The sequence below is a fragment of the Rutidosis leptorrhynchoides genome, chromosome 7 (genome assembly GCF_046630445.1).
Source record: "Rutidosis leptorrhynchoides isolate AG116_Rl617_1_P2 chromosome 7, CSIRO_AGI_Rlap_v1, whole genome shotgun sequence".
Lineage (NCBI taxonomy): Eukaryota > Viridiplantae > Streptophyta > Magnoliopsida > Asterales > Asteraceae > Rutidosis > Rutidosis leptorrhynchoides.
In genome coordinates this window covers 313,463,776-313,535,864 of record NC_092339.1, presented here as the reverse complement: position 1 = coordinate 313,535,864, position 72,089 = coordinate 313,463,776, and the positions used below count along the sequence as shown (strand labels likewise).

General features: G+C 35.9%; 4 protein-coding genes and 1 non-coding gene across 5 annotated transcripts; 3 read left to right on the top strand and 2 right to left on the bottom strand.

Annotated features, from left to right (window-relative positions):
• The first annotated feature begins 31,522 nt into the window (after positions 1 to 31,522).
• On the top strand, positions 31,523 to 35,666 carry LOC139860180 (glycosyl hydrolase 5 family protein-like). The gene is made up of 4 exons (XM_071848951.1): positions 31,523 to 31,933; positions 33,002 to 33,249; positions 33,755 to 34,275; positions 35,069 to 35,666. Exons 1-4 carry the CDS (start codon positions 31,523 to 31,525, stop codon positions 35,554 to 35,556), a joined length of 1,668 nt encoding a protein of 555 aa, XP_071705052.1. The 3' UTR covers positions 35,557 to 35,666.
• A 3,646-nt stretch (positions 35,667 to 39,312) lies between these two features.
• On the bottom strand, positions 39,313 to 40,206 carry LOC139860179 (uncharacterized). Its single transcript, XM_071848950.1, has one exon. It carries the CDS (start codon positions 40,204 to 40,206, stop codon positions 39,313 to 39,315), a length of 894 nt encoding a protein of 297 aa, XP_071705051.1.
• A 2,347-nt stretch (positions 40,207 to 42,553) lies between these two features.
• Positions 42,554 to 45,443, top strand: LOC139858159 (glycosyl hydrolase 5 family protein-like). The gene is made up of 4 exons (XM_071847009.1): positions 42,554 to 43,020; positions 43,567 to 43,814; positions 43,890 to 44,410; positions 44,820 to 45,443. Exons 1-4 carry the CDS (start codon positions 42,604 to 42,606, stop codon positions 45,308 to 45,310), a joined length of 1,677 nt encoding a protein of 558 aa, XP_071703110.1. The 5' UTR covers positions 42,554 to 42,603; the 3' UTR covers positions 45,311 to 45,443.
• Positions 45,444 to 46,586: 1,143 nt separating this feature from the next.
• Positions 46,587 to 48,793, bottom strand: LOC139860178 (cytochrome P450 86B1-like). Its single transcript, XM_071848949.1, has 2 exons — positions 48,788 to 48,793; positions 46,587 to 48,167 (listed from the first exon to the last, which is right to left on the bottom strand). The coding sequence occupies exons 1-2, from the start codon at positions 48,791 to 48,793 to the stop codon at positions 46,587 to 46,589; spliced, it is 1,587 nt and encodes a 528-aa protein (XP_071705050.1).
• A 5,638-nt stretch (positions 48,794 to 54,431) lies between these two features.
• Positions 54,432 to 54,503, top strand: TRNAT-UGU (transfer RNA threonine (anticodon UGU)). The gene has a single exon. It is a non-coding gene; the product is annotated as a tRNA-Thr (tRNA).
• Positions 54,504 to 72,089: the final 17,586 nt, after the last annotated feature.

Sequence of the window (72,089 nt, the reverse complement as noted above, 5' to 3'; positions counted from 1 at the left end):
ACTAAAGCATCCGGTACTTTGGATGGGGCTTGTTGGGCCCGATAGATCTATCTTTAGGATTCGCGTCAATTAGGGTGTCTGTTCCCTAATTCTTAGATTACCAGACTTAATAAAAAGGGGCATATTCGATTTCGATAATTCAACCATAGAATGTAGTTTCACGTACTTGTGTCTATTTTGTAAATCATTTATAAAACCTGCATGTATTCTCATCCCAAAAATATTAGATTTTAAAAGTGGGACTATAAATCACCTTCACAAATTTTTACTTCGTCGGGAAGTAAGACTTGGCCACTGATTGATTCACGAACCTATAACAATATATACATATATATCAAAGTATGTTCAAAATATATTTACAACACTTTTAATATATTTTGATGTTTTAAGTTTATTAAGTCAGCTGTCCTCGTTAGTAACCTACAACTAGTTGTCCACAGTTAGATGTACAGAAATAAATTGATAAATATTATCTTGAATCAATCCACGACCCAGTGTATACGTATCTCAGTATTGATCACAACTCAAACTATATATATTTTGGAATCAACATCAACCCTGTATAGCTAACTCCAACATTCACATATAGAGTGTCTATGGTTGTTCCGAAATATATATAGATGTGTCGACATGATAGGTCGAAACATTGTATACGTGTCTATGGTATCTCAAGATTACATAATATACAATACAAGTTGATTAAGTTATGGTTGGAATAGATTTGTTACCAATTTTCACGTAGCTAAAATGAGAAAAATTATCCAATCTTGTTTTACCCATAACTTCTTCATTTTAAATCCGTTTTGAGTGAATCAAATTGCTATGGTTTCATATTGAACTCTATTTTATGAATCTAAACAGAAAAGTATAGGTTTATAGTCAGAAAAATAAGTTACAAGTCGTTTTTGTAAAGGTAGTCATTTCAGTCGAAAGAACGACGTCTAGATGACCATTTTAGAAAACATACTTCCACTTTGAGTTTAACCATAATTTTTGGATATAGTTTCATGTTCATAATAAAAATCATTTTCTCAGAATAACAACTTTTAAATCAAAGTTTATCATAGTTTTTAATTAACTAACCCAAAACAGCCCGCGGTGTTACTACGACGGCGTAAATCCGGTTTTACGGTGTTTTTCGTGTTTCCAGGTTTTAAATCATTAAGTTAGCATATCATATAGATATAGAACATGTGTTTAGTTAATTTTAAAAGTCAATTTAGAAGGATTAACTTTTGTTTGCGAACAAGTTTAGAATTAACTAAACTATGTTCTAGTGATTACAAGTTTAAACCTTCGAATAAGATAGCTTTATATGTATGAATCGAATGATGTTATGAACATCATTACTACCTTAAGTTCCTTGGATAAACCTACTGTAAAAGAGAAAAATGGATCTAGCTTCAATGGATCCTTGGATGGCTCGAAGTTCTTGAAGCAAAATCATGACACGAAAACAAGTTCAAGTAAGATCATCACTTGAAATAAGATTGTTATAGTTATAGAAATTGAACCAAAGTTTGAATATGATTATTACCTTGTATTAGAATGATAACCTACTGTAAGAAACAAAGATTTCTTGAGGTTGGATGATCACCTTACAAGATTGGAAGTGAGCTAGCAAACTTGAAAGTATTCTTGATTTTATGAAACTAGAACTTTTGGAATTTATGAAGAACACTTAGAACTTGAAGATAGAACTTGAGAGAGATCAATTAGATGAAGAAAATTGAAGAATGAAAGTGTTTGTAGGTGTTTTTGGTCGTTGGTGTATGGATTAGATATAAAGGATATGTAATTTTGTTTTCATGTAAATAAGTCATGAATGATTACTCATATTTTTGTAATTTTATGAGATATTTCATGCTAGTTGCCAAATGATGGTTCCCACATGTGTTAGGTGACTCACATGGGCTGCTAAGAGCTGATCATTGGAGTGTATATACCAATAGTACATACATCTAAAAGCTGTGTATTGTACGAGTACGAATACGGGTGCATACGAGTAGAATTGTTGATGAAACTGAACGAGGATGTAATTGTAAGCATTTTTGTTAAGTAGAAGTATTTTGATAAGTGTCTTGAAGTCTTTCAAAAGTGTATGAATACATATTAAAACACTACATGTATATACATTTTAACCGAGTCGTTAAGTCATCGTTAGTCGTTACATGTAAATGTTGTTTTGAAACCTTTAGGTTAACGATCTTGTTAAATGTTGTTAACCCAATGTTTATAATATCAAAAGAGATTTTAAATTATTATATTGTCATGATATTATGATGTACGAATATCTCTTAATATGATATATATACATTAAATGTCGTTACAACGATAATCGTTACATATATGTCTCGTTTCAAAATCATTAAGTTAGTAGTCTTGTTTTTACATATGTAGTTCATTGTTAATATACTTAATGATATGTTTACTTATCATAATATCATGTTAACTATATATATAACCATATATATGTTATCATATAGTTTTTACAAGTTTTAACGTTCGTGAATCACCGGTCAACTCGGGTGGTCAATTGTCTATATGAAACCTATTTCAATTAATCAAGTCTTAACAAGTTTGATTGCTTAACATGTTGGAAAAATTTAATCATGTAAATATCAATCTCAATTAATATATATAAACATGGAAAAGTTCGGGTCACTACAGTACCTACCCGTTGAATAAATTTCGTCCCGAAATTTTAAGCTGTTGAAGGTGTTGACGAATCTTCTGGAAATAGATGCGGGTATTTCTTCTTCATCTGATCTTCACGCTCCCAGGTGAACTCGGGTCCTCTACGAGCATTCCATCGAACCTTAACAATTGGTATCTTGTTTTGCTTAAGTCTTTTAACCTCACGATCCATTATTTCGACGGGTTCTTCGATGAATTGAAGTTTTTCGTTGATTTGGATTTCATCTAATGGAATAGTGAGATCTTCTTTAGCAAAACATTTCTTCAAATTCGAGACGTGGAAAGTGTTATGTACAGCCGTGAGTTGTTGAGGTAACTCAAGTCGGTAAGCTACTGGTCCGACACGATCAATAATCTTGAATGGTCCAATATACCTTGGATTTAATTTCCCTCGTTTACCAAATCGAACAACGCCTTTCCAAGGTGCAACTTTAAGCATGACCATCTCTCCAATTTCAAATTCTATATCTTTTCTTTTAATGTCAGCGTAGCTCTTTTGTCGACTTTGGGCGGTTTTCAACCGTTGTTGAATTTGGATGATCTTCTCGGTAGTTTCTTGTATAATCTCCGGACCCGTAATCTGTCTATCCCCCACTTCACTCCAACAAATCGGAGACCTGCACTTTCTACCATAAAGTGCTTCAAACGGCGCCATCTCAATGCTTGAATGGTAGCTGTTGTTGTAGGAAAATTCTGCTAACGGTAGATTTCGATCCCAACTGTTTCCGAAATCAATAACACATGCTCGTAGCATGTCTTCAAGCGTTTGTATCGTCCTTTCGCTCTGCCCATCAGTTTGTGGATGATAGGCAGTACTCATGTCTAGACGAGTTCCTAATGCTTGCTGTAATGTCTGCCAGAATCTTGAAATGAATCTGCCATCCCTATCAGAGATAATAGAGATTGGTATTGCATGTCTGGAGATGACTTCCTTCAAATACAGTCGTGCTAACTTCTCCATATTGTCATCTTCTCTTATTGGCAAGAAGTGTGCTGATTTGGTGAGACGATCAACTATTACCCAAATAGTATCAAAACCACTTGCAGTCCTTGGCAATTTAGTGATGAAATCCATGGTAATGTTTTCCCATTTCCCTTCCGGGATTTTGGGTTGTTGAAGTAGACCTGATGGTTTCTGATGCTCAGCTTTGACCTTAGAACACGTCAAACATTCTCCTACGTATTTAGCAACATCGGCTTTCATACCCGGCCACCAAAAATGTTTCTTGAGATCCTTGTACATCTTCCCCGTTCCAGGATGTATTGAGTATCTGGTTTTATGAGCTTCTCTAAGTACCATTTCTCTCATATCTCCAAATTTTGGTACCCAAATCCTTTCAGCCCTATACCGGGTTCCGTCTTCTTGAATATTAAGATGCTTCTCCGATCCTTTGGGTATTTCATCCTTTAAATTTCCCTCTTTTAAAACTCCTTGTTGCGCCTCCTTTATTTGAGTAGTAAGGTTATTATGAATCATTATATTCATAGATTTTACTCGAATGGGTTCTCTGTCCTTCCTGCTCAAGGCATCGGCTACCACATTTACCTTCCCCGGGTGGTAACGAATCTCAAAGTTGTAATCATTCAACAATTCAATCCACCTACGCTGCCTCATATTCAGTTGTTTCTGATTAAATATGTGTTGAAGACTTTTGTGGTCGGTATATATAATACTTTTGACCCCATATAAGTAGTGCCTCCAAGTCTTTAATGCAAAAACAACCGCTCCTAATTCCAAATCATGCGTCGTATAATTTTGTTCGTGAATCTTCAATTTTCTAGACGCATAAGCAATCACCTTCGTTCGTTGCATTAATACACAACCGAGACCTTGCTTTGATGCGTCACAATAAATCACAAAATCATCATTCCCTTCAGGCAATGACAATATAGGTGCCGTAGTTAGCTTTTTCTTCAATAACTGAAACGCTTTCTCTTGTTCATCATTCCATTCAAATTTCTTCCCTTTATGCGTTAATGCAGTAAAGGGTTTTGCTATTCTGGAAAAATCTTGGATGAACCTTCTGTAGTAACCAGCTAGTCCTAAAAACTAGCGTATGTGTTTCGGAGTTTTCGGGGTTTCCCACTTTTCAACAGTTTCTATCTTTGCCGGATCCACCTTAATACCTTCTTTGTTCACTATGTGACCGAGGAATTGAACTTCTTCCAACCAAAATGCACACTTTGAAAACTTAGCGTACAATTCTTCCTTCCTCAATACTTCTAACACCTTTCTCAAATGTTCACCGTGTTCTTGGTCATTCTTTGAGTAAATAAGTATGTCATCAATGAAAACAATGACAAACTTGTCAAGGTATGGTCCACACACTCGGTTCATAAGGTCCATGAACAAAGCTGGTGCATTAGTTAAACCAAATGGCATGACCATAAACTCGTAATGATCGTAACGTGTTCTGAAAGCAGTCTTTGGAATATCATCTTCTTTCACCCGCATTTGATGATACCCGGAACGTAAGTCAATCTTTGAATAAACAGACGAGCCTTGTAGTTGATCAAATAAGTCGTCGATTCTCGGTAGTGGGTAGCGGTTCTTGATGGTAAGTTTGTTCAACTCTCGGTAGTCGATACACAACCTGAATGTACCATCTTTCTTCTTGACAAACAAAAAAGGAGCTCCCCACGGTGATGTGCTTGGTCGAATGAAACCACGCTCTAAAAGTTCTTGTAATTGGCTTTGCAGTTCTTTCATCTCGCTGGGTGCGAGTCTGTAAGGAGCACGAGCTATTGGTGCAGCTCCTGGTACAAGATCTATTTGAAATTCAACAGATCGATATGGGGGTAATCCCGGTAATTCTTTCGGAAATACATCGGGAAATTCTTTTGCAATGGGAACATCATTGATGCTCTTTTCTTCAGTTTGTACTTTCTCGACGTGTGCTAGTACAGCATAGCAACCTTTTCTTATTAGTTTTTGTGCCTTCAAATTACTAATAAGATGTAGCTTCGTGTTGCCCTTTTCTCCGTACACCATTAAGGGTTTTCCTTTTTCTCGTATAATGCGAATTGCATTTTTGTAACAGACAATCTGTGCTTTCACTTCTTTCAACCAGTCCATACCGATTATCACATCAAAACTCCCTAACTCTACTGGTATCAAATCAATCTTAAATGTTTCGCTAACCAGTTTAATTTCTCGATTCCGACATATATTATCTGCTGAAATTAATTTACCATTTGCTAATTCGAGTAAAAATTTACTATCCAAAGGCGTCAATGGACAACTTAATTTAGCACAAAAATCTCTACTCATATAGCTTCTATCCGCACCCGAATCAAATAAAACGTAAGCAGATTTATTGTCAATAAGAAACGTACCCGTAACAAGCTCCGGGTCTTCCTGTGCCTCTGCCGCATTAATATTGAAAACTCTTCCGCGGCCTTGTCCATTCGTGTTCTCCTGGTTCGGGCAATTTCTAATAATGTGGCCCGGTTTTCCACATTTATAACAAACTACATTGGCATAACTTGCTCCGACACTACTTGCTCCGCCATTACTCGTTCCGACACCATTTGTTCCTTTCGTTCTATTAACCCCTGGTCCGTAGACCTCACACTTCGCCGCGCTATGACCATTTCTTTTACACTTGTTTCAAAATTTGGTGCAGAACCCCGAGTGATACTTTTCACACCTTTGGCATAGCTGCTTCTGATTGTTGTTGTTGTTGCGGTTATTATTGTTGTTGGGATGATTGTTGTAGTTGCTGTTGTTGTAGTTGTTGTTGTTGTTGTTGTTGGGCCGTTTGTTGTAGTTGCGATTGATGTTGCGATTGTTGGGATAATTGTTGCGATTATTGTTGTAATTGCTGTTGTTGTTGTATTGGTGATTCTTATCACCGTTTTCCTCCCACTTTCTTTTGACTTGCTTCACATTGGCCTCTTCAGCAGTCTGTTCTTTAATTCTTTCTTCAATCTGGTTCACTAGTTTGTGAGCCATTCTACATGCCTGTTGTATAGAGGCGGGCTCGTGTGAACTTATATCTTCTTGGATTCTTTCCGGTAATCCTTTCACAAACGCGTCGATCTTCTCTTCCTCATCTTCGAATGCTCCCGGACACAATAGGCACAATTCTGTGAATCATCTTTCGTACGTGGTAATATCAAATCCTTGGGTTCGTAACCCTCTAAGTTCTGTCTTGAGCTTATTGACCTCAGTTCTGGGACGGTACTTCTCGTTCATCAAGTGCTTGAATGCTGACCACGGTAGTGCGTACGCATCGTCTTGTCCCACTTGCTCTAGATAGGTATTCCACCATGTTAACGCAGAACCTGTGAAGGTATGCGTAGCGTACTTCACTTTGTCCTCTTCAGTACACTTACTTATGGCAAACACCGATTCGACCTTCTCGGTCCACCGTTTCAATCCGATAGGTCCTTCGGTTCCATCAAATTCCAAAGGTTTGCAGGCAGTGAATTCTTTGTAGGTGCATCCTACACGATTTCCTGTACTGCTAGATCCAAGGTTATTGTTGGTATGTAGCGCAGCCTGTACTGCGGCTATGTTTGAAGCTAGAAAAGTACGGAATTCCTCTTCATTCATATTCACGGTGTGTCGAGTAGTCGGTGCCATTTCCTTCAAAATATTCAAATGGAACAAGTTAATCATACAGAATATTAAGAGTAGTTAATAGTATTTCGTAGCATAATATGAACTCATTTATAAAAGCTTTTTCTTCATAATAGCGTTTTATAAGTTTAAATTCGGGTAGTACCTACCCGTTAAGTTCATACTTAGTAGCTAATATACAATTCAACTACTACAATTCTATATGAAAAACTGATTATAATAATATTTCGCGTTCAAACTTTTATACAATATTTTACAACTTACAATACCGCTTATTTTACATAAAGCATGAAATATAGCACGCAATAACTTTGATACAAGATAGTTGTGAAGATAATTCTAGCTAGTACACAAGTCGTTCAGCAAAGGCAATAAAGACACGTAATTCATACATCCAGAAACAAGTCATGCATTCTGGTTTTACTAGGATTACTTCCCATCCTTGGTCTTGTGGAATATAACCGTTATGGCCATTGATAAGACAGCGTGTTGTAACGTCGTCAAAAGGACGAGGGTTACGTAATGTCCAACAGTCCCGTAACAATCTAAAAACCTCATTTCTTACCCCAATTACCGACTCCGTCACTTGTGGAAACGTTTTGTTTAATAGTTGTAGCCCGATGTTCTTGTTCTCACTTTGGTGAGAAGCGAACATTACTAATCCGTAAGCATAACATGCTTCTTTATGTTGCATGTTAGCCGCTTTTTCTAAATCACGAAGTCCAATATTCGGATATATTGAGTCAAAATAATTTCTTAACCCGTTGCGTAAAATAGCATTTGGGTTCCCCGCAATATATGCGTCAAAGTAAACACATCGTAACTTATGGGTTTCCCAATGTGATATCCCCCATCTTTCAAACGAAAGTCTCTTATAAACCAAGACATTCTTGGAACGTTCTTCGAATGTCTTACAAACTGATCTCGCCTTAAATAGTTGTGCCGAGGAATTCTGACCGACTCTAGACAAGATTTCATCAATCATGTCTCCGGGTAGGTCTCTTAAAATATTGGGTTGTCTATCCATTTTGTGTTTTTAAACTGTAAAATAGACAAGAGTTAGATTCATAAAAAAATACTTATTAATACAAGCAATTTTTACATATATCATAAAGCATAAGCATACTATATTACATATATTACACCACACGAATACAACTATCTTATTCCGACTCGCTCGTTTCTTCTTCTTCGGTTTTGGTTTGTTTTGCCAAGTTTCTAGGGATATATGATGTTCCCCTAATACTAACTGTCGTTGTCCACATTGGTTTAGAAAAACCTGGTGGTTTAGAGGTTCCCGGGTCATTGTTACAACTTAAGGACTTCGGGGGTTGACGATACATATAAAGTTCATCGGGGTTGGAATTAGATTTCTCTATTTTTATGCCCTTTCCCTTATTATTTTCTTTTGCCTTTTTAAATTCAGTTGGGGTAATTTCTATAACATCATCGGAATTCTCGTCGGAATCCGATTCATCGGAGAATTGGTAATCCTCCCAATATTTTGCTTCCTTGGCGGAAACACCATTGACCATAATTAACCTTGGTCGGTTGGTTGAGGATTTTCTTTTACTTAACCGTTTTATTATTTCTCCCACCGGTTCTATTTCTTCATCCGGTTCCGATTCTTCTTCCGGTTCCGATTCTTCTTCCGGTTCCGACTCTTCTTCCGGTTCCTCTTCGGGAACTTGTGAATCAGTCCACGAATCATTCCAATTTACATTTGACTCTTCATTATTATTAGGTGAGTCAATGGGACTTGTTCTAGAGGTAGACATCTATCACATAATGTCAAACACGTTAAGAGATTAATATATCACATAATATTCATATGTTAAAAGTATATAGTTTCCAACAAAAATGTTAAGAAATCATTTTTTAAAGAAAACACGGTCGAAGTCCAGACTCACTAATGCATCCTAACAAACTCGATAAGACACACTAATGCAAATTTTCTGGTTCTCTAAGACCAACGCTCGGATACCAACTGAAATGTCCCGTTCTTATTGATTAAAAATGTTCCATATTAATTGATTTCGTTGCGAGGTTTTGACCTTTATATGTGATGTTTTTCAAAGACTGCATTCATTTTAAAACAAACCATAACCTTTATTTCATCAATAAAGGTTTAAAAAGCTTTACGTAGATTATCAAATAATGATAATCTAAAATATCCTGTTTACACACGACCATTACATAATGGTTTACAATACAAATATGTTACAACCAAATAAGTTTCTTGAATGCAGTTTTTACATAATATCATACAAGCATGGACTCCAAATCTCGTCCTTATTTAAGTATGCGACAGCGGAAGCTCTTAATAATCACCTGAGAATAAACATGCTTAAAACGTCAACAAAAATATTGGTGAGTTATAGATTTAACCTATATATATCAAATCATAATAATAGACCACAAGATTTCATATTTCAATACACATCCCATACATAGAGATAAAAATTATTCATATGGTGAACACCTGGTAACTGACATTAACAAGATGCATATATAAGAATATCCCCATCATTCCGGGACACCCTTCGGATATGATATAAATTTCGAAGTACTAAAGTATCCGGTACTTTGGATGGGGCTTGTTGGCCCCGATAGATCTATCTTTAGGATTCGCGTCAATTAGGGTGTCTGTTCCCTAATTCTTAGATTACCAGACTTAATAAAAAGGGGCATATTCGATTTCGATAATTCAACCATAGAATGTAGTTTCACGTACTTGTGTCTATTTTGTAAATCATTTATAAAACCTGCATGTATTCTCATCCCAAAAATATTAGATTTTAAAAGTGGGACTATAACTCACCTTCACAGATTTTTACTTCGTCGGGAAGTAAGACTTGGCCACTGGTTGATTCACGAACCTATAACAATATATACATATATATCAAAGTATGTTCAAAATATATTTACAACACTTTTAATATATTTTGATGTTTTAAGTTTATTAAGTCAGCTGTCCTCGTTAGTAACCTACAACTAGTTGTCCACAGTTAGATGTACAGAAATAAATTGATAAATATTATCTTGAATCAATCCACGACCCAGTGTATACGTATCTCAGTATTGATCACAACTCAAACTATATATATTTTGGAATCAACCTCAACCCTGTATAGCTAACTCCAACATTCACATATAGAGTGTCTATGGTTGTTCCGAAATATATATAGATGTGTCGACATGATAGGTCGAAACATTGTATACGTGTCTATGGTATCTCAAGATTACATAATATACAATACAAGTTGATTAAGTTATGGTTGGAATAGATTTGTTACCAATTTTCACGTAGCTAAAATGAGAAAAATTATCCAATCTTGTTTTACCCATAACTTCTTCATTTTAAATCCGTTTTGAGTGAATCAAATTGCTATGGTTTCATATTGAACTCTATTTTATGAATCTAAACAGAAAAGTATAGGTTTATAGTCGGAAAAATAAGTTACAAGTCGTTTTTGTAAAGGTAGTCATTTCAGTCGAAAGAACGACGTCTAGATGACCATTTTAGAAAACATACTTCCACTTTGAGTTTAACCATAATTTTTGGATATAGTTTCATGTTCATAATAAAAATCATTTTCTCAGAATAACAACTTTTAAATCAAAGTTTATCATAGTTTTTAATTAACTAACCCAAAACAGCCCGCGGTGTTACTACGACGGCGTAAATCCGGTTTTACGGTGTTTTTCGTGTTTCCAGGTTTTAAATCATTAAGTTAGCATATCATATAGATATAGAACATGTGTTTAGTTAATTTTAAAAGTCAAGTTAGAAGGATTAACTTTTGTTTGCGAACAAGTTTAGAATTAACTAAACTATGTTCTAGTGATTACAAGTTTAAACCTTCGAATAAGATAGCTTTATATGTATGAATCGAATGATGTTATGAACATCATTACTACCTTAAGTTCCTTGGATAAACCTACTGGAAAAGAGAAAAATGGATCTAGCTTCAATGGATCCTTGGATGGCTCGAAGTTCTTGAAGCAAAATCATGACACGAAAACAAGTTCAAGTAAGATCATCACTTGAAATAAGATTGTTATAGTTATAGAAATTGAACCAAAGTTTGAATATGATTATTACCTTGTATTAGAATGATAACCTACTGTAAGAAACAAAGATTTCTTGAGGTTGGATGATCACCTTACAAGATTGGAAGTGAGCTAGCAAACTTGAAAGTATTCTTGATTTTATGAAACTAGAACTTTTGGAATTTATGAAGAACACTTAGAACTTGAAGATAGAACTTGAGAGAGATCAATTAGATGAAGAAAATTGAAGAATGAAAGTGTTTGTAGGTGTTTTTGGTCATTGGTGTATGGATTAGATATAAAGGATATGTAATTTTGTTTTCATGTAAATAAGTCATGAATGATTACTCATATTTTTGTAATTTTATGAGATATTTCATGCTAGTTTCCAAATGATGGTTCCCACATGTGTTAGGTGACTCACATGGGCTGCTAAGAGCTGATCATTGGAGTGTATATACCAATAGTACATACATCTAAAAGCTGTGTATTGTACGAGTACGAATACGGGTGCATACGAGTAGAATTGTTGATGAAACTGAACAAGGATGTAATTGTAAGCATTTTTGTTAAGTAGAAGTATTTTGATAAGTGTCTTGAAGTCTTTCAAAAGTGTATGAATACATATTAAAACACTACATGTATATACATTTTAACTGAGTCGTTAAGTCATCGTTAGTCGTTACATGTAAATGTTGTTTTGAAACCTTTAGGTTAACGATCTTGTTAAATGTTGTTAACCCAATGTTTATAATATCAAAAGAGATTTTAAATTATTATATTATCATGATATTATGATGTACGAATATCTCTTAATATGATATATATACATTAAATGTTGTTACAACGATAATCGTTACATATATGTCTCGTTTCAAAATCATTAAGTTAGTAGTCTTGTTTTTACATATGTAGTTCATTGTTAATATACTTAATGATATGTTTACTTATCATAATATCATGTTAACTATATATATAACCATATATATGTTATCATATAGTTTTTACAAGTTTTAACGTTTCGTGAATCACCGGTCAACTCGGGTGGTCAATTGTCTATATGAAACCTATTTCAATTAATCAAGTCTTAACAGGTTTGATTGCTTAACATGTTGGAAACATTTAATCATGTAAATATCAATCTCAATTAATATATATAAACATGGAAAAGTTCGGGTCACTACACAATGTGAAGCAAGTCAAAAGAAAGTGGGAGGAAAACGGTGATAAGAATCACCAATACAACAACAACAGCAATTACAACAATAATCGCAACAATTATCCCAACAATCGCAACATCAATCGCAACTACAACAAACGGCCCAACAACAACAACAACAACAACAACAACAATAACAACAACAACAACAACAGCAACTACAACAATCATCCCAACAACAATAATAACCGCAACAAAAACAACAATCAGAAGAAGCTATGCCAAAGGTGTGAAAAGTATCACTCGGGGTTCTGCACCAAATTTTGCAACAAGTGTAAAAGAAATGGTCATAGCATGGCGAAGTGTGAGGTCTACGGACCAGGGGTTAATAGAACGAAAGGAACAAATGGTGTCGGAATGAGTAATGGCGGAGCAAGTAGTGTCGGAGCAAGTTATGCCAATGTAGTTTTTTATAAATGTGGAAAACCGGGCCACATTATTAGAAATTGCCCGAACCAGGAGAACACGAATGGACAAGGTCGCGGAAGAGTTTTCAATATTAATGCGGCAGAGGCACAGGAAGACCCGGAGCTTGTTACGGGTACGTTTCTTATTGACAATAAATCTGCTTACGTTTTATTTGATTCGGGGGCGGATAGAAGCTATATGAGTAGAGATTTTTGTGCTAAATTAAGTTGTCCATTGACGCCTTTGGATAGTAAATTTTTACTCGAATTAGCAGATGGTAAATTAATTTCAGCAGATAATATATGTCAGAATCTAGAAATTAAACTGGTTAGCGAAACATTTAAGATTGACTTGATACCAGTAGAGTTAGGGAGTTTTGATGTGATAATCGGTATGGACTGGTTGAAAGAAGTGAAAACAGAGATCGTTTGTTACAAAAATGCAATTCGCATTATACGAGAAAAAGGAAAACCCTTAATGGTGTACGGAGAAAAGGCAACACGAAGCTACATCTTATTAGTAATTTGAAGGCACAAAAACTAATAAGAAAAGGTTGCTATACTGTTCTAGCACACGTCAAGAAAGTACAAACTGAAGAAAAGAGCATCAATGATGTTCCCGTCGCAAAAGAATTTCCCGATGTATTTCTGAAAGAATTACCGGGATTACCCCCACATCGATCCGTTGAATTTCAAATAGATCTTGTACCAGGAGCTGCACCAATAGCTCGTGCTCCTTACAGACTCGCACCCAGCGAGATGAAAGAACTGCAAAGCCAATTACAAGAACTTTTAGAGCATGGTTTCATTCGACCAAGCACATCACCGTGGGGAGCTCCTGTTTTGTTTGTCAAGAAGAAAGATGGTACATTCAGGTTGTGTATCGACTACCGAGAGTTGAACAAACTTACCATCAAGAACCGCTACCCACTACCGAGAATCGACGACTTATTTGATCAACTACAAGGCTCGTCTGTTTATTCAAAGATTGACTTACGTTCCGGGTATCATCAAATGCGGGTGAAAGAAGATGATATTCCAAAGACTGCTTTCAGAACACGTTACGGTCATTACGTGTCATAACCCGTCCTTAACCATAAGAACGTGTTAGATAACGTATGATTTCATTGCGAGGTATTGACCTCTATATGCGACATTTTTAAAAGAACAACTGCATATATTTTACATTACAAACCATAATTCTTATTTTAATACAAGCTTTAGACAAAATAAAGATGATTATCGTTTAGCGATAATCTTAGACTTACAAAATTTACATGTGATGATAACAATACGATTTCTAGCATATTTTACATTACAAATCCTCTGATATGCAGTTTTATTTTTGATACAAATATGCATACTCAAGATCTTGTTTAAATTCAACATGTTGCAGCGGAAGCTTCTAATTATCACCTGAGAATAGACATGCTTAAAACGTCAACATAAAGTTGGTGAGATATAGGTTTAATGCCGGCAGCAATATATATATATAGACCACAAGATTTCATATATAAACGTTTTAATAAAAATATTCTAAGTGGTTGAGCACTTGGTAACCATACTTAACATTTAATCACGTCGCATATTCCCTTTATTATGAAATCTTACTACACCGTACCAAGTGTAGTCACAAAACGAAGTACTGTGCAACCGTTGAATACTGGTCGTCCAGTCCGGTTGGGGTTGTCAGGCCCGATAGATCTATCAACAGGATTCGCGTTTACAATACCGCTGTAAATAACAGTTACCAAGCTACAGGGAAGTATGCCAGTGGTACAACTCAACGTAGAATATATTTTCCAGTTACTTGTGTCCATAACGTAAAACATAAAATACATGTATTCTCATCCCGAAATACTTAGAGTTTAAAAGTGGGACTATATACTCACTTTTGTCTTGAAGATATGTAATTTCGAATTGGTCTCCGATTGATATTACGAACCTATCCATATATAATTTATCAATATATTTTCATTTTAAACAAATGTCACATATATATACTTATAATACTTTTAATAATTCCTTAGTCCGTAGTTAGCAGTCCGATGTTAGTAATTCAATTTTAATGGTTCATTTTTAGGTGTTTAATAAACCCCCAATGAAATAAATAAAACCCCCATCGTATATGTATTGGTCGAGATTAATCTTGACCCACGGTACCGGTGTTGTCAAATGACGTGTTGCATACATAAAGTACCGGTGTTGTCAAATGACGTGTTGCGTACAATCATGGGATCTTATGATTAATCTTCTCGTATTGTTTACGGGTGATCCTGAACCATATAAAATTAAATTATGAGTACATATATATAAAATATCATGTTATTTTAAAAAGATGTGATTTATTTAATTTTCTCCAATTATTTTCGTAGCTAAACTAGTCTTAGATATCCGATCTCGTTTTGGTCATAGTTTCTTCGTTACAACTCCGTTTTCGTTGATTCAACTTGCCACTTCCTTGGATCGAGTCCCTCTTTAAGACTATGAACTGTAAATACCTTAGTTTGTATTCGAAATCACAGGTCATAGGTCAAACTTTAGTGAAACTTATGAAGTTAATCATTTTCCATCATGTAAACAACCTTAAATGATTATTTTTCTAAAAATACTTATACTTTGAGTTAAATCATGAAATTTTTATGTGTTATCATATTCATAGTAAAAATCATTTTTCCAGAAAATAAACCTCCAATTCAAAGTTTAAGATGGTTTTTAATTATCCAACCCAAAACAGCCCCCGGTTGCACTCCGACGTCGTAAAAACAGTTTTTAAGGTGTTCTTTGAAAAACCAAATTATACCTTGTTAAATTAGCATATATTTAAGTTATATTACAGGTCTTGAAGTATTTTAAAAGTTAAGTTAGAAGGATCTATTTAGTTTGCAAACAAGTTTGAAAACATTCAAACTATGTTCTTGTTGTTAAAATTTTATTTTATACCACAAAATAAGATAGCTATATATATATATGAATCGAATAAGGTTATGAACAAAGTTACTACCTCAAGTTACTTGGACAAGATTGCTGTAAAAGAGGAGTAAGAACCTAGAACCAAAAGGGTGATGGAATTGGATGAAAGATTGGAAGTAAGTTTGTGTTCTTGGAAGGATTCTTGAAGTGTTTTTGTAAGAGTTTTCTTATGGTGATTAAGTGATGTTTTTATGGCTAGATCTTCATGGATATTAGCTGAATGGTTATGGAGTTTAAGACTCTTAAAAGTGTGTGTGTTTTTAGCTAGAGGTTTGAGGTAAAAATGAATCAAAAATTGAAAATGGATGGAGTATAAATGGTGATGTAAAAGGTGTATAAGTTTGTAATTTTGTGAAAAAATCTTTTAATCATGTGAAATTGTCATACTAGATAACAAAAGTAGTTACCTTATACATAAGGCATTGAACAAGGGCTGGTTGGTGGTGATTTGATGTGTATATACCAATAGTAAATACGTATAGAAGCTAGGTATGATACGAGTACATGTACTCTAGATATACGTATAGAAATTTTGTGAAAAATGGAATGAGAATTCAAATATAGCTATCTTTTGTGAATACACTTATATTGTTTTATGTATTTAAGTCCTTAAAAAGTGATTAAATACATTACTTATACGATATATGTATAAACATTATAGGTCATAAGTATTTATGTCAAATAACGTTACGTATGGTTATCGTTTTGAAAACTTAAGTTAGTAGTTTCAAAATATACTTATAACTTATTGTTATTAATACAAAATGAGGTATTAAAACATCCTTAGATCATGTTAAATATGTATATATACATATATATACACAAACGTATAATTATCATATATTGTATAGTTCGTGATATCATCGGTCAAACTAGACGGTCAAACGTTGTGTAAAACTCATTTCAAAAACATAAGTCTCAACAATTTGGATTGCTTATCATGTTGGTAAGGTTTAATTTATGTAAATATTAATCTTATAAGTATAAATTGATCAAAAAAGTGCGGGTCATTACAGTACCTACCCGTTAAATAAATTTCGTCCCGAAATTTTAAAATTGTACCTATTTTGCGTCATCGAGAAACAAGTGTGGATACTTTTGTTTCATCTGATCCTCTCGTTCCCAAGTAAACTCAGGACCTCTTCGAGCATTCCAACGAACCTTAACGATCTGTATGTTGCTCTGCTTGAGCTGTTTAACTTCACGATCCATGATTTCGATTGGTTCTTCGATGAATTGTAGTTTCTCATCGACATGGATTTCTTCAAGAGGAATGGTGAGGTCTTCCTTTGCAAGACACTTCTTAAGGTTCGAGACGTGAAAGGTATTATGTACTCCGGCGAGTTGTTGCGGTAACTCGAGTCGATAAGCTACCGGTCCAATGCGTTCGATGATCTTGAACGGGCCTACATATCTTGGGTTCAGTTTACCCCTTTTTCCGAAATGTATTACACCTTTCTAAGGTGACACCTTTAGCATAACCATGTCACTGATATGAAACTCTAATGGTTTCCTTCGGACATCGGCGTAGCTCTTTTGGAGACTACGGGCTGTTTTCAATCTCTCCTTGATTTGTACTATCTTCTCAGTCGTTTCGTGTATGATCTCGGGACCAGTTAATTGTCGATCTCCTACTTCATTCCAACAGATAGGAGACCTACACTTCCTTCCATACAGTGCTTCGAATGGTGCAGCTTTAATGCTCGCATGATAACTATTATTATACGAGAATTCTGCTAACGGTAAATACTTATCCCATCCGTTTCCAAAATTGATCACACATGCCCTGAGCATGTCTTCAAGAGTCTGAATTGTTCTTTCACTCTGCCCGTCCGTTTGCGGATGATATGCGGTACTCATATCCAAACGAGTTCCTAGTGCCTCCTGTAGTGATTGCCAGAACTTTGAGGTAAATCTACTATCACGATCGGATATAATGGAAATAGGTATTCCATGCCTTGAAACAATTTCCTTTATATATAATCGTAATAGTTTCTCCATTCTATCCGTTTCCTTTATAGGCAAGAAATGTGCAGACTTGGTGAGACGATCAACAATCACCCAAATGGTGTCGTATCCCCAGGCAGTCTTTGGTAACATCGTGATGAAATCCATGGTAATATCATCCCATTTCCATTCTGGGATTTCTGGTTGTTGAAGTAACCCTGACGGCTTCTGGTGTTCTGCTTTGACCTTGGAACAAGTTAAACATTCCCCAACATATGTTGCAACGTCTGTCTTTAAATTAGGCCACCAATAATGCGTCTTAAGATCTTGATACATCTTTCCAACTCCAGGATGTATCGAGTATCTTGTCTTATGTGCCTCATTCAATATCAACTTCCTCAATCCACCCAACTTCGGTACCCAAATACGATTTGCAAAATATCGAGTTCCATCTTCCCGTATAACGAGTTGCTTCTCATACTTCTTCATTATTTCATTTCCTATATTTTCTTTAGTAAGTGCTTCTCGTTGAGCCTCTTTGATTTGTGAGTTGAGATTCATGCAAATTTTTATGTTCATCGCTCGTACTCGAATTGGTTCTCGTTCCTTTCTGCTTAGTGCGTCAGCCACCACATTCGCTTTCCCGGGATGATAACGAATTTCACAATCATAGTCATTTATTAACTCAACCCACCTACGTTGCCTCATGTTCAGCTGTTTTTGATCGAAAATATGTTGAAGGCTTTTATGATCAGTAAACACAGTGCATTTAACCCCATACAAGTAGTGTCTCCATATCTTCAATGCAAACACGACTGCTCCCAGTTCTAGATCATGCGTCGTATAATTCCGCTCGTGAATCTTTAATTGTCGGGATGCGTATGCAATAACTTTCTTTCGTTGCATAAGAACGCAACCAAAACCTTGTCGCGAAGCGTCACAATATATTTCAAAATCATCGTTCCCTTCTGGTAACGATAAAATAGGCGTCGTAGTCAACTTCTTTTTCAGTAATTGAAATGCACTCTCCTGCTCAGAAGTCCATTCATATTTCTTCCCTTTTTGCATTAACGCTGTCAACGGCTTAGCTATTCGGGAAAAATCTTGAATAAACCTTCTATAATAACCGGCTAAACCCAAAAATTGGCGTATCTGCATTGGTGTCTTAGGAGTCTCCCATTTTTCAATGGCTTCAATTTTTGCTGGATCAACCTGAATTCCTTTGCTACTAACAACGTGGCCAAGAAATTGCACTTCTTTCAACCAGAAAGCACATTTAGAAAATTTAGCATATAGCTGTTCTTTTCTTAACAACTCTAATATCAACTCACTCTTGGAATAGATAAGAATATCATCAATGAAAACGATAACAAACTTATCTAAATATGGACTACAAACTCGATTCATGAGGTCCATGAATACAGCTGGCGCATTCGTCAATCCAAACGGCATGACCAAAAATTCGTAATGACCGTAGCGTGTCCGAAAAGCAGTTTTCGGTATATCTTCTTCTTTGACACGTAATTGATGATAGCCCGATCTTAGGTCAATTTTCGAGTACACACATGATCCTTGGAGTTGATCAAATAAGTCGTCAATTCTCGGTAGTGGATACCGATTCTTGATAGTTAACTTATTTAATTCACGATAATCTATACACATTAGGAAAGATCCGTCTTTCTTCTTGACGAATAAAATTGGAGCTCCCCACGGTGAAGTACTTGGTCGTATGAATCCACGATCCAGTAATTCTTTTAACTGACTCTGAAGTTCTTTTAACTCGGACGGTGCAAGTCTATATGGAGCACGGGCAACCGGTGCAGCTCCTGGTACAAGATCTATTTGAAATTCTACAGATCTAAATGGAGGTAATCCCGGCAACTCTTCCGGAAATACTTCAGGAAAATCTCTTGCCACAGGTACGTCATTGATGCACTTCTCTTTTTCTTTCTTTTCGACTTTATTAACATGTGCTAGAATAGCATAACATCCCTTTTCTAAACACTTCTTGGCTTTCAAACAGCTAATGAGTTTTAGCTTTGAATTACCCTTCTCTCCATAAATCATCACCGGCATTTTATCCTTACCAGGAATGCGAATTTCCTTCTTGGCACACACAACTTCAGCTCCTACTTTGGACATCCAGTCCATGCCGACTATTACATCAAAACTTCCTAATTCTACGGGTATTAAGTCAATCTTAAATGTTTCTCCGGCTAAATTTATTTTACAATCACGGCAAATTTTATCGGCTTTAATTAGTTTACCATTAGCTAACTCAATCATGTACTTAGCATCTAGAGGTAATGATGAACAATTCAATTTAGCGTGAAAGTCTCTACACACGTAACTTCTATCGGCACCAGTATCAAATAAAATAGATGCTGATAAGTTATTAATGGTAAACGTACCCGTAACAAGCTCCGGGTCTTCGCGTGCCTCTCTAGCATTAATAACAAATGCTCTCCCACGTGCAGGTCCGACATTCTTCTCTGGATTCGGGCACTGGCTCTTATAGTGACCTTGTTTTCCACACCCAAAACAAGTAACGGTAGCCAAAGCAGTTCTATTTGCATTGGTGGCAGGAGTCTTGGTACCATTTGTATTTGTAACGAGAGCCCTACAATCTTCAGCAAGATGACCCTGTCGATTACATTTGTTGCATACCACACTACAGTAACCAAAGTGATGTTTGTGGCATCGGTTGCATAAAGGATTTTGTCCTTTGTAACCAAAGCCTGAACCACTACCCGCACCTTGCGTGGTTTCTTGTTTCTTAAAAGATTGTTGTTGATTACCTCGATCATAACTTCCATTCCACTTTCTTTTGTTACCTGATACCTTCACATCAGTATTGGATGCTTTCTTATCCAAGATGACCTGATCCATTAGCTCGTTTGCCATGGTTATAGCTTCATGAATTGTCTTAGGTTTCGATGCTGTAACATTTGCCTTGACCTTTTTGGGCAAACCATCTTTGTACATTTCAATTTTCCGTTCTTCGGTTGGAACCAATTCAGGACATAGCAAAACTAATTCCATGAATCGCTGATTGTAGTTGGTGATTTCAGTACCAATAACCTTCAGACTTCGTAATTCATCTTCCAACTTCCTAACCTCGTTCCTTGGACAATACTCGTTGATTAACATTGTTTTGAATTCTTCCCAAGGAGTATCATAAGCTACAACTCCTCCTACAGCCTTCACATAATTTTTCCACCACGTGAGTGCACTATCTTGTAAAGTGCACGATGCATACTTGGTCATGTCCTTTTCAACACAACCACTTATTTTAAACACAGTCTCCATCTTTTCTATCCACCGGGTTAAACCGATCGGTCCTTCTGTTCCACTGAATGATGAGGGCTTGCAAGCTTGAAAAGTTTTGTAAGTGCACCCCACACGAGGATTTGGGTTAACTGCAGCACCTCTTGCAGCCTCGACCCATAACATTCTGTCGTTCACTCGCTGATTGATGAGTTCCTGGATTTCTTGTTCCGTCATTCGGTTCAATCGCGCCATATTCTTCTATAAGAATGAAAAGAAAATAATTATTCACATGGAATATTATAGATGTAGTGTATATTTACAGTACATTATAGCTTATTAATAATATGAACCAGGTATTATTATAAAAGCCTTTTCTTCTTATTAGCGTTTTATAATTATATCTAGGGTAGTACCTACCCGTTAATGTCCATACTTAATAGCTTAGTACAGAATCAATTACTACCATCTAAATAATACTTAACCATGGAAAATTATTGCATTTCACACTTCACTATTTTACATATGCTTATCTTACATCGAACATTAAGCAAACCACACTAATAATATTATACAAAACATTATATGATCCCATGGTTTAATACGGCAGCGCATCGTTTGGTCTATTTTCTAGGACGTTTAGGTTCAAAGAATCGCTTAACGCTTATCATGGCTGTCTGCCTATATTTTGGCTGTGGGACTGAAGAACTGGATGCCGGGATAGAACGAATAGGAATAGCGGGAATAGGGGTGGTAGTGTCTAGTGGAGTTGGTGCCACATCATCCTTATTAAACTCAAGATTTGAATTTTCTAATTCATTAGCCTTTCGTTTCTTTCCTAGTTCGAACTTGTCTTTCGTAATTTCCTGTATTTCTTCCTCGGGTTCACTTTCCTCCTCGGGTTCACTTTCCTCCTCGGGTTCACTTTCCGGGTTCTTTATAGTTGGTTCATCCGGAATTTGTGAGTCTTCCCCAAAGATATTATTTTCGTCATCGGATAGGTTAATGACTGAAACACCATCTGAAGATTCTGATTCGGAGTCGCTGAATGTGATAATAAGTTTTGAGCCCGACATCTATCACACAACAACTAACCCATTAGTACTACATAATATTTACATATAAATTTTAACCAACAATGATAAGCAATGGTTTTTAAAATCAAACCCGGTCAAAGTCCAGACTTACTAATGTATCCTAACGACTTCTCGGTTAGACACACTAATGCAAACCTGGTTCGCTAAGACCACCGCTCTGATACCACATGTCATAACCCGTCCTTAACCATAAGAACGTGTTAGATAACGTATGATTTCATTGCGAGGTATTGACCTCTATATGCGACATTTTTAAAAGAACAACTGCATATATTTTACATTACAAACCATAATTCTTATTTTAATACAAGCTTTAGACAAAATAAAGATGATTATCGTTTAGCGATAATCTTAGACTTACAAACTTTACATGTGATGATAACAATACGATTTCTAGCATATTTTACATTACAAATCCTCCGATATGCAGTTTTATTTTTGATACAAATATGCATACTCAAGATCTTGTTTAAATTCAACATGTTGCAGCGGAAGCTTCTAATTATCACCTGAGAATAGACATGCTTAAAACGTCAACATAAAGTTGGTGAGATATAGGTTTAATGCCGGCAGCAATATATATATATATAGACCACAAGATTTCATATATAAACGTTTTAATAAAAATATTCTAAGTGGTTGAGCACTTGGTAACCATACTTAACATTTAATCACGTCGCATATTCCCTTTATTATGAAATCTTACTACACCGTACCAAGTGTAGTCACAAAACGAAGTACTGTGCAACCGTTGAATACTGGTCGTCCAGTCCGGTTGGGGTTGTCAGGCCCGATAGATCTATCAACAGGATTCGCGTTTACAATACCGCTGTAAATAACAGTTACCAAGCTACAGGGAAGTATGCCAGTGGTACAACTCAACGTAGAATATATTTTCCAGTTACTTGTGTCCATAACGTAAAACATAAAATACATGTATTCTCATCCCGAAATACTTAGAGTTTAAAAGTGGGACTATATACGCACTTTTGTCTTGAAGATATGTAATTTCGACTTGTTCTCCGATTGATATTACGAACCTATCCATATATAATTTATCAATATATTTTCATTTTAAACAAACGTCACATATATATACTTATAATACTTTTAATACTTTTAATAATTCCTTAGTCCGTAGTTAGCAGTCCGATGTTAGTAATTCAATTTTAATGGTTCATTTTTAGGTGTTTAATAAACCCCCAATGAAATAAATAAAACCCCCATCGTATATGTATTGGTCGAGATTAATCTTGACCCACGGTACCGGTGTTGTCAAATGACGTGTTGCGTACATAAAGTACCGGTGTTGTCAAATGACGTGTTGCGTACAATCATGGGATCTTATGATTAATCTTCTCGTATTGTTTACGGGTGATCCTGAACCATATAAAATTAAATTATGAGTACATATATATAAAATATCATGTTATTTTAAAAAGATGTGATTTATTTAATTTTCTCCAATTATTTTCGTAGCTAAACTAGTCTTAGATATCCGATCTCGTTTTGGTCATAGTTTCTTCGTTACAACTCCGTTTTCGTTGATTCAACTTGCCACTTCCTTGGATCGAGTCCCTCTTTAAGACTATGAACTGTAAATACCTTAGTTTGTATTCGAAATCACAGGTCATAGGTCAAACTTTAGTGAAACTTATGAAGTTAATCATTTTCCATCATGTAAACAACCTTAAATGATTATTTTTCTAAAAATACTTATACTTTGAGTTAAATCATGAAATTTTTATGTGTTATCATATTCATAGTAAAAATCATTTTTCCAGAAAATAAACCTCCAATTCAAAGTTTAAGATGGTTTTTAATTATCCAACCCAAAACAGCCCCCGGTTGCACTCCGACGTCGTAAAAACAGTTTTTAAGGTGTTCTTTGAAAAACCAAATTATACCTTGTTAAATTAGCATATATTTAAGTTATATTACAGGTCTTGAAGTATTTTAAAAGTTAAGTTAGAAGGATCTATTTAGTTTGCAAACAAGTTTGAAAACATTCAAACTATGTTCTTGTTGTTAAAATTTTATTTTATACCACAAAATAAGATAGCTATATATATATATGAATCGAATAAGGTTATGAACAAAGTTACTACCTCAAGTTACTTGGACAAGATTGTTGTAAAAGAGGAGTAAGAACCTAGAACCAAAAGGGTGATGGAATTGGATGAAAGATTGGAAGTAAGTTTGTGTTCTTGGAAGGATTCTTGAAGTGTTTTTGTAAGAGTTTTCTTATGGTGATTAAGTGATGTTTTTATGGCTAGATCTTCATGGATATTAGCTGAATGGTTATGGAGTTTAAGACTCTTAAAAGTGTGTGTGTTTTTAGCTAGAGGTTTGAGGTAAAAATGAATCAAAAATTGAAAATGGATGGAGTATAAATGGTGATGTAAAAGGTGTATAAGTTTGTAATTTTGTGAAAAAATCTTTTAATCATGTGAAATTGTCATACTAGATAACAAAAGTAGTTACCTTATACATAAGGCATTGAACAAGGGCTGGTTGGTGGTGATTTGATGTGTATATACCAATAGTAAATACGTATAGAAGCTAGGTATGATACGAGTACATGTACTCTAGATATACGTATAGAAATTTTGTGAAAAATGGAATGAGAATTCAAATATAGCTATCTTTTGTGAATACACTTATATTGTTTTATGTATTTAAGTCCTTAAAAAGTGATTAAATACATTACTTATACGATATATGTATAAACATTATAGGTCATAAGTATTTATGTCAAATAACGTTACGTATGGTTATCGTTTTGAAAACTTAAGTTAGTAGTTTCAAAATATACTTATAACTTATTGTTATTAATACAAAATGAGGTATTAAAACATCCTTAGATCATGTTAAATATGTATATATACATATATATACACAAACGTATAATTATCATATATTGTATAGTTCGTGATATCATCGGTCAAACTAGACGGTCAAACGTTGTGTAAAACTCATTTCAAAAACATAAGTCTCAACAATTTGGATTGCTTATCATGTTGGTAAGGTTTAATTTATGTAAATATTAATCTTATAAGTATAAATTGATCGAAAAAGTGCGGGTCATTACATTACGAGTTTATGGTCATGCCGTTTGGTTTAACTAATGCACCAGCTGTGTTCATGGACCTTATGAACCGAGTGTGTGGACCATACCTTGACAAGTTTGTCATTGTTTTCATTGATGACATACTTATTTACTCAAAGAATGACCAAGAACACGGTGAACATTTGAGAAAGGTGTTAGAAGTATTGAGGAAGGAAGAATTGTACGCTAAGTTTTCAAAGTGTGCATTTTGGTTGGAAGAAGTTCAATTCCTCGGTCACATAGTGAACAAAGAAGGTATTAAGGTGGATCCGGCAAAGATAGAAACTGTTGAAAAGTGGGAAACCCCAAAAACTCCGAAACACATACGCCAGTTTTTAGGACTAGCTGGTTACTACAGAAGGTTCATCCAAGACTTTTCCAGAATAGCAAAACCCTTGACTGCATTAACGCATAAAGGGAAGAAATTTGAATGGAATGATGAACAAGAGAAAGCGTTTCAGTTATTGAAGAAAAAGCTAACTACGGCACCTATATTGTCATTGCCTGAAGGGAATGATGATTTTGTGATTTATTGTGACGCATCAAAGCAAGGTCTCGGTTGTGTATTAATGCAACGAACGAAGGTGATTACTTATGCGTCTAGACAATTAAAGATTCACGAACAAAATTATACGACGCATGATTTGGAATTAGGCACGGTTGTTTTTGCATTAAAGACTTGGAGGCACTACTTATATGGGGTCAAAAGTATTATATATACCGACCACAAAAGTCTTCAACACATATTTAATCAGAAACAACTGAATATGAGGCAGCGTAGGTGGATTGAATTATTGAATGATTACGACTTTGAGATTCGTTACCACCCGGGGAAGGCAAATGTGGTAGCCGATGCCTTGAGCAGGAAGGACAGAGAACCCATTCGAGTAAAATCTATGAATATAATGATTCATAATAACCTTACTACTCAAATAAAGGAGGCGCAACAAGGAGTTTTAAAAGAAGGAAATTTAAAGGATGAAATACCCAAAGGATCGGAGCAGCATCTTAATATTCGGGAAGATGGAACCCGGTATAGGGCTGAAAGGATTTGGGTATCAAAATTTGGAGATATGAGAGAAATGGTACTTAGAGAAGCTCATAAAACCAGATACTCAATACATCCTGGAACGGGGAAGATGTACAAGGATCTCAAGAAACATTTTTGGTGGCCGGGTATGAAAGCCGATGTTGCTAAATACGTAGGAGAATGTTTGACGTGTTCTAAGGTCAAAGCTGAGCATCAGAAACCATCAGGTCTACTTCAACAACCCGAAATCCCAGAATGGAAATGGGAAAACATTACCATGGATTTCATCACTAAATTGCCAAGGACTGCAAGTGGTTTTGATACTATTTGGGTAATAGTTGATCGTCTCACCAAATCAGCACACTTCCTGCCAATAAGAGAAGATGACAAGATGGCGAAGTTAGCACGACTGTATTTGAAGGAAGTCGTCTCCAGACATGGATTACCAATCTCTATTATCTCTGATAGGGATGGCAGATTTATTTCAAGATTCTGGCAAACATTACAGTAAGCATTAGGAACTTGTCTAGACATGAGTACTGCCTATCATCCACAAACTGATGGGCAGGGCAAAAGGACGATACAAACGCTTGAAGACATGCTACGAGCATGTGTTATTGATTTCGGAAACAGTTGGGATCGACATCTACCGTTAGCAGAATTTTCCTACAACAACAGTTACCATTCAAGCATTGAGATGGCGCCGTTTGAAGCACTTTATGGTAGAAAGTGCAGGTCTCCGATTTGTTGGAGTGAAGTGGGGGATAGACAGATTACGGGTCCGGAGATTATACAAGAAACTACCGAGAAGATCATCCAAATTCAACAACGGTTGAAAAACGCCCAAAGTCGACAAAAGAGCTACGCTGACATTAAAAGAAAAGATATAGAATTTGAAATTGGAGAGATGGTCATGCTTAAAGTTGCACCTTGGAAAGGCGTTGTTCAATTTGGTAAACGAGGGAAATTAAATCCAAGGTATATTGGACCATTCAAGATTATTGATCGTGTCGGACCAGTAGCTTACCGACTTGAGTTACCTTAACAACTCGCGGCTGTACATAACACTTTCCACGTCTCGAATTTGAAGAAATGTTTTGCTAAAGAAGATCTCACTATTCCGTTAGATGAAATCCAAATCAACGAAAAACTTCAATTCATCGAAGAACCCGTCGAAATAATGGATCGTGAGGTTAAAAGACTTAAGCAAAACAAGATACCAATTGTTAAGGTTCGATGGAATGCTCGTAGAGGACCCGAGTTCACCTGGGAGCGTGAAGATCAGATGAAGAAGAAATACCCGCATCTATTTCCAGAAGATTTCGTCAACACCTTCAACAGCTTAAAATTTTGGGACGAAATTTATTTAACGGGTAGGTACTGTAGTGACCCGAACTTTTCCATGTTTATATATATTAATTGAGATTGATATTTACATGATTAAATGTTTCCAACATGTTAAGCAATCAAACTTGTTAAGACTTGATTAATTGAAATATGTTTCATATAGACAATTGACCACCCAAGTTGACCGGCGATTCACGAACGTTAAAACTTGTAAAAATGACATGACGATATATATATGGATATACATATGGTTAACATGAGATTATGATAAGTAAGTATCTCCATAAGTATATTAATAATGAGTTATATACATATAAACAAGACTACTAACTTAAGGATTTCGAAGCGAGACATATATGTAACGATTATCGTTGTAACGACATTTAAATGTATATATATCATATTAAGATATATTAATATATCATAATATCATGATAATATAATAATTTAACATATCATTAAATATAATAAACAATAGGTTAACAACATTAATTGAGATCGTTAACTTAAAGGTTTCAAAACAACACTTACATGTAACGACTAACGATGACTTAACGACTCAGTTAAAATGTATATACATGTAGTGTATTTAGATGTATTAAAATACTTTTGGAAGACTTCAAGACATATATCAAAACACTCATACTTAACGAAAATGGTTACAGTTACTTTCCCATTCTTTTCTTTCATCAAGAATTCTAGTCGTATTCTTACCCGTATTATACACAGCTTCAAAACGTACTTACTATAGGTATATACCAATAGGAACTAGCATGGGATTCCATTCTTGATTATGTCATGTATGACTAATCAATTTTAACTTCTACCATGAGCTAGTCAACTAACTAGAACTCCTTTTAACCCCACTCACCACTCACCAATTACCACTCATCATTCACTCCATTTCACTTCCAATTCTCTTTCTAATTCTCTCTCAACACACACACACTATTATGAACATATTTTTCCAGTAGTTAATCATCATCTTCATCAAAAATCACTTCAAGAATCAAGCTATAATCATCATAGGAAGAACACTTCAAGAACACTTCAAAAATCCCTTCAAGTTTACTAATTTACTTCCAAGCTTTCTAATCCATTCCAAGTAATCATCTAAGATCAAGAAACCTTTGTTATATACAGTAGGTTATCTTTCTTATTCAAGGTAATATTCATATTCAAACTTTGATTCAATTTCTATAACTATAAACTATCTTAATTCGAGTAAAAATCTTACTTGAACTTGTTTTTGTGTCATGATCCTACTTCAAGAACTTTCAAGCCATCCAAGATCCTTTGAAGCTAGATCATTTCTTGTCACTTCCAGTAGGTTTACCTACTAAACTTGAGGTAGTAATGATGTTCATAACATCATTCAATTCATATATATAAAACTATCTTATTCGAAGGTTTAAACTCATAATCACTAGAACATAGTTTAGTTAATTCTAAACTTGTTCGCAAACAAAAGTTAATCCTTCTAACTTGACTTTTAAAATTAACTAAACACATGTTCTATATCTATATGATATGCTAAATTAATGATTTAAAACCTGGAAACACGAAAAACACCGTAAAACCGGATTTACGCCGTCGTAGTAACACCGCGGGCTGTTTTGAGTTAGTTAATTAAAAACTATGATAAACTTTGATTTAAAAGTTGTTATTCTGAGAAAATGTTTTTTATTATGAACATGAAACTATATCCAAAAATTATGGTTAAACTCAAAGTGGAAGTATGTTTTCTAAAATGGTCATCTAGACGTCGTTCTTTCGACTGAAATGACTACCTTTACAAAAACGACTTGTAACTTATTTTTCTGACTATAAACCTATACTTTTTCTGTTTAGATTCATAAAATAGAGTTCAATATGAAACCGTAGCAATTTGATTCACTCAAAACGGATTTAAAATGAAGAAGTTATGGGTAAAACAAGATTGGATAATTTTTCTCATTTTAGCTACGTGAAAATTGGTAACAAATCTATTCCAACCATAACTTAATCAACTTGTATTGTATATTATGTAATCTTGAGATACCATAGACACGTATACAATGTTTCGACCTATCATGTCGACACATCTATATATATTTCGGAACAACCATAGACACTCTATATGTGAATGTTGGAGTTAGCTATACAGGGTTGATGTTGATTCCAAAATATGTATAGTTTGAGTTGTGATCAATACTGAGATACGTATACACTGGGTCGTGGATTGATTCAAGATAATATTTATCGATTTATTTTTGTATATCTAACTGTGGACAACTAGTTGTAGGTTACTAACGAGGACAGCTGACTTAATAAACTTAAAACATCAAAATATATTAAAAGTGTTGTAAATATATTTTGAACATACTTTGATATATATGTATATATTGTTATAGGTTCGTGAATCAACCAGTGGCCAAGTCTTACTTCCCGACGAAGTAAAAATCTGTGAAAGTGAGTTATAGTCCCACTTTTAAAATCTAATATTTTTGGGATGAGAATACATGCAGGTTTTATAAATGATTTACAAAATAGACACAAGTACGTGAAACTACATTCTATGGTTGAATTATCGAAATCGAATATGCCCCTTTTTATTAAGTGTGGTAATCTAAGAATTAGGGAACAGACACCCTAATTGACGCGAATCCTAAAGATAGATCTATCGGGCCCAACAAGCCCCATCCAAAGTACCGGATGCTTTAGTACTTCGAAATTTATATCATATCCGAAGGGTGTCCCGGAATGATGGGGATATTCTTATATATGCATCTTGTTAATGTCGGTTACCAGGTGTTCACCATATGAATGATTTTTATCTCTATGTATGGGATGTGTATTGAAATATAAAATCTTGTGGTCTATTATTATGATTTGATATATATAGGTTAAACCTATAACTCACCAACATTTTTGTTGACGTTTTAAGCATGTTTATTCTCAGGTGATTATTAAGAGCTTCCGCTGTCGCATACTTAAATAAGGACGAGATTTGGAGTCCATGCTTGTATGATATTGTGTAAAAACTGCATTTAAGAAACTTATTTTGTTGTAACATATTTGTATTGTAAACCATTATGTAATGGTCGTGTGTAAACATGATATTTTAGATTATCATTATTTGATAATCTACGTAAAGCTTTTTAAACCTTTATTGATGAAATAAAGGTTATGGTTTGTTTTAAAATGAATGCAGTCTTTGAAAAACGTCTCATATAGAGGTCAAAACCTCGCAACGAAATCAATTAATATGGAACGTTTTTAATCAATAAGAACGGGACATTTCATAAGCTGTGTCCATTCGTTCCAGTCGTTCCCTACACACCATACCCAACGAATAACACTGTTAGAAGTCGATCTAATCTAGTTCTACACTCTTGGTTTGATTCACTCGACCCCAATACGACCCGTTATTCGATTGATCCTCATTTTAGTGTTTTCCGCCATTAAATCGAGTCACAAACAATTCTAAGATCTTTAATAATTCGTCCGCACTCTCATAGATTGCTTTCTATATCCGCCAATCGCTCACCATGATTAACGCCCCCTTTCATACAAGATAGGAATGGCCTAAATATACAACTTTTACTTACACATGTTTTAAAAACTATTCATCCACGACATAGAAGCATTTTATATTGGGATTTTCGGTAAATTACAAGGACAAAATTGTCCTTTCACAATAGATTACCATACCTTAATGGAGTATCCATAAAGTCATTCATGATTATAATTCACAATCAAAAACATATATATACATCTCCAAATATGTGTAAAACAACATACAATCAAACATGAGTTGTAGTTTTTCACCATCTCTTATTTTCCTCTTGATTCTTTTTGCCACCATCAACCACCACCACACCGCCGCACTACCGCTCTCCACGAACTCACGATGGATTGTGGACGATGGAAAAGGCGGAGAAAGGGTGAAGTTATCGTGCGTAAATTGGGTGAGTCATCTAGACGTAGTGGTTGCAGAGGGTCTAAGCAAACAACCGGTGGACGTGATCTCTAAAAAAATCTTGAAAATGGGATTTAATTGTGTGAGGCTAACATACCCGATTTTCTTATTTACTAATAACACTTTAGGGTCGATTACAGTTCGACAATCGCTTAAAAAACTTGGGTTGATTGAGTCCATTGCTGGATTTCAAGCTAATAATCCTTCCATTCTTGACCTTCCACTTATCAAGGCTTTTCAGGTAATTAACTATTTAAATATTGCATCTTTTATTCAAAGAATGTAACTAACTTTATGATTTTATACAAATTGATTAACGACGCTAAATATATAAAACTTTATACAAACATCATTCGAGGATCTGGTTAATACTTAATAAGTTCATGGTATTTTTTTATATAACTTTAAAGTTTAATATATGTCAAAGACTCAAAGTCTTAAAGCAAACATACAATTGTTAAGTAAATTATATTATTGTTAAGTAAACTATGAATGAGCTACTTTCAGTTGATAATAGTATAGTACTATCAATTACGCCTATATATCTAGTAAGATAAGATCGAGTTGATTATGATTATTGGTATGATGACGATTATCTTATCTTTATATTTGTCAACTACATATAGTTGGTCGAATTAATTAATTCTTAATTAATAATTCATTGATGATCAAAGAAACCAAAAACAACTATCTAAATTTGTATTTAATATAACTTTTCTAATGTGTCTTTAAATCATCTCCAAGAAGGGTTTAGTGGCTAGCTGGTGAATAGCGATCATCGATAAGTTGTCGTTAAGGTTAACTCAGGTTCAAAATTTGATGGATAAATATCTTAGGATGGTCGAATAAAGTTCAAAACCATCACACAAACGGTTGCGTGATACCCTGTTAGGTCGTGTACATCTTAGTTAAAATGCTCACGCTCCCTAGTAGCATTAACAATGGAAAACATTATCTATCTACCCCTTATAGGCTATAGCTTATAAAAGTTTGTAAGCAAGTATAATCCTGATTATGATTGTTTAATTTTCTAAACTATAATTTCAAAATTATGTAAAATTTGGTATGTCTTCTAACCCAATATTTAAGAAATGGTAGAAATAATCACACGATTAAAGTATATAAGAATGGAACAAACTAAGGTATCAATCAAGTCATTAAAGAATGGATAATTTAAAACAAGACTTTTGATATATATGGTTAGAGTACACAAAAAGCACCAACAATTATCTAAGGAATATTGTTAATTAGTAATACTACTGCATATGCCTAAAGATAAACTTAAATATTTTATTATTTTATTTCACAGGAAGTGGTTGCAAGTCTTGATAGAAACAATGTGATGATAATATTAGACAATCATATAGGCAAGCCAGGATGGTGTTGTAGTGATTTTGATGGTAATGGCTTCTTTGGTGACCAATACTTTGACCCTGATCTATGGCTCAAAGGTCTAACCAAAGTTGCCACCCTGTTCAACAACTCAACAAACGTGGTTGGTATGAGCTTAAGGAATGAACTTCGCGGGCCTAAACAAAATGTTAGCGTTTGGTATAGGTAATATCATACTTAACATCCTCAAGCGTCAATTTTGGTAGTTTAGTACTCCATTCATCCGATTATAAGTGTCCACTATTGACTTATCAAAATCATTCCTTGTCAATATTGGACCGTAAATATTTTTATTTGCGTTATATAATACTCCGTATTTGATAAAAATTATTTTAATGAAAACACATTTAAAACTCATTTCATTCATATAGTTTTCATCAAATATTATACAACACACATAAAAATATTTACAGTCAACTAGGATAAATTTTAAAAAGTCAATAGTGGACACTTATCTCCAATTTCCTGCGATTAGTTGCCAAGCAACCCAGGTCCCGCGATTAGTTGCCAAGCAACCCGGGTAGGAGTTTCCTATAGCGTGTGTGGGTACAAATGATGAGGGTCGTTGAAATAAATGATTCGCTGATGCAAATTCGCCGTTCAAAAAAAATAAAAAAAAATAGTGGACACTTATCCTGAGACGTACTTGTTTTACGTCATAATGAACTAGGTACATGCAAAAAGGCGCGGAAGTAGTTCATGCAGCGAACCCAAATGCTCTAGTCATACTATCGGGCTTGAGCTACGACAAAGATCTTTCGTTTATTCAAGCCCAACCTGTGAACTTAACATTTAGTAACAAGTTAGTATTTGAAGTTCATTGGTACGGATTTTCTAACGGTGAAGATTGGAAAACGGGCAACCCTAATCAAGTATGTGGTCGGGTTGTTGATGATATAATGAAAAGATCAGGTTTTTTGTTGGATAAAGGTTACCCATTGTTTGTAAGTGAATGGGGTGTAGATCAAAGGGGTACAAATGAGAATGACAATAGGTACCTGAATTGTTTCATTGCGTGGGCCGCTGATCATGACCTTGATTGGGCATTGTGGACGCTCGTTGGGAGTTATTATTTTAGGGAAGGTGTAGTTGGAATGGAAGAGTTTTATGGTGTTTTGGATTATGATTGGTGTGAAGCAAGGAATTCAAGTTTCTTGCAGAAGATATCAGCCATCCAGTCTCCATTTCAGGGTAAGTTAGCATTTTACTTGCAATTTCAATTTGTTAACTAATTAATGGCTTGATTCTAAGTTATGTTTGCATTCTAACTGGTTAAAGGGTACATGTCAAAAGGCTAATAGTTACAGAAAGTGTATACTCAATACATAAAACATGATAAATCATTTTTTGTTTTTTTGAGATAGAACAATATCATTGCAACATAATATAAAATCCATAGTCTTATTTTCAAAAGATAATAATATATTTTTTTTAAAGTAGTTTGTTTCACTTTGTATAATGAATTTTCCATGTAAATATACAATTTTTATAATGACAGTTCTTAAGATGCATTAATGTAATTTGTTGTACAAAACGGTTGATTTTGAACGACATATGTTAGACATACAAAAGTTTTCAAAAAGAAAGTTACAAAATGATCTCGACTAACGATGGAGGGGTATGAAAGAGAAAAAAGAATGTGATTTGATTGGTCGAACACTTGTGCCATGTCACTTTGTGTATGTTTGTTTGTAAAAAATTTGTAATTCTAGTATTTCTCATGTTGATTTTTACATGACGTTTATTAACATGTACAAGTCTTTTTTGCACCATAACGATAATCCTGACAACCCTAAGGCGAGGAATGTTGCTAGAATTTTCCTCATATTAAATTATGACCCCTGACCCAACCGACCAGTCTTACAGTTTTTAGACCCATGTATTTTAGACCCATGTATTAGGCTAGAGAAGTTTCTGACCCATCTTGGGTTAAAGCAACTTCTGACCGAGTTTTACTCAATACAAGATTTTATATACTCTGCAGGACCCGGTCTTTCAAAATCCCGCCCACACAAACTCATCTTCCATCCAGCGACAGGGCTATGTGTGCAACGAACGTCTTTCTTCAAGCCACTAACATTGGGTCCATGTTCTGAGGCTGAACGTTGGGATTACACCCCCAAAAAGACACTAACTATAAAGGGTACATACTATTGCCTACAAGCAGATGGAGTTGGGAAAAAATCAAAATTAGGCATTATTTGCACAGACACTTCTTCACAATGGGAACCAATATCAGCTTCAAAACTACATCTTTCATCCAAGATCAATAATGGTACAAGTGTTTGTATGGATGTGGATTCGGAAAACACAATTGTTACAAATACTTGTAAATGTTTAGCCAATGACAACATGTGTGACCCTGCTAGTCAATGGTTTAAAATCATAAACAGCACAAGGTTGGGTGCAGCCGTATCGCATAGTCCGATTGATTATATCCTGGAAACCATTGGAGTCGGTATGTTAGGATAAAACTATGAAAGTATATATGAAGATTGTACATTTGAAGACACACTGAAAACAAAATTCAATATATACATTGATGCATTTATTTCTATATTTTTATTTTCCCTAAGGATTGTATCAGAAAGTTTATAAATAAAAGTATTGATTATACGTCTTCCATTTACCGGATACAGTCATGTTTTTAACCGGAACACGGAGTGGACATCAACTAGTAAGAAGCTTGTGGGTAAGAAGTAGTTCGGTGGATGAAGTTTATGTTGTATCTAAAAACGCGTGTTTTGATATCTTGATAGGTTTTGCTTGAATGTCTTATAGGAACAGAAGAATATTAGGCAATGCTACAGGTAAGTCCTTCTTCTTGAGCATTCTACGCGCTATCCGGTAGCCAGTAATTTAAGCCCCAAAAATCCGGCAGTGTGCAAATGAGTGAAGCGTGTATGCCACGTAAGCCCGTTTATTTCGGAAAGTTTGTTATACACATGAGTGGTACGTGTGACACGCCAGTCATGCTCATGTAACAAACTTTCTTGGCTATATAAAACTTTATTGTCATTCGTATGGACATCTTCACTTACACTATAACCTTACTTTGTAGAAATCAAGTCTTAGACCTAGGGTTCATAAATTTCGATTGCTTCAATCGGAATGCATTGCCTAAGATATTAATTACTTAATCCGTTGAGTATATTAATCCTCCGATTATTTTACATCCTCATTAATTTAGATTTTGATAGAATTTGCATAATTAACGGAGATAAAACAATCGAACATTCCTTTTCCCCAAAATCTATCACTCAAACTTTCTACCCATTAGGTTTGATCATTTATGAACCATCTCTGTTAGCTTCTACTCCCCCTACATCCATTTCAAGTATCACTTTTCTTAAACAAAATCTCAACTTTCATATTAAAATCAATCAAACAAGCTTTTAACTATCTTTTTTTTTTTGAACGGCCGAAAATTTATTAAAAAAGCTAGCGAGACGCTAGAAAATTACAAAGACATTAACGGAAATTGTAACCAAACGTTCCAATTTAGATTGGCTTTCTTATAACGAGATGAAAGCCAATCAAAAGAATACAATACAATCGTATCAATAACATGACTTTTCTTAAAACTGCCGGGATTGAAAATGAGCCCATTCCGAAAACGCCATAGAGTCCAAAGAGATGCATAACACACCACTTCCGTAATAAGAACTTTAGCCGCATTCTGAGACGATAACATCACCCATTGCCACATATCTTCAAAACATTGCCATTTTGGAAGATTTACATCAAGCCATCTAGCGATAAAGGACCACACTTGCTCAGCTACATCACAACTGAAAAAAACATGATTGATGTCCTCGACTTGAATTCTGCATGAATAACAAAGAAGACTTGATGTATCGATGCCACGATCAAGCAGATTACACATATCCGGGAGACGATCAAGCCGGAGGCGCCAAAGAAAGAAATTGACTTTAGGCGGAACCACCTTGCACCAATGAGTAGGCCAGGCTCCCATGTTATCTGTGTCTAGCAATTTGCGAATTGCGGAGACAGAAAAGTTGCCATTTGAAGACAACGAACAGGTCCAGGTGTCCGGAGCCTCAGAAAGATGAAACTGTCCGATTAAAGCTTGAAGGTCCGTGAGTTGCTGATATTCAGCCCCTGATCGAATGGGGCGACGCCAATACCAAACCAAACTGCCATTAAACAACCTCTCCGAAACCATGCAATTCTTAACAGATTCAAGGGCATATAACCGTGGAAAACAGTCCCGTAAAATGGTACCATTTAACCAACAAGCTGTCCAAAAGGGAGTGCTAGACCCAATTCCAACCTTAATGGCTAAAGAAGAATAAACAGAAGGTTTTATCAAATGAAGCTTAACAAAGAAACGATTAATATTAGCCCACGTACCCGAAACCGAAGCCTTAATGACGGGATTGAAACCGTCCGGTTGATCACCATGAATTGCTTGAAGAGTCTTGACCCATGGCCATTCTTTGCAAGAAACATACCGCCACCTCCATTTGTACAAAAGAGCATTATTAAGTGACTCGAGCCGAACCACACCAAGACCACCTTTCTCTTTAGATTTGCATAAGTCATCCCACTTGACCCAATGAATTTTCCGATCATCTTGAGAGCCACCCCAAAGGAAGTTAGCCCGGATGGATTCAAGGGTTTTAAGAACCCCTTTTGGTGCTTTAAACAACGAAAAGAAGTAAGTACCAAGAGCTCCAAGAACTGACTTGACTAAAGTAAGACGGCCACCATAAGAAAGAAGCTTAATTTTCCACTTGCCAAGACGAGTTTTAACCTTGTCAAAGATGGGATCCCAAGAAGAGATGAGATTCATATTAGCACCTACTGGAATGCCAAGATAAGTAAAGGGAAGATCCGCAACTCTACACCCTAACTCCGCCGCCATCCTGCTCACTTCCGAATTTGGAATACCAAGACCAATAAGGTTCGACTTATGAATATTGAGTTGCAAGCCAGAAACCAAGAAAAAACAACCCAAAATATAAATGAGGTTCCGAATATTCACATCATTCCATTCTCCAATAAACAATGCATCATCCGCAAAGAAACAATGAGAGATATGAACCGAGGCATCCACATTCCCAATCGTGAGGCCTTTGAAGTGATTATTATCAATGGCATCCAAAATAGCACCATGTAACCCTTCCATACAAATGATGAAAAGAAAGGGAGATAGAGGATCACCTTGACGAAGGCCTCTATCGATTTTGAATTCCTCCGAAGGGCTCCCATTAACTAAGACCGAGGCAAAAGAGGACATAAGGCATCCTTTGATCCACCATATCCATCTACGCCTGAAGCCTAAGAATTCAAGCATCGAAAGTAAGAAATCCCAACTGATAGAATCAAAGGCCTTTTCAAAATCCACCTTGAGAAGCATAGCCTTCTTCTTCTTTCTATTGCACCAATTCACTAGTTCGTTGATAATTAAAGGCCCGTCAAGAATTTGACGACCTTTGATAAAAGCCGATTGCTCTTTGCTAATGACACAATCAATGACCTTAGATAACCGTATGGCAAGCAATTTGGAGAGAATTTTATATTGAATGCCAATTAAGCTTATCGGTCTATAATCCTTAACCACAAGAGGATTATCCACCTTCGGAACCAAAGTAAAAAAAGAGGAATTACATCCTCTAGGGATAAAACCTGAAGAATGAAAGTTCTGAACAAATGCAAAGACATCGGATTTAACCAAATCCCAAAAGTGCTTGATGAAACGAAAAGAGAACCCGTCAGGTCCAGGAGCTTTATCATCACCACACTCCCAAATAGCCATTTTAATCTCAGCTTCTGAGAAGGGGGCTTCCAAACAATCGGCTTGAGCAACAGTCAACTTTTTGAAATGAGAGCTAGGATTATTAATGCGAACCGAAGGTACACGCCTAAACTTCTCTTTAAAAAAATCCAGGAAAATGCGTTTGACTTGCGGAGGTGAAGAAACCCATTCACCATTCGAATTCACCCCCGTAACCGCAAGCTTTCTGCGTTTCTTTTTGATAGCCGAGTGAAAAAATGATGAGTTTTCGTCCCCGAATCTGGCCCATAATTTACGGTTTTTTTGGGCAACGTCCAAAGTTTCCACCTTCTCAATAGAAGTTAACTCCTTGATAGCATTTAACCTGCGAGAAGATAGAGTAATGTTATCCCCACCATTAGCAATCTCCTCATCAATCTCCTCAATACGCACCATAATATTTCTTTTTTCGATGCCTTGATGCTGCCTCATGGTAGCCTGCCATTTTTCAATTCTGATTTCACAAACTTCAATTTGTCTTTAAACACCACAAAAGGGTTTTTACCCATGCACATGCTCAATAATGCAGGGTTGACCCATGCATCTTTAACCACCTTATCAAAACCACTCATATTGAACCATGAAGAGAAGAGCTTAAATGGTGAAGGGCCATAGTCCACATGATCATTAAATAAAATTATAGGACAATGGTCCGACCATAGATTAGGTAACACACGACCATTAAGATCCGGAAAAAAGTCCACTAAACCATCTGAAATCAAAAAACGATCGAGTTTAGCCCGGGAATCACACCATTTGCTATAACGAGTATAAGCTCTACCACCCAACGGGTAGTCAATCAGTCTAGAAGAGGAAATAAAATGGTTGAAATCCGCAGCAGATAGAGAGCAAAACATGGAACCATGCCTTTCGTTAGCTGATCTAACCGAATTAAAGTCACCGAACACCATATAATTTCCGGGATGCGAAGACATAAAATCAGAAATAAATGACCACAACTGCCGCTTAGCAACACGCTCTTGAGGAGCATATACGTTCAAAATATAACAAGGAGAAGAGCTACCAGAAAGATGACCATCTACAATAAGAACGTTATTAAAAGAAAGAACCCGATTTTTATGGAAACACGAAGGATCCCATATAGTAAGGAGACCACCGGACCTACCTCTAGCACTCGAAGTAGCCACATCAAAAGAAGAATTACCCCAAAACGACCGAACAATGAACAAATCTAATTGCAACATCTTCGTCTCTTGCATACCTAAAACCGAAACTTTAAAATCATTACAAAGATTCCGAATCCAAGATTGCTTTTGTTTTTGTTTCACCCCTCCACCAATGTTGATAGATAATGTATTCATTAAACAGGTTTCATTGCACCCATTCTAGATAACATCGCTTTAAGATCTTCCTGGCATCCTTTCATATCGTAACCCAATGAGTTACCGATAGCAATATACCCATCAAGTTGTTCTAACAAAATCTCCTCCGCTTTCTTTGCATCCGGTGAGCCTGCTTTAATATTAGAATCAGAGGAAAACACAGGCTCCCCTGAAGAGAATTTGGGAGAGTAATACCGATATCCATTGAATCCCGGTGGAACAGGAATAGAAGACGATTGTGTACGGTCTGAATCGAGCTTGCTTGGTGAAGCATTCCTGACACTATCCACGGAGACAGCCTTGTCTTTAGTTTTCTGACCAGAATCATTACGTTTTTTAGACTTAGTCGAATAACCGTCAGATTCTGCTTTCTCATTTTTACCATCATCCTTAGCAGGGGGTATGTCCTCCGGTTCTTCAACATAAGGGGGAACAAAATAAGAGAAATCAAAAGAATCATTAACAAATTCCCCATCCTCCAGATCACCGTTACTAGAGGCATTAGAGTTGTCCTCATTAGGAACCCTGTCGTCATCAGAATGTCCATACTGAGAATCATTCACAACCTTAAGAATTTTTGGACACCAATCTTCAGCTTCTTTGATAAGTACAGTGTATTCCTTATTCTGAACCGAAACCTTAAGACGTTCAACAATCGGGTCAAGATTAGTTGTAATAATACAAACCTTACCAATACTCTTCTTATCTTCGATCTCAGCATCTTGGAATAAAACCTGACCAAAGTGGAAGGCAATTTTATTAAAAGCATCATAATGCCAAGCACGAGCTGGTAAACCAATAATTTCCACCCATATCGCCCTTTCCTTTACCGTAAAAGAATCAGAATAATCACAAATTTCCGATAAAGAATTACGGACCAATAGGTTTTTCCTGAAATTATCCCTCGAAAGCACATTGGGAAATTCAATCCAAACCCACGCTCCACCCATATATTGAATATGCAGAGACTCGAACCCCTCCTCAAACCAAATACGATGAAGAAAAGGGATTTGAGCAGGGTTAGAAGCTTTACCAAAAAGGATCAAATCAGAATTCTCAAGAATTATGAGTTCATCTTCTTCAATAGCAATCTGCTTCATGGGAACATTAGGGTTAATAGGAACCTTCGAGCCACCCACCAAGGATGCGTATGATGACCCCTGCATATTCCCATGTAAGTTAACCGGATCAACCTTAGGGTTCGATTTTGGAGCTGATACATTAGGTTTTGGGATATTGCCAAAACCCTGGCTGTTTCTACGTTTCAACGAATCTGTTCTATCAAACTTGGCTAGAGAAGCATAAATATGAAAATTGCCTACCCATGTCGACGAGATAGCCCTTTCAATATATTTCACAGATGAATTATTAAGGAAACGAACAAAGGCAAAACGGTAACCACCCTTCGAAAGTTTCTTAGCAATATAGACATCGAGAACTTTACCGTGTTTTTCGCAGAGAGAACGTAGATCCGATGTTTCAAAATGGTGAGGAAAATTGGTGATGAAAAACGTTGTAGAAACCTTTTCAGCGTTACGATGATCGGTGAAGGAAGACGATGGCATGATCAGATCTTGGGTTTTTCCGTTTAAATTCGTCAGATCCAATCTAGATCTTGCGGCTCGTGAGCAAGACATCACCACATAATGTTGTATATTTTCAATTTCTAAAAGTTCATTTGAATGCTAGTTTTTAAAAATAAACACATACAATGTGCTAATTCATAATTTTCATAATAATACTATTTAACACATTCATGAATACACAAATGAAATCAAACTTTAGATACATTTTGTGAATTTTTGTTACCATGTGTTGACCTTTTAAGAGATGTCCCTTTATAAAATCAAACTTTAGAAGTGTCACTAATTTGCATAAATTACTATATATGATATTGACTTTAAAGTGACAATTACTAAATTAAGGTAAAAGGTAAAAGGTAAAAGGAAGAAGGTTTTTTCTGTTCGAGTTATCTGGAGGGTGGGTAATCCGACCCCATACTCTAATGTACGCAACTCAACATGATTACTCCCTAGCTGTTTCCAACTATCCCTGGCCACCACTAAATATTTGTCCTATACGGGATTCGAACCTGAAACCTCTTGCAAGGAACTCAGGCCCCAATCACTGGGCTATCTAATAATGGTTTATGTTAAATTGTACAACACTTTTATAAGAGCGTACGTTAACGACAATTAAAGTTGTCGTTAAAAAAGTTCTTTAAAAAATATAATAAAAACAATAAGGGCCAAAATTGAAATTATGGAAACAGAAAAAGAGAGCATATTTGCATTTGCATACCGATAACAAAACATTCTGATATCTTGTTAGTTGGGAATTGGAAAATTTAGCAAACCAAAAATAAGTACTCCAATTATGAACTGGAAATTATCATCATATCCTCTTCCTTTCCTCCTCATCATCTTAACCACCGTCCTCCACCACCGTCTCACGGCAGCACTGCCGCTCTCGACGGACTCACGGTGGATCATCGACGACGGAGAATTCGGAAAAAGGGTGAAGTTGTCGTGTGTGAATTGGGCGAGTCATCTAGATGCAGTGATCGCAGAGGGTTTAAGCAAACAACCAGTTGATGTAATCTCTAATAAAATCTTGAAAATGGGATTCAATTGTGTGAGATTAACTTACCCACTTTTTTTATTCACGGATAAAAATTTAGGGTCTATTACAGTTAAACAATCATTTCTTAAACTTGGGTTGTTTGATGCTATTACTGGATTTGAAGTTAATAATCCTTCGATTATTGATCTTCCACTCATCAAAGCATTTCAGGTAATTTTTTTTTTTTTTTTTTTTTAAATTCATATACATACAGATACAAATTACTGTATATGTTATACTCCCGAGTTTATTGTCCTTAAACAAAAAACACACACCTTAATTAAAAAAAAAAAAAAAAAAAAAAAAAAAAATTTCACTTTTACATTATACTTTTTATTAACTTAAGATTTTTACCCTTTACATTTTAGCTAACTTATTGTTTTAATTGCATAACTAATTTTTTTTAATTGCATAACGTATTGTTTTAATTGCATATTAAGGGTACCTACATGTAACATGTTAACTGTATGATCAGGGAAACAGATGAAAAAAAGGATATTAAGTTACAGAATTCAAATTACTTTACTAGTATATCTGTAAAAATCCCAGGTACTTAAACTGAATTAAGTGATTAAGTTAGTAACTCAATTAATATTAAGTTCTCAAAAATTGTTTTTGTTTGTTTGATATAAAACAGAGTCAGTGAGTAATACAAAGTAAGGGTTATAAGTTAAAACATTAATCTATAGCTATGACATGTAATTTTTTAATTCACAGGAAGTGGTTGCAAGTCTTGATAGGAACAATGTTATGATAATATTAGATAATCAGATAAGTAAGCCTGGATGGTGTTGTAGCGATTCTGACGGCAGCGGCTTTTTTGGTGACGAATATTTCGACCCGGATACGTGGCTCACGGGTCTCACCCAAGTTGCTACCATGTTCAAAGACACACCCAATGTGGTTGGTATGAGCTTAAGAAACGAACTCCGTGGGCCCAAAGAAAACGTTAGCATATGGTACAGGTATCAATTACTTACAACACCTTCAAAATCTTCAACTTTTGATATAATCAATACTGAATCTTAATTGTTAACCAGATACATGCAAAAGGGTGCAGAAGTTGTTCATGCAACGAACCCTAACGTTCTAGTCATCGTATCTGGTTTAAGTTACGACAAAGATTTGTCCTTTCTTCAAATCCAACCGATGAGTTTAACATTTAGCAACAAGATTGTGTATGAAGTTCATTGGTATGGTTTTTCAAATGATGAAGATTGGAAAAACGATAACGCTAACGAAGTATGTGCTCGGGTGGTTTATAACATAACGAGAAGATCGGGTTTTTTGTTGGATGAAGGGTACCCTTTGTTTATAAGTGAATGGGGTGTGGATCTAAGGGGTACAAATGAGGTTGATAATCGGTATTTGAATTGTTTTTCGGTTTGGGTCGCGGATCATGACCTTGATTGGGCGATATGGACACTCGCGGGGAGCTATTATATTAGGCAGGGTAATGTTGAAATGGAAGAGTTTTTTGGTGTTTTGGATTGGGATTGGCGTAAACCGAGAAACTCAAGTTTTTTGAAAAAGATTGCAGCCATCCAATCTCCTTTTCAAGGTAAGGCTTATTTTAATAATACCCAAGGATTAAGTGAAATAATCTGATTATATCTTGGGTAGTAAAGTGTTGCAGAATTCGGAATTACTTGGCTGGTACTTAGAAATTTGGTCAAAATTCGCTAGATAATCTGGGAAAACTTGGGATTACTGGGAAAATCAGTCAAAACTAGGTCAAACCTGGTCAAAATTAGTCAAAGTCAAACTTGGTCAACATCCGAGTACTCCCTGAGTTGCCGAGTACTCCCTAAAAGTTCTGACCGAGTACTCCTAGTGATTTTTAACAACCTTGGTAAATCATCTAGGCATGTCTTTTAAATTTATTCTACTTGAGGGTCCAAATGGGTTTAATATGGTCAAATTGCATGGATTTGTCACGGGTCAATTTACACGTTTTTTGTATGCTGCAGGACCTGGATTATCAGAAAATAGTCAACATAAAATAATTTTCCATCCTGCAACGGGGCTGTGTGTGCAACACCAATCGTTTCTCCAGCCGCTAAGACTGGGCCCGTGTTCAGAAGCCGAGGGTTGGGATTACACACCAAACAAGGCGCTAACAATAAAGGGCACAAACTATTGCCTAAAAGCAGATGAATTAGGTAATAATGTAAAGTTAGGTACGATTTGCACAGACACTTCTACACAATGGGAACCCATATCAGCATCTAAACTACACCTTTCATCAAAGATCAATAATGGTGAAGAAGTTTGCCTGGACGCAAACTCTGAAAATACGATTGTTACAAACACTTGTAAATGTTTAGCCGATGATAATACGTGCGACCCTGCTAGCCAATGGTTTAAAATCATAAACGGTACAATGGGATCTCGTGCAACACGAATGTATAGTCGGATTGATACTGTCCTTTGGTCCCTTGGAGTTAACTTATTCGCGTGACACTTTATGTAATTAGTGTAAAATTGAACAGCAACTGAATACAAGTTTAACTTCACAATTTCACAATTTGTATAATACCATTAAGTTGGTGAATGACTTCACGAACAGTTCAAGACGACTCTATTGGTAAGTGATGAATTATATTATAAAAATCGTCTTACCACATAAAGAGTGTGATTTGCTATAGTTTGATCAACTGGTGTTGTTGTAGTTACAATTCAGAAACGTCTCAACGATGTTGCTATTCTAGCAGCGAATCGCTAACTCTAGCAAGTAGTTTCATTCTGTGATTGAACCTAACTATCAGGATAACAGGTACGAGTGTAATTGAGGGGAAAAATGATTAATCGATTGTTTTAAAACTGGCAATCGTGCAAACCCAATCGAAGGATTAATCTACTCAATATTGAGTAATTAATATTTAAGCGATGATATCCAATGGAGATGATCGGAATTAGCAAACTTGGATTTGAGAATAGATTTATGCAGAGTAAGTTTATAGTGTGTGAAGATAATGAAATGAATGACAAAGGGTTATTTATAGACGAAAAATTTGTTACGTGAGTAGCTGACGTGACACACGTACCACTTGTGTGCGTAACAAACTTTTGGAATAATAGGGCTGACGTGGTACATACAGATCGTGTGCACACTGTCTAAATATTTTGAGAAACACGTCCTGACAACCGGGTAGCATACAAATTGTCCAAGCTAAAGGGTTTACGTGTAGACGCAATCTAATTACTATCCAAATATTCCTGTCCGGCCAATTCTACCCGGTTGTTTCTATCAAGCCCTTTGTATCCGGCTCATTGATCACGGCACCGGAACAACTATCATTGGGTATTAACCTCTTCGTCATACAATCGTTGCTCTTCATCCGTCCAAAAGTACTTTATCCTTTTAATGTAGACCGGTTTCCAACTCTGACGGGAGACGCTTGTTCTTTACGGTTAATGGCAAATTGAAGATGGTTTTTTGATGCGACCTATAGGGCGTATCATTACTCTCTATATTATTTACACCAAAATTCAAATGCATTCAAGTGCAAATAGGTATTTAACTTATTAATTAACTAACAAATTTGAGATACAAACAAAAACATGAATAATATGATCAGAACCGGAATAAAGTTCCATAATACAGTATCTTACATATTATGTATGACACTGAATCCTAATAACAATCCAAATAACTCCATATATAACCATTACAATAAAGAAGAAAACAAGGAACCCCATGATGTCAAAAACAACTTAACATCAAGCAATCATCTTTACACCCTAGGTTCCATTGTAACCAATAGCCCATACTTCATGTAAAGTGTAGTATTTAGTTTTGGACATACTTTATGACCTTCAACCAATTTCACTTTATACCTTAATAAAATTGAAGAAACCACCAGTTTCATTTGCATATAAGCAAACTTTTTGCCCACACACAATCGTGGGCCCGCATTGAACACGGCGTACTTGAATTGGCTTTCGCTTACAAACTCACCATCTTTGATCCACCTTTCAGGCCTAAACTCAAGACAATCTTTACCCCAAAGGGTCTCCATTCTAGCCATACCATACATGCAATAAACGACTCGTGCACCCTTTCCAATGTGGGTCCCATCCGGAAAAACATCGTCTTCTCGTGGCTGTTTGTGGTCAAATGAAACGGGAGGGTACAAACGTAAAGATTCGGATATTGCTGCCTGCAAATACACCATTTTCTTGAGTTCTTCTTCTGTAAATACTATGTTTTCTTGATTATCTTTGTACGGTTTATCTCGTTGTTGTAAAATAGTATGAATTTCATCGAGGATTCGAGTTTCGACTTGCGGGTTTTGTGTAATTAACCAAAAGAACCATGATAATCCAACTGAGCTTGTGTCTCTACCTGCTAAAATGAAGCTTATGCAAAAATCTTGAAGCAATTTATCAGTAAAAAAGACTTCTTTTTTATCTTGTTCCATAATTATAAGCCTTGACAAAAGATCACACCTTGAATTACCAATTATACCCTCCTTGTTAGATAACAATTCCATCTTTCTTTCTCTAACTGTTTTTTCAGAAAAGTCATGCACAATCTTGACAGATTCATACATTGTGTTTTCAAACCCTAATCTGAAAAACTTCATCGGTTTCCAAATATAACGAGGGACTAAAAACCTCATCAAGGTTGCGAACGTTACTTTCTCAAACGCCTTTGCAAAGGGCGTTTCCGGAAAATCAACTTCTAAACACCCCGAATCGACACCAAATGCCACTGAACAAGTATTATCGAAAGTAAAACGAAGAAGCACATCTTGTAAATCAATAACACACCCTTTTTTAGCCTCTAAAACCTTCAACAACTTGTTATGCACAAGATTTCTAACCGATTCCAATGAGAATTGAATGAATCGAGTCGAATGCATTTCAGAGTTAGCCACACGACGTTGTGTCCTCCACAACTCATCATCGGCGTTAAAGATCCCGTCACCAAGAAAATCATAAAATCTTTCTTTATAAGCTTGCCCTTTTGGGAAGTTTTTAAAATTTGTTTTGAGCATGTATTCAATATTAAGAGGATCACTTGTGACAACACCAAAAGTACCACCCATCCACATACCTCTATAGTAAAAAGTTCCACCATATTTTATCAAATTTTCACTACCCCATTCATAAAGATTAGATGCATGTAAGGCAAATGTTGGAAGTATACCGAAAACGGGCCATATCATTAGGCCCGTTCTAGTTATTCGATTAAGTATAGAGTTGAAAATGAAGATGATTAAAAGGGAGATGGTTATATCTGTGAATAATAAATGAAAATACAACCATCTTGTTAAAGAGAATAGGAAGTTCAAGATCATGTTGTAATCTAACTATCCTCTCTGTTATTTTATTGGATATAATCACATTACATGAAATAAAATAGTAATAGAAGATGACAGTTTATTTAAGAGACTTTGAGAGTATTGAGAAAAGTAAAATAAAGTTATCTAATGTATTGGAATGGATTTAAGTATGTGCTTAAGAGCAAATTGTTTGATGTTTTACTTACTTTATATAAACATATATAATATGTTTGCATGAATTAAGGGTCGAGTTCAAGACGTCTGTTTTGGTAAGTTATACTAAATCATATTGTAACAACCATATTACCGTGCAAAAAGTGTGATTTTCTATGTTGGTGCAAAAACTCGTGTTATATACGTGTCCTATGTGATTTTGCTAAAATTACTTGGAAAAAAAAAATGAACAGAGTGATTGTAGTACGTGACAGAAGCCATATAATTTAAGATCATTAATTAAGTTAAAATCTGTGCGGGACAACCTCATTTCATACTAGTTATGAACTGAACTAGCATTGGAATATATATCCTTATAACTTTATAAGTAACTAGTAAGGACTTAATTAATATCTTGCACCAATATATGAATGGCTTTTAGCCTATCTATGGACACTATGTAATAGTAGTTACTATCATACGTTCATACTTACCTGCATTATGCTTTACACTCGTTTGTCAACGAGTTATGCTAATTGGAGAAAATTTGTGGCACTACAAGAAAAAACAGAACAGGCGTCGACCCTTTTTTGCGGCGCTTTGAGGTCGCCGCAAATAATCCACTAAACGCCAAAAAATTTCACGTTCTTTGACTGCTTTTCTGGTCATAGATGGGTCCACCTTTTTTTGCGGCGATACTTTTTACTCCTCGCCGCAAATAATCTGTAATTTATTTTCTTTTACATTTTCTTTTTATAACAGACGGTCAAAGCGTTGAATTTTTTTTTTTTCGGCGATGCATGTTGCCGCAAATAATGGTTCTTTTTTCCCTCCAAATTTTTTCTGACAAAAAAATTCCCTCCAATTTGCAGCTCGCCGCAAAAAAGTCGCCGCAAATAACAAGGATTTTTTTTTCCTATTTAACAGGCTGAATAACTTATCATCAAACACACACAATACACACACACACAAACAATACACAAAATGACTATCATTGCGCCGATGATTGTCTCATTGGAAGTTTATTACGGAAGTAATTTCCGTAATGAAAGGAGAGATTACGATTATGCCCGTAGTTCTCAATCTATATTCAGAGAAATTGATGTTCGCCACGCAGGTTTAGAGGACCTGTTATGTTTTTTGAAAGAAATGGTTCCGTTTGAACACACTGACGTGTTGTATTACGAAGATGACTATGTTCCGGAATTATCCGCTAAATATCTTCGTACTGAAGATGAGTGGAACGGTATAAAAGAGACATTGAATTGGCGTTCCAATCGCATTTCTCTCTATTTAGTTTTCGAAGAAGATGAAGAAATGTTTTAGTATCATTTAGTATTATTACTAAACTGTTAAGTTTAGTATTATTAGTATCGTTTTTATGTTGTATCGTTTATGTTATTGTCATCTTCTAGTTTTCAAGTATTAATTGTATCGTTTTATAAGCAATGTTGAAAGAAATCATTTATGTTATTGTCAATTTCTAGTTTTTCATGTCTTAGTATCGTTTTATAAGCTATCATTTATGTTATTAGTATCGTTTATGTTTTACTTTAATTAACATCGGACAAACGACAAACATTCAATCGAATATTATACAAAGATTGTGAATTAAGCACTGCAAACGACAAACATAAAATAAAGGTCATACGATGTTACTGAATTAAACACACACTTCAACATAAATTATTAAATGACGATCTTAAAAAGGAAATGAAGGAAATGTCAATAGGTACCGTACTTAAAAGGCGTCGTCCTACAAGACCATTAACCGGACCGATATTAGTAAATAAACGATAAAAAACGCTCCAAATGGAAGAGGTCTTGTTTCATTATGAAGCTCATTCATTCGGGAAGCGACTAAATGAGCAATATTAACTCTAATATTGTGAGTCATGCACCAGTGAATCAAAGCTTCAGTCATTGACAAACGACTGACATTTGGATCATTGTGGTACAAAATAACCTCGTTTATTTTGTAGATCAAGTGTTTATGAGTACAAGACAAATCTCAAGTTAGTGATGAGTTACTTGCTTTGGCACATGGACCAATAAGTGTGACCTCTTACGCCGCTTGCATATGTAACGGTGTGAGGTTTGTGATTAATAGTAGATATAAACGCCGAACAACTCAGAATAGTGGAATTTCAAGTCCTGGACCTAATGGCACACTATATTATGGTGTGCTAGAAGAAATCTTGGAGCTTCAATATTTGTACGACTGTAATGTTTTTTTATTTCGATGCAAGTGGTTCAACACCGGTAGCACTGGTTTAGTTACTAAGAATAACATAACTACCATTAATACTCAAAATGAATGGTACATAAATGCTCAATACATCCTTGCAACACAGGCAAATCTAATCTTTTACCTTGATGACCCGACTAAAAGGAAAGGCCAAATAAGCAAGTATTGGAAGGTTGTTCAAGAAGTCCACCATCGGAACACTTGGGACTGAGATATCTTTGTTGGAGACGACGAATTGGACCTTATACATGCCAACACTTCATCAGATATTCGTTTGTCTTCTAACTTGGAAGAACTCGTTCAAACTAATTTGAGTAGAAACGAAGCAACAATAGTTGAACAGGTCCAAGTAAATGCCATAATCGATCTTGATGTCGATGTAGACAACTACGAAGACGACGATGTGAACGATGAAGACAATCAAGTAGTCAATGATGATGACCAAGAAGTCAATGATGACAACCAAGAAGTCGATGAAGACGATGTGGACGAAGATGATGACTACGAGCATCCGACCTAGTGGACGAATTTTCAGAACCCGAGACCGATGCTTCTGAAGTTTCAGCAATGAAGGAAATGTCAATAGGTACCTTAATCACGGAGTGATTCATTGTGTAATTAGGATAGAGAACTGAGTTGAGTTGGTGGATATGAAGGAACACATGGGTGCATTGGATAGTCGTAAAGTATCAAGTAACGTTAATAAATAACGTCGTAAAGTATCAAGTAACGTCATCAAATAACGTCATCAAATAACGTCGTAAAGTATCAAATAACGTTAATAAAGTGATGACGGCGATGGCGGTGATGACCTCGATGAAGATGACGACGATGGACGATGATGGTGATGACGGTGATGGACGATGATGACAGTGATGGATGATGATGACAGTGATGAAGATGACGATGATAACGCTAATGACGGTGATGACGATAATATGTGCGGTCGACTAACTTATAAACTTAAATATAAAAATTACATTTTATATATATTCTACAATGTGTGTGTGTATATATATATATATATATATATATATATATATATATATATATATATATATATATATATATATATATATATATTTTATAATATTTTATAATATTTATATAAAATAATAATCTTAATTAATATATATAAAATAGTTATATAAATTAATTAGTAAACTAATTATAATTATTAAAATTTTAAAAAAATCCTTTTTAGCGGCGACCATCGCCGCAGATAAGTTCCCACCGAAATTTTCACGAAAAATTCAAGTTTCCCTCACTCTGACAGGCATTTTCTGCGGCGATTTTTAGCGGCGATTATCGCCTCAAAAAAAATAAAAAAACTTAATCGTAGCTTTTCTGTTAACAGCCCACACTTTACACCCACATCACCACCAAAAAACCCTTCGACGATTTTGCTTAAAATCCGACCAAATCCATCAATTTCCACCAATTTCCTTCTAATTTCTTCACAAATCTTTCATCAAAGTTAGTGATTTTATCATCTTTTCTTGTTTTTTTCTAATTTTTGCTATATCTTCAATTTGTGCAATTTCTTTGTTTAATATGCTAATTACTTGTTTAAACTTGCTTCTTTAATATGCTAATTACTTGTTTAAATTAGGACTTTGTAAGTTTGAAGTTTAATAATTTTGATTTCATGTGTATGTTAATAATTTGTGTGTTGTAAGTTAGTAATTTGTAAGTTAGATAGTTGTATGTTAGTAATTTGTAAGTTAGATAGTTGTTAGTTAGTAATTTGTAAGTTAGATACTTGTAAGTTAGATACTTGATTAGTTAATTAGATTCTTGTTAGTTAATTTTAACTTGTAAGCTAGTAATTTGTATGTTGTAAGTTATTTAATTGTTAAATAGTTATTTGTTAGTAAGATATTGTAAGTTTAATACTTGTTAAATTGTATGCTTTGTATGATATTAGTTTTGGTATGCTAATTCTTCCCCGTTTAAACCGTAGGTCACCCGTCCGAAATTAATTTAGAAATTAATTTCGGATTGTCCCCGTTTTGGGACTGCTTTTTGAATGTGTTGTCTCATTTAGGATATGAGTGTGTTGTCTCATTTAGGATATGACAACCAAGAAGTCGATGAAGACGATGTGGACGAAGATGCTTTCTGCGATACAGATAGTGATACTAGCGTGAATGAAGACGATGAATGTGAACCTATGGATTATATTAGTGAATGATTTTAGATTGTAATTTGTAAAAACATATTATCTTTAATTGTTATCAATATTTGCTTAAGTTAAATTTGTATGTAATTATATATTCATTTATTTTACTTGTTATCTTTGTATGTGTATTTGTATAGTTGTATATTTTTTTACAGATGGCAGCCGTTGATCGAATGTATGGTGGTGGGAACGATCCTCCAGAACGGGATGATCCTTGGGAGCCATCCAAATCTCACATGTTAGGTAAGAGTTTATTTTCACGCATATAATTGTATACACACACACACACACACACAATATATATATATATATATATATATATATATATATATATATATATATATATATATATATATATATATATATATATATATATATATATATATATATATATATATATATATACATATACGTACATATAATTGTATATTTGTTTGTAGCGCCCCGGAGAGGAAATATGGTAAATTTCCTGGCAACACAGAAGAAAAATATGTAAGTAAATACCTTATAATTCACTAGAATGTTAATTTTTTATATAACTCAAAACATACTAAAAGTGTTCGTATTATAACTTGGATTATTCTCGTTTTTTAAATATGTAGGATGAAATGATTGAACTTCTAAATGAGCAAGTTGGTGTAGAAAACCCGATGACCGAACTACAAATCATGAACAAGGTATTGGGGTCACGCCCCGGATGGGAGCGTGGTATCGGTCCACGCATTTCTGGGTCCCGCAGGTCCGCTGATAGCTCAAGTTTAACTTCAAGTCAACGTTTTTACACCGAGGATGAATTTAATTCAAAGTGGCAATTGGAACGTGAGAAAATGAAAGCCGAGCTAAAACAAAGTTTGATTCCGGAAGTGAAGTCCGATTTAACAAAAGAGTTTCAAAAATCCATGAAAGATGCCATTAAAGATTCAGTGAAAAGTTACATAAAAAGATGTTCTCGGGATCGTGAAGTACAAGCGGAGAGCCCAAGAAAAAGAAGAAACAAGCAAAGGGCGGTAAAGGAAAAGAACCGGAATTTACTTTGAGAGACGAACTGTCGGATGATTCGGATGATGGTGGGGGAAATGGTACGGAAGATGATGATATCGGAGGAAATTATGAGGATACCGCATGTATGGAACAATATTGATACTTTAGAACTTTAAAACGTTAAAACTTTAATATTTGTAATTCGTATAATTGTTCACTTTCGTAAACGTTTATTGTTCTTTATATATTGTTGTTCGTGTTTATTGTTGTTTTGGAGTTATATACGTTGTTATAGGTGCTATTAAATTGTATGAAACAGGTTTCGGAAAAACGCCCAGAAAATCGGGCGGGATGCTGTAAATACAGCAGAATTCTGTCAAAACCATCAGGTACATTTTGCGGCGATAGTCGTCGCAAAAAATAGCAGCAGGTACTGAATCTGATTTTGCCGGTAGTCGCCGCAAAAAAAATATATATATTTTCTTTTCTTTTTTCTTATTAAACAGTGGGCCCCATTTTTGTCCGCCGCAAAAAAACGACGCAAAATATTTTAGACGGCGACCTTACGGTGACGACCTTATAAGCGGCGAAGGGTCGCCGCCAAAGCTTTTTTGCGGCGAGATACCCCATTTATTGCGGCGATTTTCATCGCCACAAAAAATGTTATTTCTAGTAGTGTGGTAGTATCACATGAATAATATTTCTATGAATAATGTCTGTCACATGCGCCCGTATAGCTCAGTGGTAGAGCTTCAGTCTTGTATACTGGAGGTCTGTAGTTCGATCGTGTATGTGGGCTTTTTATAATTGTCACAATTTTTACGTTTAACACCTTTAATAGGAACGCACTTGCATCTTTAATCAAACCGTTCCTTATGACTAGACATCGAAATTTAGACTTGACAATGTAACCACAATTTACATGTGAATACATAATGGCATAGGACTAGTACATAATTAAACTTGTTTGTTTATTTCAGGTTTGTTGTGTTCCTATGGTCTCTTTTGTTTCTCCTTTGTTTTGTCTTTGATGGTTTGTAGTTGGCTTCCTATGCTCACGTTTTATCGTTTTTTGTCCCTTGGTGATTCGGCTCGTTCCTAATTAGTGATTATTTTGGTTGGTGTTTGGCTCGTTTTTCGGCGTGAGGTGTTTCTAGGTCTGTCCTATTTTGTTTTTTTAGGGTTCTTTTATCACCGATGAAAGTTGTTAGATTCTATAACGTTGTTTTTTTAGGGTTCTTTTATCACCGATCAAAGTTCTTAGATTCTATAATGCTGTGTTCTCAAGTTTTTTTAGGTGGAATAGAGTAGGATGAAAATGGGAAGAGAAAATTAGGATGGAAAATAATGTAACACAAAATAAGATACATATATTCTTGAGTTGGAAGGAGAGTAAAAAAAAAGGAAAGACATATAAGCAAAATAAACATTTTTACGATTATATCATTTGCATATTTGAACTAAATAGATTTGTAAACAATTCATATGATTCGCATATTACATGTAGCCCAATTTTTAATTTTATGCATATTATTATTTTTGAACATGAAAAAAAGTAGATAACAGAATTATGCATATTATTATTATTTAGATAAAAGACGAATCGGTTATTTATTTTTATTATCATAATATGTTAACATAAGTTATAACAAAAATAATATTGGCTCCATCAACTCAAATCAAAGAGTTGGAGTTAATAAAATCATTTTATAGTTGATCTCGCTTGCCTATTGTACATATTTGATGGTTGATACTGATGCCCCATATTTATATTTTCGTATGCTTGCAGTATATACATGTATCAAACTGACTATATATATATATATATATATATATATATATATATATATATATATATATATATATATATATATATATATATATATATATATATATATATATATAATGGCATAGGACTAGTAAATAATTAAACTTTTGTTTGTTTATTTCAGGTTTGTTATGTTTCGATGGTCTCTTTTGTTTCTCTTTTGTTGTCTTTTGATGGTTTATAGTGTTGGAAAAACTTGATAAAAACATGTGTTTTCACCAAACTTTGGACACAAATAATTATATGTTCGAGTGACATATAATAGTAACTATTTACTGAGTTTTGTAGTCCTTAACGAAGGCTTTAAAATGAGTTAAAGAGTGTCCAAAACGGATTAAATGTGAATGAGATATCGAATCTCAAAATTGCTAGTTTGGTGCAAAATCTAGAAGTTTAGTATTTTGTCCCACATCGGTTGTGAGAACAAATCTAAGGCTATAGTCTCCACTATAAATAAAGGCCTTAGGCTTTGAAGAAAAATACACCAAAAATCATATAATCATTCTTATATGATTAGAGTTTCCTCTCAGCTGCAATAAGGTCTCCCCGTTCCGATTACCTTTCAGGCAAGTGTTCAAGTCCGGCAGTACGCTGCTTTGGACCGGTGTACCCTGGAACAGACGTCGAATCTTTTTAAGAGAATTGTGTCAAACACAAGCCCGGTTCAACCTTCAATTCGGTTAGATCCTTCTAACTTTTCGTTATTAATCTGATTATTTATTTTTGTGTGAATATTATAATCCGATTATTATGTATAAGTTGTGATATGTTTATATTATTTTCAGTTTCGTATACTATATTCCTACAAACTTAAACAGATTCATGGTACGAAACTGTGACTTGATAACACACTAATTTTAAATGGATTTTCAGTTTCTGATTAAATAACTGATTGATATACGTGATCTGCGTGTTTGATTTATAAGTATAATACTGACCTGTGTGTAATATGAGTATTGTATGAATACATATCCGTTTCTTGCATTCACATGGTTTATATAAGTATATTAGATAGATATACACGTGATGTGTACCTTTACAGAATATATGCGAATATGGTAAGAAGTATAGATACCTACACATGTGGTAATATGAATTTTAATTAAGGTTGGACTCCTATCTTATGAATTCATAAACAATCTTAATTGTTGTATTTAAATCTACGGATTGATTGTTTTAATCAAATTAATTAATACCTTGTGGATTAAAATTGCATATAATTTAATATCGCTACATGCTGTTTTGATCTCACATATGATCACTTGTGAGCCGTTGTTGCCTATGTTAATGAGGTAAAATAGATTGATTGTCCATTATGATTATATATATACTTTGTTAAATTGTTATAACTAGTTATTGAACCCTCGCTTCGCGCCGGGGTTCGATTTTTAATGTATTTTATTGCGTTTAGTAAAATTATTTTGTGGCTAACGGTGATTTCGTTGAAGCGCAACTCGAGTCGAACTAAAAGGTATAACCCGTGAGAGATTTAAATGTTATTTTAAATTAACAATATATGTGCATCTCCGCGTTTCGCTATGGAATTATCGACTTTTAAAAATTTAACGCAAAATCAACGTGTATGAAAAGTACTCCAAATATTTAACGTTTTTTAAAAAGCGTCCGTTTTGCGTATAGCTAGTGACATTGTGTTCCTAAAATTATTTCGAGTTTAACGATGGGGTCGGAAAAATTTAACTCGTTGCGAGCGAGAAGATATAACCCGTTGAATATTTGGGTGGAGTTTATTTAAGATTTTTTATGAAAATGGTTATTTGACACTTTACCCTCCTGTTTGGGGGGTCGATTTGAATTTTTTAAAAAAATGTGGGGCTAAGTAAAACGGAGTTTAGTTAAAATTAAAATAAAAAAAAATTAAAAATTGAAAATGCCCCTGGTGCTATGGACTTACTTCATTGGTATTGCTCTCATGATTAAATCTCAGAATATACGCTGAACAAATTATGATAATTTTGTTGATTTATTTTGATGCTAAGTAATTTTGCTGAATACATTTACATATATGTTAAGTTAATAATCGGATTATTTAGGTAAACGTAATATGTTGGTGCAGAATTGTAAGTGCATCTCTAGAATATTATGGACTATATCTCGTGTGATCTTACCATGTTTATATATCTTGGTATATATTATAAATATACTTACTTTTATTATAACGATGATTTAGAATAGATTAAATAAGTGTAGCCTTTATAGATGTTTAAACTATATCATATTGATTATTTTCAGTTCAACTAGTAACATTTAATACAATCTGTATTATTGCGTTATGAGATGAGTGATGGAAAATCGTGTGTACTTTTACCAAAACAGATTAACGCAGCGGATAGTTAAAATAATAATCTTTTATTATTTTATGACAAAATTTAACAAGATTAAATTTTCACTTATTTAATGAAACATGCACATGATTAACGATCCCAAAAATCCAGTTACACCATAATAATTGTCAAGAATATAAATCATAAGATGAGTAAACGATATACCTTTCTTGAAGAAACTGATTGAAGGAGAGAAACCTACGATCAAAAATATGACCGTCTCTTTGGATAGTCCACACTACACTTCAAACAACGTCAATGGATGCTAGTCCAAACCCAAGTAATAATCAATCAACCTTTGATTAATATTATGAACCCAAAATATGTAATATGTGTTTTTCCTTTTAGTTCATCGAAAGCATTAGAATGATTCAAAAATTACTTCGTAATATGATACACATATATGAATATATAATATATCCCATTTGTTTGGTAGCATAAAGTAAATCAAAAGAAATCAAGATTCGTTTGTTTGATAGCAAAAAGCAAATCAAAAGAAATCAAGATCATTTTCAAATACAATGCTATATTTTAAAAAGTCGTATTTCTCAAATACTTTAGGGGTAGTTTATGAAACTTATAATTAATAATTTCTATCATGTCACTTTCATGTGAATAGTAAATTAATTAATTTCGTTTCATTTACTATTCATATGAATAGTAAATGAATTAATTTCGATTTACTATTTTGTTACTTGAGTAATATATATACATCATATATATATTTATTTGACGTCTCGGTGTATATGTGTGTGACCCCGAAGGCTCAAATGAATTTGGCCATATAGTTATATGTTGTACCTTGCACATTAATCCTTCAGACTCCCACTTGTGCATGGCACAACACCAAGTAACTATACAAACAATGGTAAGCGTCTAGCAACACGTCATTGTCCCCAAATTCATGTGAGGGTAGTTTCTCGAAACTGTTTATGGTAAGTGTTAAATGTCATTCGTCCTTTTGTTTCAGATACTTTAGTTAAACTTGAGATATGGATCATCGGTCATTCTCATTTGTTTAACGATTTTATTTCTCGATCTTAGAACTGAATTAGATCACCAAATTAATTAAGTATCATCTTAATTACATCTGGGTGCGGCCACACAAATATCTTATTCATTCATCGAGGAGCTCAAAAAGTATCTAACTCCAAACATTTTAGAGGAACAAATCCTATATTGCATACACGTGTCTATCACGAGCTTTACATTATACCCAATGATGGCCTTTATAACAGCCTTATTCAGGACAGCGTTTAACCATATCAAAGTACAATGCTACACTCATCAAGACGGGCGTGCATCTCAAGTCTAAGGACACAAAGACATAATCACTAAAAGATTCACTACTGACTACGATCCATGTAGTGACATCTCATGGTTGGGTCATTCCAATATTCATCATTAATGAATACATATGAATTTTGGTCTCAACAAGTTAACTATTCATCATCAATGAATATAACCAAAATTTCACATTAATCTTAATTCATGTTATTCCCATAACATGACCGATTATGGAGATTTTGAATAATCAACAATTATTCATGGATTAAACATGCTAATATAGAACACAGTGATATAAATGAAAACGACCATATCAAGTATGTCAGTTCATTAATATAAAACTGCTTAATGTTCCAAAAATATCCAAATATTAAATTACAAATGAAAAAGATCAGCAGCATAACGAAGTCCAATACTACTAGCATGATCATCATGCTTGTTGTGCATCATGGGCTTCGTGAACGGGTCAGCACATTATCATTTGTATGAACCTTTAAGAATACTAATATCATTCCTCTTAATGACTTAATGAATGTAGTCAAACTTTTGAAGAATGTGCCAGATACTTTTATGTACATGTGATTCTTTCAAAAGTATATTAACACTCAAACTATCACATTACATATTATAGAAGGTTAAATGTTGTGTACTACTCTGAGTATAACAACAAACTTCCTTATCCAGACAGCTTTCTGAGCAGCTTCTCAATCAACAATGTATTCTGCTTTTGTTGTAGATTGTTCAATAGTGCTCTTCCTAGAGCTCTTCCAATCAACTGTCTTGCCCATCATGATAAAGAAACAACGTGACTGGATCGAGAATCATCTTGATCAGTTTGGAAACTAGAATCAGTATAAAAACTTAATACTTAACTCTTCTTCCAAACCACCGTAAACCAAGAACATATCATTAGTACTCTACAAATACTAAAGAATATTCTTAACAACAATCCAATATATTTCACCTGGATTATGTTGACAATGACTCGTCAAACTCAAAACTAATGAAACATCGAGTATAGTACATATCATGGCATACATAATGGATCATATAGCCGAAGCATATGTGATACATTTCATTTGTCTCATCTCATCTGCTGTGATAGGACTTTTGAGACTTTCTCACGGTTATGCCCTTTTTCATTGGCAAATCTCCATGCTTGGAGTTTTGCATGCTAAATCTCTGCAAGATAATGTATGTACTTTGATTCAAACGAATAAGCCAATTGGATCTATTGTATAGATCCTCATTCCAATAATATAAGTAGCTTCATCAAGATCCTTTATGGAAATACATTTTTCAAGCCAAGACTTGACATCTTGCAAGTTGGAATGTTATTTCTAATAAGTAATATGTCATCAACATATAAGATCAAGAAGACTACTCTGCTCCCACTAGCTCTAATGTAAACTCAGAGCTTATCTTGGTTTTGAGAATTGATTTTCTCATTAAACTTAAGATTCTAGCTCCTGGATGCTTGCTTTTATCCATAAATGGATTTTAGAAGTTTGCATACTTTATTAGGATGCTTAGGATTCATAAACCCTTCCGGCTGAACCATATATACGTCCTCGCTTAGGTCGCCATTTAGGAAAGCGGTTTTGACATCCATTAGCCATATTTTATTATCATGAAAAGTAACCATGGCAATAAGTATCCTAATTGTTTTAGGGCTCACAACTGGTGAAAAACTTTCATCATAACCTTTTGTCACCAATCGAGCTTTAAAAGTGTTTACATTACCGTCCATATCAGTCTTCCTTTGAAGACCCATTTTTACCTCATTGTCTTACAATTGGGTAGAAGATCAATCAAGTCTCATACTTGATTATCCTTCATGGACTGCATATCTGTATTCATAGAATCTAGTCATTTTCAGATTCAGGATCTGATATGGCCTCACACAGCTAGAGGGTTTATCAAAATCCCTTAGTTGAGGTTTATCTGAATTAATCAGATAATTAAACCTCATAAGCCGATGAGCTCTACTTAGATCTATAAAGTGCAGGTGTAACACGTTCTGGATTACCAACAGTGTGCTCAGTTTCAACGTGTGGATTGCTAGTGCTTATTGAAGGTATGTTACTTTAAAGTACTTGAATTTCTTCAAGATCTACTTTACTCCCACTGACTTCTTGTAAGAGAAGATCTCTTTCTAGGAATTCAGTAGACCGAGCAGAAAACACGTTGTCTTCAGCTTGGTAGTAAAAGTAGTAACATATTGTTTCCTTTATGTATCATACAAAGTAACATTGGATAGTTCTGGGTACTAATTTGTTTGAAGTGTCATGCTTCACATACGCTTCACAACCCCAGACTTTGAGATAAGACAACTTGGGATTCTTCCCATGCCATAACTCATATGGTGTCTTTTCTACCTTCATAGTTGGAATCACATTGAGTATGCCTGCATCAGACTCTCATACATATCCCTAAAAGACGGTAGTAGAGAAATCAGACTCATCATAAATCAAACTATATCAAGTAAAGTTGATTCCTCTTACTCAGACACACCATCATGTTGTGGTGTGTAAGGTAGAGTGAACCATGAGACAATCCCACAATTCTTTAGGTGGTCCAAAAACTCTTGACTCATAAACTCACTTACTCCATCGGAGCGAAGTGCTTTAATGGTCTTTCCAAGCTGATTATCTACTTCATTTTGGAATACTTTTGAATGATAAAATAGTTGTATGTTTATGTTTCAGCAAGTGAACATAATCATAGCTACTGTACTCATCAGTAAATGTAATGAAGTAAAATTAACTAAATCTATACATTGTTCTTAAAGGGCTACATACAACAGTATGTATTAGTCCTAAAAGATCTTTAGCTCTTTTTACCTAAATCGGAGAAAGAAGCATTTGTCATCTTTTCACATAAACATGACTCGCATACATCAAATGACTCAGAGCCAATTGATTCCAAAAGTCCATTAGACTGGAGTTTTGAAATGCATTGTTTGTTTATATGACTCATATGACAATGTCATAGATAGGTCTTATTCAAGTCTTGCTTGAAGACTTTGGCGATGTAGGTATACACAGAATTCTCATTTGAAATTACACTATGCATATCAATTTCAAAAATACCATCACGTTGATAGGTATTAAGATAAATATATTATCCTTAGAAACTGAAATATCTAAGTGTGTAAATGCAAGTTCAAAACTAGCATCTTTCAAACTATGTCGCTCGCAGTATTGAGAGCATAATGCTATTGTTCCAACAAAACAATAAGACCACTTAGAGAAGTAAGTTCAGAGGTACCTGTGACGCCCCGTACTAAATCATCATGTACGGACCATCAACAACAGGATCATTACAAGGTTAAGTACTATATGCGTTTTCAAAACAGAGTTTACATTCATAATAAAAAGTGACGTCATAACATACGTCAATTGTTTTACAAATCAAAAGTATGCTTCACTAAGTAGAAGCATTAAATAAGTGTACGTGACCATAATGGTCGTTACATAACATAAATTCATAAGTAAAAAGTTTGAATGCAACATAAGTAGTCATGCGATAACAACTCTAGGCAGCGGGTTCTACAGCACGACTAGTAAGATAGCGGAAGCGACTTCAAGCACCTGAGAAAATACATGCTTAAAAAGGTCAACACAAAGGTTGGTGAGCTATAGTTTAAGTATAACAGTAATGTAAGTAGGCCACGAGATTTCAGTGCTACAACGAGCGTTTCAAAAGTATGTAAAAGTATATGCTTAACCGTGGGCACCCGGTAACTAACTTAACGTTTAATGTACCCCCTTAAAGTGCACTTGGCAAGTGCGTATAACCTCGAAGTATTAAACACTCGTTAAATGCTAGCGCTACTAGCCCGAGTGGGGATGTCAAACCCTATGGATCCATATCTAAGATTCGCGTTCACGGTTCAAAAACCAATGATTAAACGTTACCGAGCTAAAGGGAATGTTTCTGCCGTTATATAACCCACACATATATAAAGTTTAAGTACTCGTGCCTAGTATGTAAAACATAAAATCCGCATGTAATCTCAGTTCCCAAAAAGTTAAAGTAAAAAGGGAATGCTATAACTCACAATGATTAGTAGTAATGGTAAGGTAGTAGTCGGAAAGTGGTGTGCAAGTAACGGTCCAAACGTCCTCAACCTAAGTCAAATAGCACTAAGTCAATAAGTCGTCTCAAAAGGTTTACAAGTACGTAATTAAGGTCATAAGGGCCATCATCAATCATCATTAAACAAAAGGTAACAAGTAAGACTCGTTTATGAAAGTCGTTTAAAACAAAGGCCGACTTCGGTCAGTCACCACGGCCTCTACCCTTACTGAATTAAGGTGAGACCAGTGGTCATGGCTCCGTCTATGAGTCCCTTAAGTGTGGTAAAATTTACAGAAGCAAACTCGTCTTGGTTTGACCGTGGCGACGGCCTAAGTGCGAGTAGGTCAGAAATTTCTGCACAACGTTAAAGAACATGGTAACGATCGGAGGGCCGTAAATCCTAAACCGTAACTCGGATTAAGAAGAGTCCTATATGAAAAGTTATCTACTCGAAAAGTTCTATCTAAAAATCAAGGTTAGAACAGCCCAGGTCTACTGGTCTGTTCCAGAAATAGCTGAACAGAAACTTTTGGACAGAAACAGTGGGTTTTAGGTGAGTTCCGGTGTCTTGGTGCTTGATGCTCATCATGGTTCTCATCCTTGATGCGTATAGCTTCAAGTGTACAACTCGTTGATGTGTTTGCATCATCTTAACCAAAGTTTCACCATCATAACACTTGTGTAAGTCTAAGACATGAAGCACAACTCACTTAAGTGTTGCAAGTGTTTTGATGAACCAAAGTTACATCAAAGTCTTGGATTTAACACATACATGAAATGTAAAGGTAATATAGAACTACAAACTTGAATGTAAACTAACTAATCAAGATCTTAAGATGTAGAACATAGTTCTTAGTTAGATCTTGAAGATCCAAGACCCAAAGGTCTAGATCTAAAGTCATTAAGTTAAACCCTAAGTAATCAACACTTGCATCTTTACTTTCATGAAACCATAAGTTACAAAACTTAGATTTTCAACTAGTAAAGTGTATGTAAGCTTTCAAGCTTTTGTTTATGACAAAATAAGTAGACCATAAGCTATAGAACTTAGATCCATCACAAGTATATGAAGTTATAACTAAGGAGTTACACTTCCATGTTCTTGAAACTTTAAGGTTAACTTTTAGTTCCAAGAATTATGAGATCAAAGTTAACTAGTAACATTTGACCAATAATAACCAACAAACATGAATTTAAAGTGCATGAAATGAAGAATTAAACCTAGTAAACAAGTAACAAGTTCATGGCATTCATACTTTAAAGATTCAAACCAAAGTTTGATCTTTAAGAAAGTAAACTTTTAGGTTTACAAACATGATTTACAAGTATGATTTACACACATGAACCTTAAATCTTTTGAAGCAATAAATGTAGAATCATAAACTAGTGAGTTTATGTTCTTGAGTGTTCTTGTAAAACAAGATAAAATGAAGAATCAAACTAAAGAGTTTGAATCTTGATAAAAAGTAAGTAAGTAATTAATAATCAAGAACAAGTAATAATCAACAACAATTACAACTAAAAGTAAATAAATAACAACAATAACAATTGATGATGATGATGTATGTGTGGCTTATGCCACGGTTTTGGCAAAGGAAAAGAAAGGAAGAAAAGCTCTTCAAGTTACTTACAATCTAGAGAGAGTTTGAGAGAAAAGTGGAGAAGTATGTGTGTGTGTTTGAGAAATGAAGTGAAGTAGCAAGTGTATGTAATAAAAAAAGAAGATTTTGAGTTCTCCATGGCCCTCAAAGGCCACGGTTTTGCAGCCAAAAGGGGAGGAGGGTTTGGTTTGTTGGTTACTAGCATGCTAAAGTTCAAAAGATGGTTAATAAGGTTGCCTTGCATGGGAACTAGGTGTAAGGGACTTGTAACTTGATTCCATTTGCCTAATCAATCTAGTTAAGTTCAAATATGATGCATACATGAGTGTTGGGCTAATTAAGTCCATTAAGAAGTAGGTTGGGCTTCTAAAGTCCACTAATACTAATAAGGGCCCAAGTTCAAGTAACTAATGAGTAAGTCCAATTAAAAGCCCAAGTAACTAACTAATAACCATAGTTAATTAAAATGATTATTAAACTTAATCATGAATGTAAATAATACTTGAAAATATTATTCGTGTAATGTACGTGTGTCACAAAGACGTTTCGGGCATTTAAAGTCAAGTACGTGCAATCACGGCAACAAGTAAATGTAATAACGTACATTCGTTTAATCACAAGTATTAATAATAATAATTATTAATAAATAAACGTTGGAAATTCCAGGGTCGTTACATTACCCACCTGTTAAAGAAAATTTCGTCCCGAAATTTTAAGCTGAGGTAGATGGAGGAGTCGGGAAAAGGTGAGGATACTTCCGCATCATTTGATCCTCTCGTTCCCAAGTAAACTCAGGTCCTCGTTTGGCATTCCATCGCACTCGGACGATCGGAATCTTGTTGCGTTTCAAAGTTTTGATCTCACGATCCATAATCTCAACAGGTTCCTCCACAAAGTGGAGTTTGTCATCAATAGTAAGTTCTTCCAATGGTATGATGAGTTCGGGTGCAGCAAGACACTTCTTCAAGTTTGACACATGGAAGGTAGGATGAACTGAGCTCAATTGTGCTGGAAGATCAAGACGATAAGCAACGGGTCCAACACGTTCCAAAATTTCGAAAGGACCAATGTATCGTGGGTTCAACTTTCCACGTTTTCCAAAACGGATCACACCTTTCCAAGGTGCAACCTTCAGCATTACACGATCACCAACATTAAATTCAAAGTCTTTCCGTTTAAGATCGGCATAGCTCTTTTGGCGATCACGGGCAGTCTTAAGTCTAGCTTGGATCTGAGCAATCTTCTCCGTGGTTTCGTGAACTATCTCGGGTCCGGTGATTTGCTTTTCGCCTACTTCGGCCCAACAAATAGGAGATCGGCACTTACGACCATACAATGCTTCAAAAGGTGCAGCATTAATGCTTGAGTGATAACTGTTATTGTACGAGAATTCGGCGAGTGGCAAATGCCTTTCCCAGGCCTTTCCAAAATCAATGACACATGCACGCAGCATGTCCTCCAAGGTCTGAATCGTTCGTTCACTTTGCCCGTCAGTCTGAGGATGATAAGCAGTACTCATGTCAAGACGAGTTCCCATGGCTTCTTGCAAAGAACGCCAAAATCTGGAAGCAAAACGGGGATCGCGATCGGAGATGATTGATAAAGGTACACCATGACGAGATACAACCTCTTTGATGTACAGCTGAGCAAGTCTTTCCATTGTATCAGTTTCCTTCATTGCTAGGAAGTGTGCAGATTTGGTGAGGCGGTCAACAATAACCCAAATAGTATCGCATCCGCCCACCGTCTTCGGCAGCTTAGTAATGAAATCCATTGTGATCCTTTCCCACTTCCATTGTGGGATTTCCGGCTGTTGAAGTAACCCAGAAGGTCTCTGATGCTCGGCTTTAACCTTCGAGCAAGTCAAACACTTACCAACATAAGTCGCAACGTCCTTCTTAAGATTCGGCCACCAATACTGTTCTTTAAGGTCGTGGTACATCTTACCTGCACCAGGGTGAATCGAATATCTCGATTTGTGTGCTTCATCAAGTATCAGGCTTCGTAGATCTCCATAGTAAGGTACCCAAATTCTTCCGGCATAACATCGGAGTCCAGACTCTCTAACCTCGAATCGAGAGACAAGTATGTTCAAATGCTCGTGAGATATGTTCTCCTCCTTGAGAGCCTCAACTTGGGCTACTCTGATCTGGTTGTTGAGGTTCGAATGGATGGTGATGTTCAGAGCCCTAACACGGAGAGGTGCCGTCCTCTCCTTTCGGCTTAAAGCGTCAGCTACAACATTGGCCTTGCCAGGGTGATAACGGAGTTCACAATCGTAGTCGTTGAGCGTCTCGATCCATCGACGCTGTCTCATATTCAATTGCTTCTGATCGAAGATGTGCTGGAGACTCTTGTGATCGGTGAAGATAGTGCTCTTAGTTCCATACAAATAATGTCTCCACAATTTGAGTGCAAAGACAACGGCTCCAAGTTCAAGATCATGTGTAGTGTAGTTCCGCTCGTGAATCTTCAACTGGCGGGAGGCATAGGCAATAACCTTTGATCGTTGCATCAGTACACAACCAAAACCACTCTTCGATGCATCGCAATAAACAACAAAGTCGTCACTGCCTTCAGGAAGTGATAGGATAGGTGCGGAGGTTAACTTCTTCTTCAAAGTTTGGAATGCTGATTCGTGTGTAGGTTCCCAAATGAACTTCTTGCCCTTGTGGGTCAGTGCGGTCAAAGGACGCGCAATCAGAGAAAATCCTTCGATAAACCTTCGATAATAACCGGCGAGACCTAGAAATTGGCGAATATGCGTTGGAGTAGTGGGGGTCTCCCACTTGCTGATGGCTTCAATCTTGGCGGGATCAACTTTGATACCCTGGTCGCTCACAACATGACCCAAAAACTGTACTTCCTTCAACCAAAATTCGCACTTGGAGAATTTGGCGTAAAGTTGCTCTTGTCTTAAGAGTTCAAGCACAAGCCGAAGGTGTTGCTCATGTTCTTCTTCGCTCTTAGAGTAGATGAGGATATCATCTATGAAGACGATAACAAACTTATCCAAGTAAGGCTTGCAGACACGATTCATGAGATCCATGAACACGGCAGGGGCATTTGTCAAACCGAATGGCATCACGAGGAACTCATAATGACCATAACGGGTCCTGAATGCAGTTTTCATCACGTCACTTTCCTTCACCCTCAGCTGGTGATATCCGGATCGCAAATCGATCTTTGAATAAACGCTCGATCCTTGTAGTTGATCAAAAAGATCATCAATTCGTGGAAGAGGATATCGATTCTTGATAGTCAATTTGTTGAGTTCACGGTAGTCGATACACATACGGAAGGATCCATCCTTCTTCTTTACAAACAACACAGGTGCGCCCCAAGGCGAGAAGCTTGGTTGGATAAACCCTCGATCTAATAGCTCTTGTAGTTGACTCTGTAATTCTTGCATCTCGGAAGGTGCGAGTCTATAAGGTGCGCGAGCTATAGGTGCAGCTCCTGGCACTAAGTCAATCTGAAACTCTACTGCCCTCGGTGGCGGTAATCCAGGCAGTTCTTCGGGAAAGACATCGGAAAACTCGTTCACAATACGCACATCGTTCACGTTCTTCACCTCAGTTTCTACCGCTTTCACATGTGCTAGGACAGCAAAGCGTCCCTTCTTCATAATCTTTTGCGCTTTCACGCAACTAATGAGGTTCAACTTCGAGGAACATCTCTCTCCATAGATAACCAGTGGTTCGCCATCTCCTTGTGGTATGCGAAGTGCTTTATCTCCACAGATAACTTCGGCCTTTATCTTGCTCAACCAATCCATACCGACAATCGCGTCAAAACTTCCCAGTTTGATAGGTATCAAATCAATTTCGAAATCTGCACCAGCTATGTTGATAATAGCTCCACGACTAATATGGTCAACCTTTTCAAGTTTTCCATTGGCGACCTCGACAAGCATACTTTCCTTCAAAGGAACTAACGACCAATCTAACTTATCACAAAAATGTCTACACACATAGCTCCTATCGGCACCAGTATCAAATAGGACAGAAGCTAAAAGATTGTTGATCTTGAATATACCTGTCACCAAGTCGGGGTTGTCGCGAGCGTCCCTTGCATTAACGTTGAAGGCTCTAGCACGCGGTGGTCCGCCATCCTTACGCTTGTTAGGACACTCGTTTCTGAAATGGCCCGTCTTTCCACATTCATAACACTTCTTAGGCCCATTGTTGTTGTGGTTTGGCTTCACATTCAAAGTGGTAACCTTGCAATCCTTGCCAACATGTCCAGATCGTTGGCACTTCTCACAGATAACATTGCAATACCCAGTGTGGTGCTTGTAGCACCTATTACATTGTGGTAAGGTTCCTTTGTAGTTCGGATTGGTGCGGTTGTTGTTATTGGGGTTGGTGTTGTTGTTGTGCATGTTGTTGTTTTGCCTGAACCCTTCATGTCGTTTTGCCGGGTTTTGATCATAGTTCCTACCCCTGTTGTTGTTGTGGTTGTTGTCCCATTTCCTCTTTTCACCACTAACAGTTTCAAACTTAGCCTTCTCCGGCTCGTCAAGGATGATTTGATTCAAGAGAGTATGCGCCATGCGCATTGCTTCGGGAACACTTGGTGGCTTGGATGAGGTAACATTACCCTTGATGGACTTAGGAAGTCCCGAGAAGTATTTCTCCAAACGCTTAAATTCGGGGGTGACCATGGTTGGACACATAAGAGCCAATTCCAAAAACCTACGGTTGTAGTTGTTAAGGTCGTTCCCTACGGTTTTCAATTGCATAAATTCGATTTCCATCTTTTGAATCTCGGTTCTCGGACAGTATTCCTCGATCATAGCACATTTAAATTCTTCCCAAGGCGTAGCATACGCCTCATCAATTCCTTGCGCTTGGGCCATGGTATTCCACCATGTAAGCGCGCCATCCGAAAGTGTGCAAGATGCAAATTTCGTTTTGTTAGCCTCAGAACAATTGCTAACCCTGAATACCGATTCCAACTTTTCGAACCATCTGGTGAGACCGACGGGTCCCTCAGTGCCACTGAAGTAGTGTGGCTTGCAGTTTTGAAATTCCTTGTAAGTACACCCATCTCGGACGACAGGTGGATTGACAGGCGGTGGTGGTGGAACTTGGGGTTGTCTTTCAGCTAGTGCAGCAGCGACACGTTCGTTAATCATGTCCTCAATCTGGGCGGCGGTAGGTGTGGTTCTTCCGTTGGCCATGATGTTCTATACAAACATTTTGACTCAAGTCAAAATCCATGCAAATAATAATAATATAGTATATAACAACCAACATGAAAACAGCACAACACATGTTGATTAAGTAATGCAAGCATATATAAGTACCACAAAATCATGATATGATAACGTAAATAGAACACTTGCGCACAAAGTAACAACACAAATTCCATTCATTAACGATAATAAGTTCATACATTGCAATAAGTTCGTACATTACATAAGTGAAATATGAAATTACAAAAGAGATTACAATACAGAATCTAGTACAAAGTCCTACGGCGATGGTGGGTACAAGATGTCCAAAACATGAGCCAACTGCTCCTCGAGCTCAGTAACTCGAGTCTGGAGAATCTCAATCTCCCGCCTCATTTCCTCATTAGAGGAAGATGGTGGGGCAGGTGGTGCTGGCGGTGCAGGTGGAGCCGGTGGTGCTGAAGTGGATGGTCCGGCTCTGGGTGGAGACGGTAATATCAGTGGATCGGCGGGGTACGGCACCAGCCGTTTACGTGCAGTGATCCTACGACGCCGACCATAAGCGTCAGTGACAGTACGACCAGGAATTATGCCAGCGAAGCGATACCGCTTCTTCGGCGGGGTAGAAGGTGCCTGAATCGGTCGGTCAGCGGGATCCTCCTCATCACTGGAGTCGTCAGATGAGGTGTCGTCTGAAGAAGCATCGGTGGAAGAACCGTCGTCTGAATCATGCGGTGGTGGCGCGGGTGGCTCAACATATCCGAAAGCGGCCAACATCTGTCGGTGTCGGCCTGGCGTGATCACGGCTAAGCGGCCGTCGGCAGTGCGTCGGCAAGGTGTGCGAAAGTGATTACGGAAGGGTCCTTCCCCGAACTCCGGGGGGATCTCCATGCCACCAATGCGAGCCAGTTGCCTCAGGGGTCTGGAAGAAGACGCCGGGATAGGCACACTAGAGCTAGCTCCAGAACTAGAGGCGCCGGGGTCGCCAGTGGGTGTCGGGGCCGGAATGTCAGCAGCAGCAGCAGCAGCAACAGGTGCAGCAGTGGGTGGAACAACGGGGCCTGAGCCGCTCGGGATGTCAGTAGGTGGAACGTCCGACATCTGAACAAGGAAAAATAAATTTTCCATGTCAGTATGTCATAAAGCAAGCAAATAATAGGCCAACAGTTTAATTCATGTATAACAATAAGTAGCATGGCAATATCAGTAATCGTACGAAACTAGCATGCAATCGAAAGCAAGTAATAGCATGCAGTAGTGAAATCACGTAGTAGCATACGGCATATAGCAGTAACAGTAAGCAGCAGCATGCAGTAAGTTCAGCGAAAATAAGTAAACTAACAAGTTGTAGATTAGCCCTATTAGTGAATCCTACTCGGGTCGGTCTTAGACTCACTAATGCATCCTAATTCCCTACAACCAATGCTCTGATACCAAATGTGACGCCCCGTACTAAATCATCATGTACGGACCATCAACAACAGGATCATTACAAGGTTAAGTACTATATGCGTTTTCAAAACAGAGTTTACATTCATAATAAAAAGTGACGTCATAACATACGTCAATTGTTTTACAAATCAAAAGTATGCTTCACTAAGTAGAAGCATTAAATAAGTGTACGTGACCATAATGGTCGTTACATAACATAAATTCATAAGTAAAAAGTTTGAATGCAACATAAGTAGTCATGCGATAACAACTCTAGGCAGCGGGTTCTACAGCACGACTAGTAAGATAGCGGAAGCGACTTCAAGCACCTGAGAAAATACATGCTTAAAAAGGTCAACACAAAGGTTGGTGAGCTATAGTTTAAGTATAACAGTAATGTAAGTAGGCCACGAGATTTCAGTGCTACAACGAGCGTTTCAAAAGTATGTAAAAGTATATGCTTAACCGTGGGCACCCGGTAACTAACTTAACGTTTAATGTACCCCCTTAAAGTGCACTTGGCAAGTGCGTATAACCTCGAAGTATTAAACACTCGTTAAATGCTAGCGCTACTAGCCCGAGTGGGGATGTCAAACCCTATGGATCCATATCTAAGATTCGCGTTCACGGTTCA

What these genes read in the sequence shown, in the direction of transcription:
- LOC139860180 (XM_071848951.1), top strand. Translation starts at nt 31,523, where the DNA reads ATGAGTTGTAGTTTTTCACCATCTCTTATTTTCCTCTTGATTCTTTTT. An exon ending in CACTTATCAAGGCTTTTCAG is followed by an intron (nt 31,934 to 33,001) that starts GTAATTAACTAT and finishes TTTATTTCACAG; the next exon opens with GAAGTGGTTGCAAGTCTTGA. An exon ending in CATCCAGTCTCCATTTCAGG is followed by an intron (nt 34,276 to 35,068) that starts GTAAGTTAGCAT and finishes TATACTCTGCAG; the next exon opens with GACCCGGTCTTTCAAAATCC.
- LOC139860179 (XM_071848950.1), bottom strand. Translation starts at nt 40,206, where the DNA reads ATGAATACATTATCTATCAACATTGGTGGAGGGGTGAAACAAAAACAA.
- LOC139858159 (XM_071847009.1), top strand. Translation starts at nt 42,604, where the DNA reads ATGAACTGGAAATTATCATCATATCCTCTTCCTTTCCTCCTCATCATC. An exon ending in CACTCATCAAAGCATTTCAG is followed by an intron (nt 43,021 to 43,566) that starts GTAATTTTTTTT and finishes TTTAATTCACAG; the next exon opens with GAAGTGGTTGCAAGTCTTGA. An exon ending in AACGTTAGCATATGGTACAG is followed by an intron (nt 43,815 to 43,889) that starts GTATCAATTACT and finishes ATTGTTAACCAG; the next exon opens with ATACATGCAAAAGGGTGCAG.